The sequence below is a fragment of the Coloeus monedula genome, assembly GCF_965178545.1.
Source record: "Coloeus monedula genome assembly, chromosome: 1".
Taxonomy (NCBI): Eukaryota; Metazoa; Chordata; class Aves; order Passeriformes; family Corvidae; genus Coloeus; species Coloeus monedula.
The window spans coordinates 31,889,130-31,954,832 of NC_138781.1; the positions used below are offsets into that span (position 1 = coordinate 31,889,130).

General features: G+C 39.8%; 1 protein-coding gene across 1 annotated transcript; it reads left to right on the forward strand.

Moving 5' to 3' along the window:
- Window positions 1–8,534: 8,534 nt before the first annotated feature.
- SP4 (Sp4 transcription factor) lies at window positions 8,535–36,800 on the forward strand. The gene is made up of 6 exons (XM_082294096.1): window positions 8,535–8,711; window positions 9,386–9,486; window positions 9,980–11,528; window positions 31,465–31,693; window positions 31,925–32,124; window positions 33,189–36,800. The coding sequence occupies exons 1-6, from the start codon at window positions 8,705–8,707 to the stop codon at window positions 33,434–33,436; spliced, it is 2,334 nt and encodes a 777-aa protein (XP_082150222.1). The 5' UTR covers window positions 8,535–8,704; the 3' UTR covers window positions 33,437–36,800.
- The last annotated feature ends 28,903 nt before the right edge of the window (window positions 36,801–65,703 follow it).

Here is a 65,703-nt window from a genome sequence, read left to right on the forward strand (position 1 = left end):
AAGGGTCATTCTACAATAAATGCACTGAAACTTGGAGCTAGACTATGGCTCAGATTCTTGGTCCCCTCTCCTCAGAAATTTCATGAAAGTAAAACTATCATACTGAAGAGTCAAGATTAGAAAATCTATTTGAGACTATGGAATGTGCTTGTTTCATCAGTTTTCTTTTCTATTATAGTTCAAGGAGGAAAAAATCTACCTCCCATTCTCCCCTCCGTCTGCTGTACCTGTAGACTTGGATTTCCAGGTACACTCGATTTTCTCAAACAAGAACCAACACTGTAATTGACATGTCCTTCATGCAGATTTCTTCTACATTTATTAATACAAGACCTGTGCAGAACCGAGTCACTGGCACAATGTACAAAATTTGGATCACAAATTGCAACACAGAGCATAGGGTATCCTTTTTATGCCTATATGTATTACAGGCATGTTAACTAGTATCCTAGTTGAACTTCATCCCACTTAACCATCCTCTGGTACTTTGTAAACTGCAAGGAATAGGTGAGACAGATCATGAGTCCACAGGTTGGACTCGATGACCCTGATGGGTCCTTTCTAACTCAGCATATTCTACGATTCCGTCTTTGAACCCTTTAAGTTGAACAACTTCAAAAAAATCGTATAAAATGCCCTGGACCTATCACTACACCTCTCATCAGAGTGTCTCCATTTTTGCAAAATGAACTGAGCAAAAAGCATGTATGTGGGCAGGGCAGCAGTGCTTTCAGTAGCAGCACAGATGCAGACAGACTTCCTGAGCTAGAAGCGTTTCCTGCACACAATGGGCCACATAAAATGAGATTGCAAAGCTGGTTACATCAGACACGACTTTCTGTGTAGTCATATATTGTCAATGATGACAAAGACAGGATCCTTTTGAGCATCACGTCTGGCCCTGTGAGAAGAGTTCTGCAAATGCAGGTGGGGCAGTTCAGCAGCAAAAAGAGATTTCTAGAAAGGGAAGTAAAATATTAATGATAATAAGTTCAGCCCTTTTTTTGGTGAGAAGACTGGTGTGTAAGCATGTTGTTGAGTAGAGGAGAATAACTAGTCATGCAGAGACCGAAAGCATAATTCCCCTATCTCCGTGCCCTGGCAGCATGTTGAGACTGGAAAATCAACAGTAACCAAGATTATTTAGGAAATTAAAACAACAATTCCATTTTGATAGGAAGTGGTAGTAGACTTCGATACATCCTCAGCTGTATCAGGGTCACTGATGGGGAAAAAATTCTCTCCACTATCCTGGCTGCTGCTGAGATAGAGTTAATTTTTTTCCTAGTAGCTGGTACAGTACTGTGGGGTTTGAATTTAGTATGAGAATAATGTTGATAACACAGTGATGTTTTAGTTGCTGCTGAGAAAATACTTACTTTAAATCAAGGACTTTACAGTTTCCCAAGCTTTGCTAATGAAGAGATACACAAGAAGCCAGAAGGGAGCATAGCCAGGACAGCTGACCCAAAATAGCCAAAGGGATATTCCATATCACAGCATGTCATGCCCAGTACATAAACTGGGTGGAGTTGACAGGAGGGGACAATTGCTGCTCAGGGTTGAACTGAATGCTGCTCAACAGGTGTTGAATTTTATTGTGTATCATTTGTCTTTCCTGGATTTTATTTTTTTCTCTCTCTCTCTTTGTTGCCAACCTTTTCATCATCATCATTATTATTATTACTATTATTGTTATTATTATTATTACTATTATTATTTTATGTTTAGTGTTTCATGTTTTATTTTAATTATTAAACTGTTCTTATGTAAACCCACAAGTTTCTCCTCCCCATCTCACCGGGGCTGGGGGACAGTGAGTGTGTTACTTAGTTGCTGGCTGGGGTTAAGTCACTACATCCACAAATTCAGTTCTCCATGCTCTAGATCAAAAGCAAGGACTAATTTTGTTGCAAGATATTGTAACTAACCACAGAAGACTACACTAGTGTTAGGTGATACAGTGAGGCACATGATGTGTGGGTGTCCCACAGCTTTCTGACAGCCATGCTGACACAAGCAAACTACGACCCCTCAAGTTCCCAGCACAGTGAGATCAACATACTGACCCATCAAGAGCCACTGGGGACTGTGCCTGCACCCTGGCAGTCAAGCTCATGAGCTCATTAATTGGCAATCTCCACTAAGACCTTTTCAGTTACTGCTTTAAGTATTTTCAAGACGTGGCTAGATGTGTGTACTTGCCCACCTCAAAGAAAAATCCCTGATTTTCTGCCATACTTTATTCTACTCATAGCTTTCCTACGTTTTTTAAACATATTTAAGAGTATCTATCTCCTAATCATGAGGAACTGCATCTCAAAGGTTTTCCTTCCCTACTTAAACTAGCATTGATGATGGTAGGGTATGTCACATACTTAGCAACAGGGGATCTCTGGCTTGGGAGAAAGGAGAAGGCAAGATGTCTGCAGAGACTTACACCTGACAGAAGCTTGGGACAGGAGGAGAGAAGCCAAAAATACTTCATAACAATGACAAGTAGAATCTCAAGTAACTCCTTGAGTTCAAACATACTTCAGGCAAGACTTGATTTTAGTTTTCAAACTTGCAACAGATCAGGCATTGAAAAGTGTACAGAAGAGAACTTTCACTCCCTTAATGTATGCAGGTCACCTTTATGCTGGGTGACGTGATTCTGGGTGCTGGAAAAACACATTTTTGACCTAGCAGGGGAAGCTCATCAGTGAATGTCCTGAAGTCAATTTCCACACAGTGTCTTTGGATATGCTGAAGTCCTAGACTGTAGCTGTGACCTGTTACTATGACAAGGAATAAAGTCTGACATCTTGAGTAATGTCAGGTAGATGTCACTTTCCCTTTCTAAGCTGAAAGCTCACTTTTACAATGTCTGATACAATGTTGTTCAATAGTCAGGGTTGAGATGGTAATGGGGTCCAGAATGCATAGGCCCTGTCTAGAGTCACATAAATTCTGTTCAGAATAAGAGTTTGATACAGTGCCTGAGACATCCCTGCTTTCTCATGGTAACTACAACACAGTAATGACATGCGAAAATCCTAGAACATCAGGTGAATGAGAAGCAGGTGCAATGCATATAGATGCAGTACAAGGAAAGGGAGCTTTGTGTTTCAAGCCTGGAGAAGTTAGGGCCATGGCAATCAGAACTGAAGCATTCATTTTACCACTGATCTTCCTGAAGGCAGGATCCTTAATCCAGTGCTGTGCTGTCTGAGGTTCCCCAGGCTGATGCATTTGTAAAGAGAGGATACTACAGAAGAAATCATTGCTCAAGTTCCCATGGTGTTGTCAATAGATGTTTTCCACAGAACCCAAGTAGGTCAAATACCTCTTACTTGGTTCACTTAGGATCATGTGGAACAATGCCGAAAGGGCTTGCTTGCCAAGTACACGATTTCCACTGCGGCTCCGGTCCAGGCTCTGTCTGATCAGTAATGCTACGCCATCACCAAATTCTTCAAAGTTGCTGTTGATGGAGTTGAGACAGTTTACAACAAAACCACCAGAAGTATAAGAGTAAATATGCACCCAAACCTGCATCTATTTCTTGGGAAACATTTGAGTTCCATGGCAAAGTAGCACCAAGAGCACAAAGGGAGCATGAAAAAACTCGCAAATGAGCCTTTGGGCTGGCAAATAAGCTTCATTCAGAAATATGGTTATCTGATACTTAATTCTGACGGACAAAAATTACTCCTTCATATGTTTATATAAATATTCTCACCACCACTCCCAGCTTCAGTCAAACAGTGTGGTCTTATAGCTCAGCACCTTGTGTCTAAGGTCTGGAGCATTTTTGATCTAATACAAGCTACCCCACAACTGGACTCACCGTTTTGTGATGCCACCATGTCATTACTGTCTCTGCTGTTTGCAGCTGCTGGCCTCTCGTCTCTCTCTGTCCAAACGCAACCTATGTAAGTGCTGGCAGAGAGTAGAGAGAGGAACCAATGAAACTGGAGCACGCAGACAGCTGTCTTTCCCTCCCCCTTCACGCCCCCTCTTTTTTTTTCCCTTTGTAAAGATATTTGGATGTTGCTCTGTTCAGCATTGCAAGCCCCACTGTGCTCTAGAGAGTCATGCCTAAACAGGTCCAAAAATATCAGTCAGTGTGTTAGGTGAAAAATCAATGAACGCTAAGGACAGCTTACAGAGCAAGCCAGAAGTGATACAGAAGAAGATAGTTTTGGAGCTTGAAAAGGGGGAGAAAAAAGGAAAAAAAAAAGGAATTCAACATACAGGTGGGGATTTGGGGTAAAAGAATATTTTTGAGGGAAAGAAATGGGTGGCTATTAGAACAAGGAAAGAAAGTAGCAAAAAATAATGGGAAAAGCAAGACTCAGGGAATTAAATTCACACAGGAAAAAGCTGGAGAAAATAAAGAAAATTAAAAGATTAGGAAAACAGAAACAAAATGTAGAAGAACTGACAAACAAGAGAGAGAGAAAACTGCACATCTGGATAGAGAGAAAGGATAATTAAAATATCAAAAACAAGGAGCTAAGCTCTTTGTAGTTAAAAAATATACACACTGTGAGAGACACAAAGCAGTAGAGATTCAGCACTAAATGGATTTTCTTAGTTTGAGCTGTTGTGCAAATGAGCCACCCTCATGCGATACTATGCCTGAGCTACATATTGCCAGGAACCTCATATTTCAGTGGGTCTCTGCTCACCCACACATTTCCATGCTGTGCTCTTTTCCTGGGTGACAACACACTCCTAAAGTTCTGAGCCTGAAAAAAAGCAGTGACGAAAGCCTTTCGCTTAATTTTTTCTTATTTCTGATATTATTCTTTCATAGATCCCCATAGCATGCCAACAGACATACATCCTCAGACCTGATCTTTCTTTCATATAACTCAACAGGTGACTATTGCCGACTTCAAAGCCCACGGAGAACAACCAATGGCAGGGTGCAAAGGGAAGGTACTGGTCCATGAGGGAAGAATGTTGAAAGGGGCAGACTCAGAAAGCTTAAGCTGGCAGAAAGAATTTGAGCAAGAGTGACATTTGGAATTTGGGAAAGAGTAGGTGATATGGGAGTAACTATGGGCAACAAAAATAAAAATTAAAATCATGGTGCCTCTACTGAAACCACCTACAGAACCAGCATCTTTTATCTGTCACTTCAATCAGTTGCTGAGCTGAGACAAAGATTTTACTCTTTGCACCCTAGAGCAAATTTTTTAAAAGCACTGTATCTATAGCCCCAGATGGAAATCCAGTGAAAGTTTAAAAGCTTCCATAGGACTTAAAACCTCTGTCTCTCACTAAAAAAAAAAAGAGAGTGACCTTGATAGTACATTTGCCTGTTGTTCATACAACCCCTCCTTCAGGAGGTGCTCCATGCTCTGCTTGCCAGAGCTGAGCGCACGGGAAAGCTGTGATGCTCTGAACAGCCTTACCACAGACTCCCACACACTGTCCAATGACTGGAGCTCTCATGGACCTCAGCCCTGGCCCTGTGGTGGAGGTGGCCCAGTCTCCTGCTCATCTGATGGCCACTGGATCACCAGAAGGTCCTGTCACTACCTCAGACCTGCTTGGATGTGAGGGATGGTGCCCTGACCAGGAGGGCACTGCCCTGCCTTGGCAGTGTACTCTCTAAGGGGGTAGCCCTACTCTTGCTGTTCCCTGGCACTGGCTAGGACACACTGGGATTTGGCTGAGCTGTAAACTGTGAGTTACTACCACTTGCTTGTCTGAACACAAATAATTCAGCATTTGTAGGGTCATTATCCCTTCCCAACCATTGTTGCTGTGAAACAAAAAAAAATGCCATGTAAATAGAACAGGAATTCAAGCAGTCTTGAGGAATTTATAGATGAAAGAAGAAAACTTTAATTACATTTTGTAAAAGCACAAGAGTGGGATGTCCTTAGAATCCCAGTTAACAACAACTGGGATGGACAGTTTGGGGGAGAAGGAAGGGAAAATATGTTTACACTGTAGAAAACACAGAAGAAGCAATCTTAACTATGTTATGTGTGATACCTTTTCTATGTACTTTTCTTTGGTACGTTGCTAGGAAATGGGCCAATTTCAGGAACGTAGTTTTTAATTTTCACTACTACAGTGGGTAAACTGACAGCCTTTCAAAAGTAGGGAGCAAAGCTCTGGGGATAAAACCACACCACACTGACTGACACACACAAAAAATTGTCTCTTTAGAAAACGTAAACCTTTAGAACTGCAGAACTGTTATGGATTTCAGAAAATCACTCTGTCTAGCCCTGCACTGAGGTGGGATCAAATAGCCCCAGACCACTCTGGCACATGCACATCCTAACTTCTCAAAAACTTCCTGTGAAGGAAGTTCCTTTGGCCCAACAGTTGGTCTGTTCTGGTGTCTCACCATTACAATACAACATAGTAAAGCAGAGATTCAGAGCATGGCTGTGTTATGTTCATAGTAGGGACAAACATCATTCACTGCTCTGACAACGTAAGACTTGAGTTGGACTCGACAATCCTTGTGGGTCCCTCCAACCCAGACTATTCTGTACTGTGATTTTCTACTTATGACCTGTGTTTTTTGCCTGTACAATATCTGTAAACAGCCTGTCCCACGTTTATGTCTATCACTTTCTTACTCTACAATGATATTTCTACACTTCCTCTCTTCCAGAGGGTTTGTTGGAGCCCCGGGGTAGAGACTGAGGGGAGGGTGGCCTGATCCCTTTGAAGGACGAAACCGTTGAACAGCTGGCAACTGCTTTGGCACTTTCATCTTCGACTCATCACAGAATCACAGAACAGCCTATATAGGGAAGGAACTTAAAGATCATCTAGTTCCAACCCTTCTGCCAAATGAGGCTCATTCCACTAGACCAGGTTGCTCAGAACTCCATCTGGCCTGGCCTTCAACACTTCCAGGGATGGAGCATCCCACAACTCCTCTGGGCAACCTGTTCCAGTGCCTCACCCCCCTCACAGTAAAGATTTTTTTCCTAGTATTTAATCTAAACCTACTCTCAGACTGAACCTATTCCCCCATTGTCCTATCACTACAAATAGTTCTTGCAAATAGTCTCTCTCCATCTTTCTTGTAGGCTTCCTTCAGGTACTGGAAAGCTGCAAAAAAGTTAACCCTTAAGCCTTCTCTTTTCCAGGCTGAAAAACCCCAAATCTCTCAGCTTTCCCTTGTAGGAGAGGCGCTCCATGCCACTAATCATCAAGGAGGCTGGTGATTTTGCACTTGAAAAACAGCTTGGGCATGTAGGATAGAAAATTTAAACTGACGAGATTTGCAAACGTGGACCAATTTTTTTCCAAATCTGAGTAAGGTTAACAGGCTTTTCCATGGAGGTGCTTATTGCAGATCTACCATTTCTTGCACCGCACAGCTGCCACAACCAGCTCCAGCTTGCCCAGCCATCGCTCCAAAACAGGCTGAGCGGAGCCGCAGGGAACAGCGGCACAAGCATCGGGGAACAAACAACAGCACAAGCGTGATGCATCTGGTTTTAATCCAACGACGACCAGCCTAGACCAGCACAGCCCACCGGGGACTGACTCCCGCTTGGCGAACTTGCAGCGAGGCCGAGGACTGAGCTCCCAGGGCTGACCCGCCCCGAACCGCGCGGGAGGCACCTGCCGGGCATCCCCGCCGCGCATGCGCGGTTGCCGCCACCGCCGGCCCAGAACTACATATCCCGGCCTGCCCGCCGTGGCGACCGAGCCAATGGGGAGGCAGGAGGCAGCTCCCGCCTCCTCGCAGCAGGTGTGGAAGCAATCCCCGAGCCGCCCTTCCCCCGCCCGCAGGCAGAGGGCTGGCGCGGGAGTCTATTACAAAGGAGTAGAGCGGAGGGAGAGGGAATAGGCCCTGGCTTCCCTATGGAAGCCGTAGGGGTGTCTCCTCCCCGCTCCCGGGACAGCCGGGGAAGCGGGCGCGGGGGCCGCACCTCAAGGGAAGCGGCGGTTCGGGGGCTTCCCGCGCGCTGTCAGTTACGAGCGCGCGAGACGGGCGGGCACCATCGGGTTGGCCGGCGGCCGCGCGCGGCCCCGCCCGCCCCCTCGCCGGATTCGCTGGCGACCGGGGCGCGCGCGCCGTCAATCACCGGCCCGAGCCGCGGCGGGACCCGGGCTGAGGGCTCAGCCTGGCCCCGCCCCGCCGCGGCCGAGGCTCCGCCCGCCGCCCGCCCCTCGCTCGGCGCTGTCAAGCCAGCGGCGCGAGCGCGGAAGCCCGGGCCGCCCGCACGCCCCCGCCCCCGCGGAGCGCGCGCCTCTGCGGCCACGCCCTCTCCCGCGCGGCGCGGACGGGCAGAGGAGCGGGAGGAGGAGGCGGAGGAGGAGGCAGAGGGCCCTGGGCCGCGGCCCGCCCCCGGCCCGCCCCCTGTGCCTGCGGCGTGGGGAGCCGGGCTGAGGCGGAGCGGGGCGACCGAGGGGCCGGCGGCTGGGTTCGATTTCCTGCTCAGTGGGCGTCGTTTGGGGCCCCGGCGGGCCCCGCCCCCGCACCGCCCACCCCGGCCCCCGGCTGTCACTCAAGGCGGCGGGCTGAGGCCGGCGGCAGCGGCGGGCGGAGAGAAAGGCAGCTACGCCACAGCCCAGCGGCGGCCATTCGTGGAAAAATAGGCCGTCCCGCTCCTCCCAGCTCCGGCTGCGACCGGCCTTCTCCCCGCTACCCCCACCCCACCCTCCGCCTCCTCCTCCTCCTTCTCCTCCCCCCTAGAGCGGCGCCTCAGCGGGGCATTAATGCGGGATGAGCGGTATGTAACCCCCTCCCTCTCTCCCTCCTGTGCACACCCCTCCCTCCCTCCGCTCCTCCCTCCACCCTTCATCGCCCCTCTATCCCGCCCTCCCGGGTTCCCCCTTTTCTTCCCTCTGTTCTCCCCCTTCTTACCCCGCTCTTCTCTCGCTGCCCCTCCGCCCATCCGTGCTGCTTCCTCTTATGCCCCCTTTCTTCTCTTCCTCTCCTGCCTGCCCCTCCGGCTTGCCTCCTCCGTACCTCCCTCCTCCATTCCCCCTTTCTTCGCTAACCCTCCCTCCTGTGCACATCCCTCCCTCCTTCATTCCTCTTTTCCTCCCTCTTTCCCTCCCATGCACAACCCTCCTCCTGCCCCCTAAAGCATCGGCGGCCACTCAGTGGCCGTCGATGCTTTAGGGGGCAGGAGGAGGAGGAGGGTTGTGGGTGGTTTTTTCCTGCTGTCTCTGGGAGAGGAAACCAAACCTCCCCTTTCTGGGTGTTAACTCTCCAGCCCCCATGGGTTGGGTTTCAAACCACGTTTCTTAGGACTCGTTCTTTTGTAATAATGATTTGTACTGTTGTTTTTATGAGGAGGCAGAAGCAACAAGCTGGGAACCAAAAAGGATATGCTCGTAGATTTTGTTATTGTATAAATGAAGGTGAATAATTAACCTGTTACACTTGATATTTTTGCAGATCAAAAGAAGGAGGAAACTATGCCCACAGAGGGAGAGAAATCTCCCGAGGCAGAGAATAACAACAATAATAATAAAAAAGGGAAAACTGGAGGCTCACAGGTAAAGAACACACACCCGAATAGGGAAGTGCCCAAACTATTAGCATTTAAAATTAAATATTCAGCTAACAGCATTTCCTGCTCAGGGCATCTTTCTTTGGGTTGGATGAAACACAGTTGGTTGGGTGCAATGTTTTTACTGCCTGGACATGTTTGTTTGATTGGATTTTGCAGTGATCAGCTGCTTTCCATGTAATAGAAGCATTTAAAATTTTTTTTTCTTTATTTTAAGGGGGAAAAAAGGACTGAAATAAGGATGCAGTTGAGGTGTTGGCGGTCACATAATCACTGATAATTAGGGACTTTTAATGACATGTTTAAAGATTATTTACTGCAATTCATACTTCCTTATTCAGAGCTGTATCATACGCAGAAGCACCTTTTTTTTTTTTTTTTTTTTTTTGGCTTCCTGTGCAAACCTTAATGCTGACTTCTGATGGTTCATACTTGCACTCTTCTCCTGAATCCTGTCTGTTTTCTCTTTTTATGGATAGGATTCTCAGCCTTCACCTCTTGCTTTGCTAGCAGCTACTTGCAGCAAAATAGGAACTCCTGGTGAGAATCAAGGAACTGGACAGCAGCAGATTATTATAGACCCAAATCAAGGTTTGGTGCAGCTTCAGAATCAGCCACAGCAGTTGGAATTGGTAACAACTCAGCTTGCTGGAAATGCTTGGCAGCTCGTTGCCGCTGCTCCTTCTGCTTCAAAAGAAAATAATGTTGCTCAACAAGGATCTTCTGTTGCCTCAAGTGCAGCAAGTCCCTCCAGCAGTAACAATGGAAGTACATCTCCTTCAAAAACCAAATCGGGCAATTCTTCTACAACGACCCCGGGACAATTCCAAGTCATTCAAGTACAAAATCCAAGCGGTAGTGTCCAGTACCAAGTGATTCCACAGATTCAGACAACGGAAGGTCAAATCAATCCATCTAATGCTACTGGTCTACAAGACATACAGGGTCAGATTCAGCTTATTCCTGCAGGGAATAATCAAGCTATCCTCACAACTGCAAACAGGACAGCTTCGGGAAATGTTATTGCTCAAAACCTAGCAAATCAGACAGTTCCAGTCCAAATTCGGCCTGGTGTTTCCATACCGCTGCAGCTGCAAACTATTCCTGGTACTCAGGCGCAAGTTGTAACAACGCTACCTATAAACATTGGTGGGGTAACCCTGGCGTTGCCTGTGATTAACAACGTTGCCACTGGAGGAAGTTCAGGGCAAGTTGGCCAGTCTACTGAGAGTGGAGTTTCCAATGGAAATCAGCTGGCGTCTACACCTGTCACTTCCGCCTCTGGTAGTACCATGCCAGAGTCTCCTTCCTCATCTTCCACCGCTACAACCACTGCCTCAACATCTCTGACTAGCAGTGACACACTGGTAAGCTCTGCAGAAACAGGCCAATACACAAGCACAGCAGGCAGCAGTTCAGAGCAGGCTACTGAAGAACCTCAAACAACTGCTACGGACTCCGAAGCCCAGAGCTCCAGTCAGCTTCAGTCCAATGGACTACAGAATGTCCAGGATCAGTCAGGTTCCCTTCAGCAGGTCCAGATCGTAGGGCAGCCTATTCTGCAGCAGATACAGATCCAGCAGCCTCAACAGCAAATTATTCAGGCCATTCCTCCACAGTCATTTCAGCTCCAGTCAGGGCAGACTATACAGACCATCCAGCAGCAGCCTTTGCAGAATGTTCAGCTGCAGGCAGTGAGCCCAACTCAGGTGCTCATCAGGGCTCCAACTTTAACACCATCAGGACAGATCAGCTGGCAAACTGTGCAGGTTCAGAATCTGCAAAGCCTTTCAAATCTTCAAGTTCAAAATGCTGGGTTACCCCAACAACTAACCATTACCCCTGTGTCTTCAAGTGGTGGCACAACCATTGCCCAGATTGCTCCGGTGGCTGTTGCTGGTACCCCCATCACTCTGAATGCTGCCCAGCTTGCTTCAGTACCTAATCTTCAAACAGTAAGTGTTGCCAACCTGAGTGCTGCAGGTGTTCAAGTTCAAGGAGTTCCTGTTACCATTACCAGCGTTGCGGGTGAGTGGTCTGACATAGTTTTGGGTTTTTGCTTGTTTGTGGGCTTGTTTTGTTTTGTTTTGTTTGAGGTGGTTGGTTGTGGCTTTGGTTTGGGTTTCTTTTTATTATTACAAGAATACCAGATGGTTTTAGATGAATGCTTTTTTTTCAAAATTTTCTGTAATAAACATTAAGCCCTTAACTGTGAGGAAATATCTTACACTTCACTTACCAGTAAAATTCATATTTTAAAACAGCTGATATTTTTGCTAAACACTGAGTTAATATTACCAGTTGTGTTAATTGAAATGGAACTGTTTGTATTTGATAAACTATACTTAAATGATTCTGTCCTCCATCTTACTAAAGACCTGTAGGCTCCAGAAGTGAACATGAGACTTTACTGTTAGAGCTTTGATATGTTTGAAAAACAACATGAAAAAGCTTTTTCCAACCAGTCAGTATTGCTAATCTCTTTTTAAGGTATGTAGAATGAGAAGTGATAGTATGTAACCTGGGTTATCTTGGTTCCTGGCATGCATTCATATGGAACTACTCGTTGCATTCTGCACTAGTTCATAAAGTTTGAGTTCTGCAAAGAGATTGAGTGGAATAAGGTGTGCTTGCACATAGCATAGTTTCTGTGGCTTGCTTTAGAACAAATAATAAAACCAACTGGTGACTGTACTTCAGTACTTGCTGCTAAACTTTTGATATGGACCGTGAAATGCCTGTTTGATTATGCTGGTCTGTGCAAGGTCTCTGTAGTGTCTCACAAGGACAACTATGTAAAATTTGCCGACTTTTAATGTTTCAGATAAAACTTGATTTAGGTAGGAGTTCTTTTTGCCAGCTTGATAGCTACTTACCTAAGCTTGGGTTTATGTCATAGAAGTAAAAATCTTTTATTGTAGTAGTTACAATAAACTCTTCTTAACAACAGCCTGACTATCAGCACAGTTTTTTTGGTATAAAACTGTAAGAAAAAGCACACTGTGTTTAACTGCTGTCCAGTCTGCATAAGCAAACATTAGTATCATATTAACTCCTAAATGGTCTGGCTTTTTTATAATCATATACTAAGATGAGAAATGTTTCAGTGGGCAGAAGATTGTTCTCTTTAATTGAAATGTTTTTGAGGAGACTAAACAGTTCAGTAGAAAGAAATTTGCTGTTGGGAGAATTTAGTCTGCTGTGGTACTTAGTGGCACTGGATGGCATGTTGCTATACTAAGAGCTGAGTTAGATGCACTAAACCTGGCTTGTTTAAGGAGTGTCACTCAAACTTTAATCTGGGTAATCAGAAGTAAAATCTTGACCTTGTGTTTAGCTGTAATGGTTCAAAGAGAAGTTTTGGTTAGCTATAGCTGAGCACCTTGCTATTTACCTTGGAACACTTTTTTTTCTTGATGGGAAGGTGCTGGTTGACCATTTTCTTAGATAGAAGTCTGTACTTTGGTAGGGGGCTCTTCGCAGGAAGCCTGCTTTGGGAACAGCCTAGATTTGGGGCTGCAGGAAGAACCTTTCTGCGTTTAGGTTTTTTCTCTGCTTACTTATGGTGTACTACTGTTTAGTACACACTAGCAGGAATTAGAGCAAGAGATTCTGAATATATTCTTTGTTGGTTATATTGACCTTACCTGTGCTTGCATATGATGTCTTTTGGAAAATGAAGGGATTGAGATTGGTAACTTGAGGATGAAAGAAGGGGAATGAGTCACAAGAATGGTCCTGGACAAGCCAAGCCTTAGTCATACAGTGTTTGTATGTTAACTAGACTACATTTTGTGACCACTGAATTCCTCTTCACTGTGCCCACTCTCTCCCGCCCTGCTCCCAGGAGGCCTTTTGGCTGTTTCTATAATTTTTTGGCAGCAGTGAATCATAGAAACATAGAATAGTTTGAGTTGAAAGGGACCTTTAAAGGTCATCTAGTTCAACCCCTCTGCAGTGGTCAGCGACATCTTCAACCAGACCAGGTTGCTCAGAGCCCCATCCAACCTGGCTTTGAATGTTTCCAGGGACGGGGCATCCACCACCTCTATGGGCAATCTGTTCCAGTGTTTGCCTCTTTGTAAAAAACCCTCTTTCTTATGTCTAACCTACACCTACCCGCTTTCTTCTTAAGGCCATTCCCCATTGTCCCATCACTACGTGCTCTTGTAGAAAGTTCCCCTCCAAGTCTCTTGTAGCCCCTTTAGGTATTGGAGGGTGCTATAAGATCTCTCCAGAGTCTTCTTTTCTTTAGACTGAACAACCCCATATCTGTCAGCCTTTCCTCATAGGAGAGGTGCTCCACCCCTCTAAGTATTCTGACATTTTTTTCCTTTCCCTAGTCAATAAGGTATTATTTTTTCCCCAAGACTTGATGTTACAAAGAAGCAACAAGCCGTGTGAATGCAAGAGACTGGTAGTAATTTCCTTCTCTTACTTATCTCTGCTTCTGTCCTGTGAAACTTCCTGATGCTACACTCTGGGAATGGGAGATGTGGTAGAATGGAAAGTGAAGAACATGATGTGCAGTCCTTAATGCTGTATTAAGATTCCAAGGAAAGAATGGTTATGAAATAGAAAATTGCAAACATGCTAAGATATAAACTTTGCTTGCCACTTAAAAAGAATAAGCTGACTTGATCAGGGCTGTTAACTTCCTCAGGTTTGCTGGTTTTTATTTGAAATGTTTTTTGTTTGTTTTTTTTTTTGTTGTTGTTGTTGTTATTCCCAGGCATCATTGCAGGAAACCTTTTGAAAAAATAAACAGCTCAGCTACCTCAATATCTGCAGACTGGTATTTCTTTCCTGCAGTACCTGAGCTTGCCAGTGTGAAGTGTCTTGAAAATAAGCTGAACTCTCCACAAGTAGATCAATCACCACAAATGAGCAGTAGAAGTTAGGTGTTAGAAATGAGCTGTATGGAGGATGTCCAGAAAATATTAAGGAGAAGGCTGAGGGAGGAACTCATCCCATGCATTGATTCAGGTGCTCTAACTTTGTTAAGGAAAAGAAGTTACTTTGTCCTTCAATTAAACCCCTTCAATCAAGCCAGCTGAGTTTCTAGGAAAAAAACTTTTAAAATCACAATAAAAAATCACAATAAATAAATGTTTTTGTATTTGTGTCATATTTCCGTTCCATGAACAGTGGTTTTCCTAGTTATTTCCACAGGGAGATATTTAAACACTTCTTTTTTCTTTAGTTTTTCAGTAGTAAATGAACTAGTAAAGCAAAAAAATATTTAGCTTAAAATTATAATGGAATTGTTAATTTATAAAATTTTTGAGAAATGGGGGGAGTTGTGTTTTTTGTGTTTTGGGGGGGGTTTTGTTGTTACTGTTTTGTCAAATGGATTCTAAACTCCAAAAGAGGAAAATTTCACATTGAGAATAAAAACATTAAAATCTTCTGGTAAATACTATACTTTGGTTTACCTTTCATAACCTTTGTTACTGAAAGTCTACTGTAAACCTAGCAAGATGTATAAGTGTGTTTGTGGTTTTTTGTTGTGTTTTTCAGTTAAGAGTTCAAAAACTGATCCTGGTAAGTACCATACTTTGAGTTGTGTGTTGCGTGTGGCTAAAACAGAGGGCAAAGCAGAGAAGTTCTTGCATTGTTTCGCTTTCTGGCCTGAGGGAAAACTTCAGTGTCAATGATGAAAAGTATTATTTTACTCTGAGAGCGACTGAGTACTGACACAGGTTGCCCAGAGAAGTTGCAAATTCTCCATCTTTGGAGATATTCAGAAACTGTCTGGACATGGTCCTGGACAACTTTCTGTAGGTGGCCCTGCTTGAGTAGAGTGATGGGACCAGATGCCCTCCAGAGGTCTCTTAAAGTCTACACCAATCTGTGATTCTGTAAAATTTTATTGAGGTGTATAAAGTGTCAGTCAAAGGCATAATTAAATGTACAGAAGAAAGTTTTAATCTTCTCATCCAGTTAAGTTTCTGAGCATTAAAACTAGGTCTTTAAACAGTTGTTTAATTAAGAGGTAGTCAAACAACAGGCTGCATAAAAACCACTGTTTGCTCAAACATTCACAGGTCTACTAATACCTGCCTTGCTAAGGGATCAGGACCTGTCATAGCCTTTTACCAAGCTAGTTCTGTACAAAGTATTTCTTCTGTGCTCTGTCAGTTGTTCTGCACAAGGTTCCCCTTGGAAGGGGATAGCCTAGAATGTTACAGGTAGCAACTTCCTGAATTTAGCCCCTGTGGTCTTGGGGACAAGCAGATACTGCAGAGTACCCTTGCCTTTTTTCAAGGCTTCTGCTGTGAGAGTTGCAGATGCAAGTTCAAAGGATTCCTGTCCCCAGCCCCTTTTTAAAATAAGGTATCTTTTGCCTTTTCAAAGCTTATTTTCAGGCTCTTTGATTTGTCTAGATGTGTTAGTTGACAATATAAGGGACTATGTGAAAGGAACTGATTTTAGTACTAGTTGATTCTAAGAAAAATAAACAGTTAATAAAATTGTTTCCTTTTGATAGGCTAAGTTGTTTTGTCTGTTTGGTTTGTTTTGGTGTTTTTCTTTTTTTCTTTTTCTTTTTTTTGGCCTTTTTTTGTTTTTTCCCTCAGAATAATTCCCTCTTTTTTATGAGGAAAAAAGGAATAGATCAAACTCATATCTACCTTAATTATACATCTTAGAGTAATATTGTGACGTGATGATGGAGGTGTTTGCACCATACAAAAGTGAATGAGATGATTTTGTTTTAAAATAGTGAAAAATGTTATTTGTATTTTATGTATACTTGTTCCAAGCATTTTTTACTTGCTTTAAGCAAAAGTCATCAGATTCCATCACCTTGCAACACAAGTTCTGGGCATTTTCTTGAAGATGAGTGGTGACATGGCCTGAATTATGGGGAATATGGAATTCATCCACCCAAAATAACCTGGAGCAATGACTTCTGTTCAGTGGAACAGTCTGTTGTTTGGAAATAGTACAGCTGGAGAGTTTTAAGTCTTTTGTAGGGGTGTGCTGTGGGCTCCAAACTAGTTCTTAATGACAGTGAAATCCAGTGCCAAGTGTTCTTATTGGGGTACTTAAAAATATATAATGAGCCTTGCCCTTCTGTTTCATACTCTGTAATAATGTGAGCTACTAAAGCATTTCTCTCTTTGGCCAGATACTCTCATGTCACTGTGACTAGTAGTTATGTAATTTGTCAGTACCTTGAGGTCTCCTGATTTCTTGTGCATTTTCCCAGTTGTCTGCATCCAGCTTCAGCCTGTCTTCAAGGCTTTCTCTTCCCTTTCCCTCTTTATTAACTCTTCTTGTGTGACAGTCACTAGTTTTAGGACTTGCAGTTCAAAGACTCAATATATTGTTTAGACATGACTGTCATTCTGGGTCAAAGTTTGATGAGGACTTTGAAGCATTCCATCAAATTCTTTAAACAGGAAAAAAAAGGATTAGATTAACTGTATGTCCCTCAGGAACAGTGACTGGAAAAAGGGAAACATCACACCAATTTTAAAAAGGTAGTAAGTAGGCCCCTGAGAATTACCAACCAGTCAGCCTCATCTCTGTGTCTGGTACGATCATGAAAGACATGTGCAAGCTATGTCCAGGCACGTGGGTACAGAGGTGATTAGCCACAGCCAACATGCTGTCCCAAATGTACACCACACATGGCTTCACAAAGCACAGATCGTGCCTGAATAATCCAGTGGCCTTCTGTCACAGAGGGACTGTATCGGTAGGTAAAGGAAGAGCTGCTGACAATAATCTACTTCATCTGCCATGACTTATGTTAGGGTTTTTGGCATAGTCCCTCACAGTAGCCTTGGAGAGGTACAGATTTTTGTGGATGATAGGGAAGTAGCTGGATGGTCACATTCAGAGTTGCCCTCAATGATTCAATCTCCAAATGCAGATCAGTAATCAGTGATGTCCCTCAGGGGTCCATACTGGGACCAGTACTGTCAGTGTCTTTACTAATGGCGTTGTGTGTACCCTTGGCAAGTTTGCAGATAGCTCCAAAATGAGTGGTGCAGTTGATGTGCTTGAGGGAAAGGATGCCATCCAAAGGGATCTTGGCAGGCTTGGGAAGTGGGCCAATGTGAACTTCGTTGTACTTCAGCAAGGCTGAATGAAAGGTCCTGCTCCTGTGATGGGACAGTCCCTAATCTCAGTGTAGATTGCATGATGAAGTAATTGATTGAGAGCAGCTCTGTGGAGAAAGATTAGGGGATATTGGTAGATGAAGAATGGGATATGTGCTGGCAATGTACACTTGCAGCCCAGAAAGTCTATTGTATCCTGGGCTACATAAAAACAAACAAGGCCAGTAGTTCATGGGATGTGATTCTCTCCCTCTTTGCCACTGTTGTGAGACCCCATCCATAGTAGTGTGTCCAGTGCTGGAATCCCCATTAAAAGACAGACATGGATCTGTTAGGTCCAGAAGAGGGCCATGAAAATGATCAGAGAGCTGAAACACATCTTGTATGAAGATGGGCTGAGAGAGCTGGGGTTGTTCAAACTGGTGAAGAGAAGGCTCTGGGAGACCTTACTGCAGCCCTTCAATATACAACAGGATCTTGTCAAAAACACTTTTTACCATGACCTGCCCACAGTAACAGCACAAGGGGCAGCAGTTTTAAGATGAAAAATGGTAGGTTTAGATTGGACATAAGGAAGAAATTCTTTACTCTGAGGGTGGTGAGACACTGGAACAGGTTTTCCAGAGAGGTTGTAGATGCCCCACCCCTGGAAGTGTTCAAGGTGAGGTTGGGTAGGTCGTTGAACAACATGATCTAGATGAAGATGTCCCTGCCCATGGCAGGGGGACCAGAGCTGCATGATCTTTAAAGGTGCCTTGTGACCCAAACCACTGTATGATTCTATGAATATGAGAATCAAAAGTGTTTCTGACCCTGTCTCATGCTGACTGCAGGTGATGCATACAACAGTGCTCCGATTCTCTTCCCACCGTTCAGTCATCTGCATCTTCCTGAGCCAAATATATGGATTTTTTTTAACAAGTTTAATAATTCTTGATGGATTTATTTTTTCTGAATTTGTCCATTCTGAGTCTGCCTAATTTTTTTTATGCATTCAGTATTTGTCTGCAATATATTGTGTTTTAATTGTTGCATAAGACACATTTTTATTAATGTTCTTAAGCTTCTCTATTATGAAAACTTAAAATACCTGATTAATCTTCATACTACTCAGAGTCTTCTGTTATTCTCTATTACATATGGTGGATTTTGAGGGAGGGGAACGTGTTTAGTCTAAAGTCCTAGAATATTACATTTACGTTGTTGAATGAAAGAAAATGCCTTTTTGTGACAACATATATCCTGTGGGGCTCCTCTCGTGTTAATGTAATAGCGAGTGTGTCAAGAAACAGAACTCAGTAAGTGGTGTAGCTAAGCAAAGGGATGCCTGTAGGTGGTAAAAAGGTGAAAAGGGTTTAAAATAGCCACATTATATACAAGCAAACTGGCAAATATAAACACCAAAGGTCAAAGTCAAAGAAGCTGAAAGACAGGGGTTGCATGATTTTTTTATTTTTTTTTTTTTAAATAACATGCAGTGTTTTCCTGGATGTTCACCGACAAGCAAGATACAGCAAACATCTTGAAAGAAACAAGGTGCAAGCTGTGGAATCTGTAGTAAAAAGATAAGTACAGAGTACTGAGCTGTATTAAAAGAAAACCAAAACAACAAGCAAAAAAAGGAGTCTGTCTTAGATTTTTTTACTTCATTGTGTGTGTGACTTGGCATTCTGAGAGTGTAGATGGGAGGAGTATAGAAATGTAGCATACTTTTCCAAAATCATGAAAGGTCACAACTGTTCTCAGGTTGCCTTGAGCTGAGAATTGTTGCAGAACCACAGTGTTCTGAATATTATAGTGCTGGCATCCTTTTCAAATGTTTCAAAGTAATTACAGGAGAAGCATTTAGTCTTCTAATGACAAAATTGCTTTGGTTATGGGATTTTCTTAAACTGAAATTCAATACAGTGGCAGAAACAGTTTAACAACAAACTGTGCCGGTGAAAACAAACATTTGCCATGGTGATGGTAGCATAAAAATAAGTGTCAATATACTGTTCCTGAACTTGATGCCTAAGGGATCTACAGTCTACCTGTTCAGATAAATTGCCCATGGAGAATAACCTGGTAAGTATGCCGCAGTAAAACAAGTCTTTTCTGACTGACCTGTGAGTAGCAAGGTGTGACTTCATCATTACTTCTAAAATAAAGTGGTAAGGGGAACCATTTCATCAAGTACCAACTTTGCTCATAATTGTCAGGTAAAATAGGTTTATAATGAGCTATTTCTATGCTATAAACTTCAAGAAGAAAATGTAAGCTTTAAAGTCTTCAAAGAACAATGTTACCAAAGCTGTGTTTCCATATTGGATTATGTGTGTCATCAATACAGATGCACTCTCTTGAGAATATTGGGTTTTGCCATCCCCTCTCTCACTCCCTATTGTCAGAAACCGGAGTGTATAGAACAGAAAATGAATTGGTTAAGCTTTCTTGTTCATAAAATACCAAGTAAGTGAATTGAGAGATATGGCACATCTTCAACAGCTTCATAGTATTTTTTTCTTTTTTAAAGCATACTTAGATCTGCACTAAGCCAACCTCCTTGTTCTTTCACTACCACCTGTGAGGGAAAGACAGGAAGCATATTCAAAATTTCATTTCAACAGCTTCCTCACTGTAACTTAAATTTTGGAGTACTAAGCTTCATGTGATTTTGGAGCTAGTAGATGAAATAAATCAATTCTTAGTGGTTTTATATATTAAAAACCTTTTAATAGCAGTGATTTTTGAAAAAGCTAACTATATATGAAATGTGATGTTGTGTTCTAAGAGGAATCTTAATTTCAAGGGAAACAGTTATTATTGGGGGTTGCCCTGTGGAGAGCCAGGAGTTGGACTTGATGATGCTTGTGGGTCCCTTCCAATTCAGCATGTTCTATGATTATTGAAAAACAACTCTTTTTTTCAGTGGTCAATAATTTTTAATGGATAATTTAGTTAATAAAAGTTGCTTGATTTATATGCTATAGCATAGTAGCTTTGGAAGTAGTCAGGACTGCATAATAAAGTATAATTTTTATAATTAATATTTTGCTCTGGTTATGACCCTTTCACCAAAACAGTAGCTCTGGACATCTGTAGTCTCTTGAGAAATGTAGCATCAGAGCACATGCTTAGGTTAGTTTGGGGTATGGTTATACAGTTACATTGATTTCTGTATGCATCCTCTCCTAACAGTGGAGTTTCCACTGATGTTTAATGCTGCTGAGAGTTGATAGCAGTCATACACCTTGATCAGTTGGTCATCGGGAAAACTGTGTCACCCCAACAAGCATATTTAATCTTCATAGGTTGGCAGACTAGTATTGTTTTGTTGTAAAGAGAGAATTACCAGTTAAGAGCTTCCTGCCGAAAAACCCCTTGAGATATATGTTAAGTACAAGCCTGAGTTTCCTTAATTATAGTTTCAAGTGATGATGTGACCACTTTTCCCTTGAGAAAAATACTGAAGTTTTAGAAATATGGGCCTTGATTTTCTTGTTTCTTTGGTCATCAGGAAGTAACTGACAAAAGCATGAAGCTTTTCAGTTTGTTCTGATCCAAAAAAACAAGACTAGGTAAACAGTTTTACAGGGTTAACAGTGTTACGGAAAATGTGAGAACTTTTATTGGTTTGGATCTTACAGACTTATGTGGCCCTTCTTTTGTGATTCTATGATATGTAGTTTTGTTGGTCCTTGCCTGATGAAAGCTATAACAAAGTTTCCATTTTTACATCTTTAATAAAGAAATTTGTTTTAATATTGGTCAGCTTATTCACCCATAGGCTGTTAATAAGACCAAAACTTGTGGCTCACAGTAAGTTTAGTCTTACACAGTAAGATATTTAAAAATGGTTCATGAATCTTGGTTTTTTCCTGATAATATCCTTTAAATTCCTTTTAATCACCTTGCCTTTTTTTTTGCACATTTACTTTTATCTTGATCAACATATATTTCATATAGCCAAAATATTTACTTCAAGGACATTCATGAACCTTCTAGTCAAGTGTAAAATATGTAAGCTGGCTAAAGCATAGTCAAAATCCCATAACACCCAACCAGAAAAGCTCTCAGCCCTACTTCCCAAAATCCAAATAGCATACTGGAATCTTAGCTTATATTTTTTCATGTTAGTCTAATGCTGTCCTTTCAAATTCAGTTGTTACTACTTCATGGCAACACTCAGAAATTGAATGGGGATGCAAAAAATGACACTTGGAGTGTATGGGTTTTTTTCCATATGGCAGAAGTGTGTAAGATAGGTATTTGATTTTTGTTTTGTTTTGGGATTTTTGTTTTGTTTTGTTTCAGTGTAGCGGGTTGAGTTCGAAATCGGGCAGAAACACTAATTAAGTGTAGTGGTTTTGGTTCAAAATATTCATTACTTACTTATTTTCCTTCTGTGAGATAAGAATTAGGAGAAAAGCAAAGCAGGCACAAACCTTAAACAGTTGCAGTACAATGAAAGAGCTTTATTACTAATAGAATTAAAAGTAAAGAGAAAATAACAAAAAATTAAAGCAAATCCCCCCCCTCCCTTTCCAGCACTTCTCTCCTTTTACCCAGCTCACACAAAGGATAACAGAACATGGGATGTTAGTCAGTGTTGCAGTTCTTGAAAAGTCTCTCTCTTATGCTTAAGGAAAAAAAGGGTTTTCTTCAGTTGCACGTGGTTCCCAAACTGCCACCAACAGCAGACCCGCCCGGAAACAAACAATCTGCTGGATGTAGAACATCTCTCCCATGGAAAATCCCACAGTTCCTTCACACTACAAAACACGGGCCATCACATGGGGTTATTCATCTTTTTAAGGATAAGTTCTTTTGGCCTGCACACAAAGGCTTTTCTTCGCCACAAGTCTCTAAAAGCCTCTTACTACTTCTATATAGCCTGGCATAGGCACTCTTCATAATCTTCATAGGCCACACGAGGATTCTCCATCCCCCCATGTTCTTCAAATGGATTAAAGAGACAATCAGTTTGTGGTATTACAGTTTCTTACCACGGCATGCAAGAAGGTTTCTTTTAAGCTGCCCGCCAGAATCGCGGCACCGCCCTCTTTTCTCCCGTCGCCATTTCCAGCTCCGTCCCACGGGACTCACTTCTCTTTCTCTCTGACTCTGACGCCGCCATGCTGAAGAGTGTTCTTGTTCGGGCTTTACGGTGGGGAAAGCCTCGCTCCCTTTGTGCTGCTGGCTGCGTGGTGTCTTCTTCAGTTCAGCACGAAGTGTGCTGGCTGCAGACAGGAGGCTCTGCCGGCTCCCGTTGACTCCGCCGGCTCCGCAAGGAGAGGAGAGGGACCCGCCGGTCCCCAGAAGCCGCGCTGGATGGGTTTAGCTGTGAGCAGTCCATGGCTGGTTTGAGCTGTGAGCAGTCCATGGCTGGTTTGAGCTGTGTAGCAGCCCATGGCTGGTTTTAGCTGCCTGCGGCTCTGAGGCAGTCCCCCCCAGCCACCCAGGGTCCGTGCCGCAGCGTTGGGAAAGGGGCAGTGGCCCCGGCCGGGGCCGGGAGGCTCGGAACCCCCCCCCCAACTTCCCACAGGCGAGCTCGGACAAAAGGGGAAGTCCCGCCTTTCCGTACGGTTTAAATATGTAAATTGTGAGAAGCGTAATTGGTCTTAAAGACTGTCCATCAACTCAGGGTCAACCCAATACATTCAGTTTGTCAGGTGTTGAGCTCTGCTAGTCAGACTGTGGAGACTGACAGTCCACAGGTTTCTTTCTAGTCCTATCTCTGTTTAAAAGTTAGGGGGAAGAGTTAAAGGAAAGAACTGGGCCACATTCTGTTGTGGCTATAAGCTGTAGAATAATCTGAGAATTGTGCAGGGGGATGGGGGAGAGGGAGATGTTCCATAAAAGTAGATCTAAGAATCTCAATTTCTTACATCTGCTACGAGTTTCCATGTAATGTGTCTGATACTTTGCAGCACAGCTGTTGCTTGAGTTTTCAATTGTTGCTCTAAGTTTCAGTGTGCAGGAAACTACTGGTGTTCACCTGAAGAGAAGTGTTCTTGGACACTCACCCTAAATATGATTTTCTTTTTGACTATTTATTCAATGATGATGAAAATCAAGAGTTTTTTGGAAGGGTCTCTTTTCTTTAGTACAACAAGTTATTTTTCTGATTCCATCTCCTTCTTTAGAATACTTAATAAATTAAACATATTTTCTTTTCATTTGAAGTTACAGTATCCAAAACAACCAGAGACATTGCCATTTGGTTGTTCAAGACTAAATTTTGTGAAACTGTAGCTCTGTGTTTGATGTTTATGTTGGTTTTGTATGGGTCTTTCTGTGTTGTATTTGTGGTAGCTCCTTCCTATGTTTAGTAAAGTAATAAAAAATAAACTTTCTTTCAGTTTAATGAAAGGTGCTACCAGCCGGGAAAACTTATTTTCTGGCTCAAAGTACTGGAGTACCCTCAGGTTGTCCTAAAGCACTTGGGTAAAGCCTTCCATTTTTAAAATTAAAGTAACTTGGTGAAACTTCTGGGGCCCTGGTTTTGTTTTGTGTTACCAATATGATTCTTGCACTAAAGGAAACAGACTTCATTTTTTTTAAGATGCTTAAACCCCTTAAACTTTATTGCCTTAAATTTCACTCTTGAAGTGGTACTTTCAACAGAAGTTAAACTTAGTTATTATGCTGTTTGGTAATTTTTTAACGCACTGAGAGTTAGGAAGCTTTTGAAGAAGAGTATAACAAGTTCCTGCATATCCTGACAAAGTTAGCTGTGGACAAAAGATAGAAACTTGCTGCAGTGCCTCTGTAGGAGGTAGAAAAGACAGATGTCTATTTGATGCTGCAGTTTGCACTGGAAACTTTCTGCTTGTAGTAGCATCTGGACACAACGTTGTGATTTGTGATGACCCAAATTTCCTGTAGTAGTTGGGTCAGTCCAGTTCTCCTTATTCCAAAGGGATCTTCTCTACAGAATGTGTGGGTCCCTTGTATCAATGGTTGCTGTTTGTGTTCTGGGGAATTCTTCTTTTGTCACATATTGTTTCTTCATAAATCTTTATTAACCACTGCTTAGAAGAGAGAGCAGAATTGTCAGCATACTGCATCACCTTCTGTGTAAATATTTAAATTCAGTGTTGTCTTCGCATAGATGTAATTTTAAAATATGATTTGTGCTTCTTTCTTCGGCATGAAACCTCCTTTGTAGTAGATTTTTTTTTTAAAAAAAAAAAGAGGATCCCTAACTATATTGACACTGACTTTTAAAAAATGTTTAAATCTTGGCTATATCTTAGTCAAAGCATTATATTTTATTATATTATATAGACATGTTATTATAAGTATATTGTATTATAAATCAATATATAAAGTATATAGATATTATCTTATTATAAATTACTGTATGTCTTTGTGGAAAAAGAATATTAAAGGATGTTTTCAAGCTTACCGTACCTGATGTATGCAGGGCAAGGGAGGATGAGAAATTTCTTTTCCCCATTGCTTTGCATCAGTGAGTTGTCAATGGGTGAGTTGCTGCATCATCTCTGATGCCTGTAGAGCTTGGAACTCTGCAGGCTGTCTTGTAGTAATATGCATTGAATTATGGGTGCTAACTACAGCCTTCTCTTTGCTTTCTAGAATATGCAGTTGAACAAATTTTCTTTTTGGCAGCATTAGCCGCTGTGGCTCTAGGTACATTTTGCAAAGTGTTTCTCAGATTTTGCAGTAAGGTGCACCCTACTGAGATAACTCTCTCATTGATGCTCTCATCTTTTGGACTACTAAACATTGGTTGCACAACAGCAACCAGAAGTATATCAAATTTTTTGGAGGAACTATGTACCAGAACTTTGAAGTGTCCTTTTCTTAGTCTTAAATTTCTTTTCTTTCCAAGATCCAATTTTCTAATGCTTTACTCTCATGATTTGTGTAGATCATTAAAGTCATTTTCTTTCCCTTCTGCCCTATTTGCCTCAGAGAGTAGTCTTTCTTGCTTGCTACTTCAGATGAACAAGAATAGGAAAGCAGGTATAGTGTGTGGTAAAAGCAAATCGGTTTGACTTATAATGGATGGCCAAGCCTAATAACCAGTGGTCAGTCACTCTGTAGAAAAGTACTTTTTAGGTACCATGCATTAGCTCTCTTAGATAATTCAAATGCTGTTACAGTTTTGCAAATTAATTTTTAACCAAAAATGTGATTGATACATGTGTGTGTATTATTTGGCTTCATAGTAGTTACTTAAAGTTGTTGAATTTTCTTGCATGAATGTGTTACAAACTCGTGCAGGGGAAAATATATGTGAGTTTTAATTGCTAAGATGCAATTTTACTGCAAAATTGGAAAGCTGACCAAGTGATGCTGAAGAGTAAAGGATGTGCAATCATAATCCTGTATCTTGTGTTAATAAGTAATGCGTTTACTTAATGGCTTAAATGGGAAAGATTAGTGACTAAGATCATGCAGGTTCTTCTATTTGAGAAGCTTAAAAATTTTCTATTCTGTCATAATCATATTTGTAATATTGCAATAAGTGAGACTCCTATTGCACTTGATTTGTAAAGTAAGTACTATATCAGGTTTCCTTGCTGTTTGCATTTTGTCCTGTGGTCAAATAAATGGTTACTATCCCAAAGCAAGAGAGAACTTAGGCCTGAGAGGAAATTAAATGCAATTGAATATCAGTGTTATTTTGTATCAACATTATTTTGTAACATTCAGTTGTAACTTAACTTTATATTCTGACAGTATGTACAATAAAGCTCAGTCATACACAAGTTCAGTGATGATTTTGTTAATCAAGATATTTCACAATTTCAGAAATCATTATTAAAGAAATCATGGGAACTTGAGAAAACTTTTTCTCTTCCAAAAGCAGGTGTCAGTGTGCAGTGACTGCTTTCACGACTTGTACAGAATAGCATAGATGAACTGAAGTGTGACTTTGTTCCCTCACGTAGTGATTTGTTTAGACCTCTTTCTGAAACCTGTGCTGAAACATGAGAGCTCTTGTTACTGAAAGGTTTGATTATGAATGGCAAAGTGTAGTGATATCAGGTCTTGTGGTTTGGAGTATGTCAGGAAGAAGCAATGTCAAGTGATCTCATGATTGTAGCAGCATTTCTGGAAGGCTTTAAATAGCATTTAATGCCTCTAGTAAGACAATGAAAGGAATATTTTTAATAAGCCTTTTTTTCTCCATCTAGAAAGTGTCAAGAGATCATTCTGTTCCTGTATGGATAACATTATCTCAACCACCTCTTTTTAGAGCAAGCAGGTTTGTTTGTTGGGTTTGGGTTGTTTTTTTTTTTTCAAATAAGAAGCCAGTTTATACTAGATCCTCTCAACTGAAAAATCCTCACTATTTTAAGCTTCTAGAAGTTGCCCTCATTTAATTTAGTAGGCTGCTGACAAACTCATATCAACATTTAAGTTTTCTCAGTATCTTTCCTTTGGTAGATATGATGTAAGAAATAATTAAATTCTCTTATCTTCCCTTTATATTCCCTTTATTTTTCTTCCTCTTTAATACTTACTAAAGTGTTTCATGTGTAATACAAGTGATGTAAAAGTTAAAGCCCCTAGGGATCCATAGAATTCTAGTATATAGTTTAAAAAAATCCCATACAACTCAAGACTATAACAAAATCACTTTGAGATTTTGGGCATGTTCTGTCAGTTGTTTTGTGAAATTTTTTTTGATTTTTCTTCAGGAGAAAAGATATGTTAACTGGTCTAAAATACACTCCTATTATTCTCAAAGAACAAATACTTTTATGTTTAACAGCTTTAAAATGAGAATAGGTACATTTCTACCCTGTGTACTACTTGTGTGCTAGCTTGTTAGGATGCTCTCTCAGGAGTTCAAAAAAAAATTTAGTCCAGTAATTATGTTATTGAACTTCCCAGTGCTTTCTGATAGCTATGTAAATATCTGACAAAGAATATTTATCTTATATGTGTGCTTTCTTCAGTTATTCTTTTACCTCAAAAAATTAGATTTGCTTATTGAATGGTGTGGCCTGGTGCTTCAAATAAGGCAGTATTTATGATATTTTGAGAGCTTCAGAATCTTCTGTTCTGAATTTAGTAAGTGGAATTCAAGGGAAGGGAGTTTAAAATAGTGACTCTGTGAGACTAATTTAAGGAAGAGAAATCAACATTCATATTAGAAAATGTTACTACTAGTTAATGCTATCTAAAGAGCAGTCATCTAATTACTGTTTAACTGAAACCATGTGGGGAATGTAATTGTCTGCCTCAGCAACCTTATTTGGCATTGTCTCCTTTGTATTTTTATTGTCATTTTTACAATTATTATGAAGAATTTCTACTCAAATGTGTCACTGTATTATGTTTAATAAATAGGTTAGGGTTGTAGCTCGGTAGTGTGTATCCTGTATTCCAGGATATGCCCTGTCCTCACATGGGAGAAGGAGAGTTCAGAACAGGTGAAGTGTGTGTCAGCAGTGGTACTTGATATTCTGAAAAAGTATCAGAAGACCCTTGTGTGGTTGGTCATCTCATGATGACCAATCTCATGTCACTTGGACAAAGAAAGTTGGTTCATATTGAATCAGCAAAATAGATTGGATTTTTAGAAATGCTGAACAGGCTTCTCTATGAATGTGGATTGGGCATATCCTAGATCTATATCCTGGATACTGGCCAGTAGTCATGGGGTGAGAAAAGTAGTCATCCTCCTCAGGGTTCAGATGCCTCAACTCACATCTTACTTCAAAAGCCTTGGTTTGGCAGCCCAGGGAAAGGTTGCATTGAAACTTGAGTAACAATTCAACAAAATCAGAAAGAAAGAGATAACTATCCTCTTCAGCTGAGTTCTGACCACAGGCTGGTTAGGTCTCAGGACTTCTTTGCTCCAGCAGGACTTTTTGACATAGATGGAGTCATCCCTTCTAACAGACTGTAATAAAAAAGTATAATTCTTAATAATGTACTCAAAAATGTGACTGATAATGAAAATAGAATAGGAGGCTGCAGTAGGCCACAATATCTGTTTTATCTTTAACTTTTGTAGTGATAATTCACAGGCTCTGCATTTATGTTGCTGCTCTGTGAATTAGAGGAGTTTGCACCTTGGGTATGTTTAACAGATGGAGAGTGGATTGTGCTCTGCAGAAGACTATACATTGAGCAAGTTCTTCCTTTTCATTTACTTTTGACTCACCAGAAAGTGCAACTGGTTTTCAACACAACCAATCACATTATCATATTAATATTATCATATTAGGATAAGCATTAGATATAAAAAAAATTATTAGCCTTTTTTTGACTTTGGCTATTTATAGCACTTAGTCAGTGTTTCAACAGCTTAACAGCCTAACAAGGCGTTGCCCCATTACTAGCATTTTCTTTGGAAGCTCTAGTATCATCTTCAGCCATTGATAGACCAAAGTACTTGATCCTACTCTTTGCATTTTTATCATGATGTTCTTCTTACCCTGTCATATTCTCCCTCAAGGATTATCATGAGTGCTTTTCTTTCCCATTAAAGTATGGGAAATAAATATATTTCCAGTACATTGCTATTCTGAAAAGAAAGACTTGGTTCTCCCCTAAACATATGGGGACTGCAGTCAAGGTTAAGCCTGTAATTATTTTTCCTTTGCTGCAGATAGCAGAATTCTTTTAGAGTTTTTTTGTTTGTTTTACTATCTGTCCAACAGCAAGTGGGGTTCAAACACTATCTCTTATGGGCTTGTCCTTGCTCTTTTCAGAGAACTGAAAACTCTCAGCATCTGTCAGTATTTATGGCCTTCTTAAGAGGACAAGGAATTCATGTTTTTTCATATCTAGACATATCAGATGCAACTTCCAGTCATAAGCCGAGGGAGATAACTGGAAAGATTTGGTCAGTGCTTCAGATGAAAATAACCTGATAGTGACCTAGGCAGAAAACAGATTTATTCTATTTCATGTAGCCAGCAGTGGCCTTTAGGTGACAAGTCAAGTCACTTTGGGAGGTTCTCTGTATATTGTGTTCTTCAGTACTAACCTATCTGCCTGTGTGTGTTGGTGTTAGGTGGTGTGTATTAGGTTTCATCTCTGGCTGGTAGCATGGTGTTACACGAGATGGACTGTCCAAGCATCTATTGCCCCTCAGCAATCATGGGAACAAAGTAGTCATTGTCCCATGCTGGGTTGTGTGTCAGCTCACTCAGTAGCTGGGCAGTTTAGGCTTCAGAGAGAGCGTTCTTCCCAGTCATCCCCATTGGTGGTGTCTGTTATGGATGCTGCAGAAGTCACTAAAACACTTTAAAATCTCTCTGATTCATGTTATCCCCGAGGAATTTCTGTGTTTTAAATGAATGCTTCAATACTGAGGACTTCCAAGTCTTAAAAGATTGTGTTCTGCTCTAAAGAATTCTGGTTGCCTGTTACTATTTTCTTATTGAGAGAGTGTATTTCCTTTAGTTTCACAGTTGTATGAAGGCACTGAATTTTTTGAAAATAGCAGTATCTAATTATATTTTGTCCTGTTACTGGCAGGGCTGGCATTCAGTGTTGTCATATTGTGACTGGAAGTCATATCTCTGTGTCAGATTAGGTTTATTAGTGTATTTTCTAGGACTGTATAATACCAACTTTTAAAATAAACATAATATTACTCTGCTGTTCAAGAAATTTCTTACATATATTGGAATAGTTTCTTTTGCTTTAGTATCAAGACAGTAATCCAGATTTCCTTAGATCAAGAAAATCAATGAGATCAATGGACTTATGCAATGAAGCTGAATTCTTCATTCATCAAGTCAGTCTTAGATTTTCATTTGATCCCTTCCCTGGGGAGGCTGTTCCAGTGATCAGCTACCCTCTCAGTGAAGAGCCTTTTCTTACTGTCCAACCTGAACTTCCCCTGGTGCAGATTCATGCCATTCCCTCATGTCCTATCACTGGTCACCAGAAAGAGGAGAGAGGTGAGCAGCACCTCCCGCTCCACTGCCCCCCTTGAGGAAGGTGTAGACTGTGTGGAGGTCACTCCTCAGCCTTCTCCCAGCTGAACAAACCAAGTGACCTCAGCCACTCCTTGTAAGTCTTGCCCTCGAGCCTTTCATCATCTTGGTCCCCTCCTCAGGGCACACTCTGATAGTTTGATGTCCTTCCTACATTAAAGCACCCAAGCAGCACAGAGTGCTCGAGGTGGGGCTGCAGCGGTGCAGAGCAGGGCGGGACTGCCCTTGAGTCACTGCCCTCGCTTGGCTCACTGCACTGTGCTGGGTGCACCCCGGCACACAGCGGGCCCTTTCAGCTGCCAGGGCACACTACTGACTCAAGTACAGCTTGCCATCAACCCAAACACCACACCTCTTTCCCCAGGGCTGCTCTTGCTACTTGTCCCCCTGTTTGTACATCTAACCAGTATTACCTCATCCTGGGTAAAAATCCTGCAAAACACCAATCCCAAGAAAATTTTGGTATGTTATCTTGCTCAAGTCTAGTCCTAAGTTTCTTTTTCACTGCAAAAGTTCCTTTCTGGCTCAATGTTGATTCAAGGCAGATTGTAAGAGAAGTGACAATTCTCTAAGTGCCATAAAGCACCTTTTTAATTAGCTAATTGTAGTTTTCTGAATGCAGATACAGTTCAAAGGTTATTAGAGAGACATTAATTGGCAATTGACTGAACAATATTTCTGCGTAAAATTTTATCTATTTCAGCTTTTAAGAAAAAGAATACATTTGTTAAACTAGTTAATTTTTCTTAGTATCAGTCAGTAATTTGCAGTCTTGTGCTATTTTAATAACAAATTACATTAAACAGGGCTAGCAGGTAGGTAGTGCTTCAGGAAAAGGCTGGATTTAATATTTTGTTTGTGGCTTCCCTTAACATTAGGTGGATTTTTGTCTTATAAAATGTATCAAGTTTATTTGGGCATTTCACTTCTTGAAATGACTAATAAAAGGTACAAACAATTTTTATTTTACAGGTCAACAGCAAGGACAGGATGGAGTAAAAGTACAGCAAGCCACAATAGCTCCTGTAACCGTAGCAGTAGGTGGCATCGCTAATGCAGCAATTGGTGCTGTTAGTCCCGATCAGATAACACAAGTTCAGCTGCAACAAGCTCAACAAGCTTCTGACCAGGAAGTGCAGCCTGGCAAGAGACTGAGAAGAGTTGCCTGCTCATGTCCTAATTGCAGAGAGGGAGAAGGAAGGTAAATGTAACTTTTATCAGTATATATTTAAGCATCTTATCACAGCTTGCCTAATTTGGGAGTGAAATTGTCCTATATTGCCTTGGTTTTTAATGCTTTCTATTAGAAAGTACATTTGTGTGGACTTCTTTAGATGGGGATTAGAAAATCTATTAGCATGAAATGTTTCTCCTAATAGCTGGTAACGTTTTAGAATATATCTACTTAGCTGTTTAAATATGATATTTTTAGAGGCAGCAATGAGCCAGGAAAAAAGAAACAGCATATCTGCCATATTGAAGGATGTGGAAAAGTTTATGGCAAGACATCTCATCTTCGAGCACATCTGCGCTGGCATACCGGTGAAAGACCATTTGTATGCAACTGGATTTTTTGTGGCAAGCGATTCACAAGGAGTGATGAGTTACAAAGGCATAGAAGAACCCACACAGGTTGGTTATCCCTCTCTCTAGCCATAGTACAGCAAGTCTGAATCACAGTGGCCATAGTTAAACAATGGTATCAAGGTTCTCACTAAGTTACCTGACAATTACCTGTAAATGCAAATAAAGTAACTTTAAAACAAGGAAGTGGTAGATTGCAGTTTTCATTAATTTAAGCTGACTGTGAAATCATATAAATAAAAAGGGATCTGTTCCAACTGTTCTTTTGTATGTGGGCTAGAAAAAGATGACCATTTCATCACAGAGAGCTGGTGTACATTAGCTCGTGCTTGATCTAAATGTAACAGATTAGGTCAGGCATGTAGGATTGGCCATGGCCATGGACCACAGTTATTGTTTCCTCACTTGGATTAGCTCAGTCCTTAAGAAATTTACTAACCTAGTCCGTACATTAGATTTGGTCTTCCTGGGAAGTTTCCTGGAGTTTCAAGTGGGAACCGATAAAGCAAATTCTCTTAACAGTTCAGAATGGAAAAGTCAACCTTTCAAAAGCTGAAGATTTTATCAGCCTTCATTTTTTTAGCTCCTCCTCCCCCAGCTTATAGCACCTGGTGTCTAAGCACTAATTACATTTGAACAATAACAGGACCTTTTATGTATTGAATTTATCTCTCTTGCTGTAGATTTCATACATCTTCATGGAGCATTGGAATTCATGTTTTCAAATTCACTTCCCATCACTGTAATCTAAATAACAAAAGTATTCTTGAAAAATGCTACCAAGTTGTTCTGTGAGGGCTTTTGCCTCCCTCCCTCTGGTAGGTTTGTGGAAGTTTATGAAAATTCTCAGGTGTCCTGAAATTCCAACTTTTCACCAGATAATCACAGCATAGCAAATATTTGTTGAGAACATTTCAGTAGTGAAGAGTAGATTGCCAAAAGCCTGTGACCAAACAGAACGCACCTGGAAATGAGTCAGATAGAAAAGAAAACATTGTGTCCTTTTAAAGACACTTTGGATGTTGAACAGAATAGGGTGAGATTCAAGTAATCAAGCAGTGTTCAGTGCTCTCTTTCAGTAACATTTTGGTTTTGTTCTTATTTTTAAAAAGGTGAAAAGAGATTTGAGTGCCCAGAATGCTCTAAAAGGTTTATGCGAAGTGACCATCTCTCGAAACATGTCAAAACTCATCAGAACAAGAAGGGTGGTGGAACAGCCCTTGCTATTGTTACCTCAGGAGAACTGGACTCTTCAGTTACTGAGGTTCTTGGTTCTCCAAGAATTGTCACTGTTGCTGCCATTTCTCAAGATTCAAACCCAGCAACCCCTAACGTTTCAACAAACATGGAAGAATTCTGAAAGGATCATTTATATGGACACCTAGTGCTGCACTTAAGTTTACATACCTTTCAGGATATGGAAGTGGGCTGGTAAAGTGGATTACAGAGCAGGAAATCTTTTTTTCAGTCATGACTTCTGTAAGTGTTCCAGGTTGGAGGGTCAGCATGGGAAGTGTACACCGGTGCAACAAGACAAAAATTTCAAAAATACAAACAGCGCAAATTGATGACTGGATAAACAGATGGAGGAATAATATTTCCATACTGTACTTTTTTAGTTATATGTCTGTATATTCTGTAATGATTTTAAGTGAACTTTACCCCCCCCATTTTAGCACTGTATGTTAATGTGTTTATAAAATCAGATAGTATCAGTGTAAAACTGGGTGGACCTTGACTAGGATTAATACCGTTTGATGAAAGCACTTTGTTTTTAAGATAAATTTGTAATATTTTCATGAGAGCATCCTTTTCCCATAAGACACAGCAAAATGGAATACAGGATGAACAACAGTGGATATATTTTGGGTTTTTGCTCAGTCCATACAACACATCAGTTAATTTTGGCCATCTTTTCTCAAGTTTTGGAATTACTCCAATAGCAGCTGGGTGATGCATGCTGCAAAGTGGTTCTGAGGTGGGCCTCAGATTAATTCTGACTACTACATTATAGTAGTGTGTATAAACGACAATCAGTGAGTTCTAATTCCTCTCTTCGTGTGGAGAGCTAGGGTTACATAGAATTAGTGTAAACAGTAGGAAAGATAAAACCATAGAAAGATATTAACATAAGATTTACAAAAGTAATGGTATCTTTATGTAGAACGAAAAAAAATTGTGTCAATTTTTGGTAATTCATTTCATTTTGTATTTCCCTGCCCATGGCAAGGAGGTTGGAACTAGACGATCTTTAAGGTCCCTTCCAACCCAAACCATTCTGTGGTTCGATGATTCTGTATTTTAAAACATCGGTGGCCCATTTCTAACTCATAGATAACTTGAATCTTAAAAACTCGACCTTAGGTGTTTGAATGTTTTAATTTTGTTAGAATTCATGGAAATTAATCAGACAATTGAGTGTTGTAGCTCATTCTCCAGTATCTCCTCTCTGTAAATACTAGTTTATTATGTGGTGGTTAATGTGCTGAGTTCTTTGTGCTTTGACTTAATAGCCAAAGAAAAAAACTAATTTTTTAATAAAAAAAGAAGCAAGTAAACATTTTCTCTTTTCCCCTAAATATTACTGTCTCTTTTTTCTCTTCAAGGATAATATGAGGGCTGGTAATAAATATCTGTTACCTATCAAGTCTTATATTGAGCCTCCAACCATAAAACAAACTGGGAAAAGAGAAATATTGTTATCTTTTTGGGACATGACTTCTGGTTTCAAAGGTTTGGTTACATTTTCAGACGTGACAGTGAATACAGAGAAAATGTAAAAAAAAAAAAAAAGGAAGAAACAACAAAAATTGCATTTTCTATGTGAAAATTCCAGTAGGTACAAGGAGGAAAGATGGCCAAATATTTCATACTCAGGATTTTTAATTACTTCCCCTAGGCATAAATGTAACCTTTTACATCTACAGTCATTTGTTAATAAATTCTCATGACCAATTTTTAAGGAGATTTATACACCAAAATATTTTTAATGTAACTAAAGGAAGTACAGTGCAAGAAGAATAAGACATTTTTCTTTCCCCTGCAAATTATGAAAGGAAGAATCTGTGTGGTAGCTGTTGGTTTGCGAGACATAACAGGTACCCTGTGCATTCCCTAAAGAGCATATACTTCTCATCTGAACAATTTATCAATCTTGTGGTGTTTTCTGTATTTTTGAAGCAAAAGAAATACCATTGTTTACACTGTGTACACTTTAGGCCAGCCCTTTGTAGCAAAATACTAAGCTGAGGGTAGTTTATACTTTCAGTTTACATAAAAAGCTTTGAGATTAAAGAAAAACAATTTTACACTGTGGTTATAAATTTCAAGTTTCTTAAAGCTTTTTTAGACTTGTAACAGAGTCTTTAAATTTTAGTTGGGTTTTGTACATTATTTTGTATATTTTATTTAAAGTACTCTTAACTGATGTATCTGGATTTAAAACATCAGAATCAATTAGGTGTTACATTTAATACAGATGAACATTAGGTAGTATTAACTGTTAATTTTATTATATAGGAAATGAAACGTCAAATATATATTTTATCATTATGCTTCACAATCAGTGCTCTACATTACTTTATGCAAAGAAGAACTTTCCTAATGTTAATATCATATTTCCTAAAAGTTAACCGTTTTGTAAACTGAATTTACAAGCATTCTGCACAACCATTTCATATGTAATTTTTTCATGCATACTTATGTATGCAGATAGGAAACTGAAGTAATTTTTAATCTGCAATGAATCCCTACTATAGATGTATCCAAATCTAAATCTGGTTGGCTTCATAGCATCTCAAGTACATTAACTTGTGTTAGCAGGTGCACATTTTACCGCTGGAATTAGAAACATTCTGCCAGTCTGTTCTGCATCCCATTCGGAATCCACTTTTCTGTCTTAAAAGGATCGTAAATTTCAATGTCCTTTATTTGACTCAGTGGGATATAGCTGTTGTAAGTAATAGGGCACAGATGTGCAGTAGTATCTTGTTTAATGGCATTTCACTGTTCATTCCCTTTGCCACCATTAACAATTTTGCTTTATTGTAATTATCAGTGCAAAGTGTATTTACCATGGTAGAACTCCAGTGTTAGAATAGTTTTTTTCTTACAATATACTTTCTTTGATTAGGTTTGTGTATGTGTTGCCGATTACATTAGCAATTGGTGTTAAGTCATTATTTATCACATTCTTTCACGAGAGCAGTAATAAAAGTGTGTAATCTAGGAGAAAAAGTTAATTTGTCAAAGTTAAGTAAGCATGATGTTTAGGTCCTATTTTTCAATTTTATAACTGTTTTATTGCAACAATATTTGTATTTAAGTCTTCATTTTAATGCCTTGTGGTGTTTTTTTATGCATGTCACTGAATTGTCATCCCGCAAGAATTGATGTGCAGCATAGGGTATTAAATCTACATAATGATTTTGAAACAGAAAAATAGTTGATGGTAAAAATGTAAATGTTTTGCAAAAATTCCTTATAAAAAAAAGTTTTGTAGTAATATTTCACTTGTAAATTTTTCTAAAAAAAAATGGAAAAGGAAAAAAATGAGAGTAACGTTTCCCCACATCTAGAATTTAGAAATTAATTCTGCCAGCAAAGCCTGTAAGGCGTTAATCTGACACTTTTACAATGCTGATTTGTATAATTTTTTGGTGGGTTTGGAACTAAAATCATGTACAAGTTGTTGCCTGCAATAACATTTTGCAAGTAACCTATTAAAATTCCCTTGAGTTTAAAAGGTTTCTTCATTTAATTGCTTACAATATAAAGCAGCAATAAATTATGTTTGTGTGATAATCTGTTCATCAAGGAGAACACTAGAAAACAAATGCTTCTCAATGGGGAAAGGTTGGCAGCAGCTTCTGGATTTATGTAATTAAGACCTGTACTTGCTGGTCAGCGTTTCCCAACTGGCAGACTCCCAGCAGGGAATTAAACCAGCAGATTCTAGCTCAGCATGAATTCTGTGGGGTTTGTTCAGCTCTTGCGAATGGAAGCTACGATTATTCCTGAACACACCAAAGGAATAACCAAAGGGAAACATTTCCTAAGGTAAGGAATATGTCCATACACACACACACACACACACACACACAGATAAAATACAAATTTAGAAAACTGAAGATAATTCAGTTTGACAGAGATGAATAATAGAAGTGTCATTGTATTGTACATATGGAGTGAATATAACAAGAAATGGAAACCTGAAAGTACTGACTTCAGCTCATAGAAAATATATTGAGCTTTTCTTAGTGAAATGTCAACAGGCTCCTGCATCGTGTTATACTGAAATAACTTTCATGGTATGCGAAATTGCTAATAACAATGTTATACTAATTTTTTTTAAATATTTTTTTTTAAATGCTAAAAGGATTTTTAGGGTAGACTTTACCATACTTTTGCAGTGAATAAGTAATACTGTTTCACAAAGGATGAAATACATAGAGAATCACAGGATCATTTAGGTTGGAAAAGACCTTTAACATCATTGAACTCGACTGAAAAGCTAACACTGCAAATCCCGCCACTAAAACCCATCCCTAACCACTACATATACACATAAGAAGGCCACTTTCTTCCATTTTCCAAAAGATGAATTTAAAGTTTGGGACTTCTAACCTTGTACTGCAAAACAGAATCATCTTTCCTAAATGAGATATAAAATACATAATCTTTATTATATGTTTGATTAAATACCTGTTAAAGTCTCCTAAAGTAACCTCTGAATGTCAGACAAACTTACTAACTGAAGTCAATCTATGTCGTAATTCAAAGTAAATGCATCTGACCAACTAATATGTCTTTACTGGCCAAGTTTTTAGTATTGTGGCACTGGTGTGTTTTGAAGCAAATTCTACGTTACTGGTAAGAGACTAGTCCTCTGCTTATACCATTTCAAATATACAGTATCAGAAAATCTAACAAATCTTGACATAAGGAGAAATGTTCATGTTGCGTTTTACCCTTTTAGTCCTTCAAATGTGATCATTCTAGTCTAAGAAGCAAGAAGTGTGATACCAAATTGAGTATTTCTATCTGCAACTGTAGATTCACTACCTTTGCTAAAATTATCTAAAATTACATTTTATATTTATTCCATTAGTTTTGTTCTCTGTCTGTCTAGGTAGCAAATTTCAGGATGGGATTTTATCTATAAGCAATATTAACATTTAATTCATATTGAACTTCCTAATGCCTTCTATGCCCCTGCCTCCCATTCATTTTACTTTCCCCAAAGCTACTTGCATGATTTCCTGATACCCTGAGATTTGTCGATGAAAATGGAAGTGCTGTGGGGACCTAGAGCTGGCATGTGCTATCTTTGTTTGCTAGAATACCTTCCATAGAGAGAGGACAGCAAGATACATTTTCTAGAGCAGCCTCACTGAAAATGATTTGGAGGTTATCATGGGTGGGTGGATTGATGCTGTGCCCAACTGCTGTGGATGTCATGATGGGCACTTTTCTGTTTAGTTTATTATGGTTTGTTGGGTGGTTTTCGTAGCAAGTACCAAAAATTACGTACTTCTAAATTGCCAGGTCAAAGAACATAGGCATTTCTCTGACTTACATGAACAGCAGTGTGGAATGTAAGATTCATAATATACAAGTTCAAAGCTATAGCTATCATTTCTACTTCTGTGTATGGAAAATGCCTAGCCTTGAGCATTTAATAATTTCTTTACAATAATATTTTAGCACAACCTTTTAAAATAGAATGTTTCAACCTTTATAGTTTGTCCTAGGAAGGAGAAACTGTTCTTAACTGAAGTGTATTGGAGACCATAAATATTCAGAGATTTCTTTGCCAGATACACATTTGACAGCATTTCTGGAACTTTTCACTTTCTCTCTTGCCTCTGTCCCCTCTTGCATCTGTGCTGTATTCTAGCCTAGGTTGCCATTAAGACCTCTCTTACTGCACTTTCAAATGCTATAGCTTCTTATTTGAATAATCTCTTGCTTCTTGCTAAACACATTGCAGCATCACATAGACCAGACAAAAGAAGTACTCTCGCTTAAATATTTATACTGGAAAACTCCTTCGGGAAGTATTTCAGTTGAATGAGGTCTCTGTTGCATCCCCACATATTATGGAAGCTTAGTCCAAGCTAGAGTTTAAAATAAAAGTTTGCAGGGCAGAGAGTGTTTCTCAAAATATGTTTGTGCTGCTAGTCTACAATTCTGTTAAACATTAATTTTATGCTCTTTTAAGTTCAATGCATAGCTTTGTGTCACTTGTATGTGTTTTAAAGGAAAATCTTGGGCCAAATTCCAGGAAGAACCCAATCTCAAAGTTGGCTGACTTTTTGGTGTTGACACATTTGTCAAAGTTTTGAAAGATTTTTAAAACTACTGAAAGCAAGCAGTAAGAGAAGCAAACTCTGTATAGATGTACATATACTCTGTATAGGCACATTCAGATATTTTTTTTAAAAAGTAATTGAATTAATGAGGTATTGATTTACTTTCATAGCTCAACTTACTAACTTGAACTGATGCTGATAGGTAATATGTGTGTCTGCTAAGTGATGCATATACATCTTTCAGGACTTAAAGATTCTTGAGTTTGTACGTCAACAATTAAAACACGATCCTCTTGCTAGCTCCTTTTAGTCAGTTCTACTTCAGTCTTACAAATATAGATTCTCTGCTTACAGTTTTAAAAATCTAAGGGATTAAAATACAAAATTACACAACTGAGTGGAAAAAAGCCAAGAAAGTGAAAGTCAAACCAAGTGAAGTAATTTTTTCTAGTCACACATTTTACTTTTGTATTACCGTAATTTTTGCTTAGGCATGCCAGATTTTTCATCCTCTTATGTCGGTTCCTAACAGGAAACTTCCATAACTAGATGTGGAAGAAGTGTTTCTTTAGAGAAAGAAAGGTAGCTAGAGCATAAACAGTATTCTGGTTGGTGTACCTTTTCCCCCTAAAGTCTTCAGTTTCTGACAGCAGTCACTAAAGCCTACTGCTGTTCATAAAGAGAAAAGAAGTCAAGATAATTGAAGGAGTCAAGAATTACCTAAGAATGGGATGAGAGGGGTGATAAAATACTTAGTTAGCAAAAAAAAAAAAAAAGGAGAACATTAAAAAATACGAGACTGAAGAACTAAAAGAAACCTGAATGGAATCTAAAATGATACTGCAGGAGCACGAAAAGCAGTAGTTACCATGTTGAGCTAGAAGGAGGTGGAGAATAGGTAATAATTTTCCTTTGCAAATATACATTTTTTGTGCTTTTGACACAGCACTGGTCTTGCTTGTGGTGCTGGCAGCTTCTTTCTCTTTTGAACAGAAGTCACAGAGTACTCAGTATACTGATTCACTATTGAAAGGTCTTTGAAAGTGGAAATCCTTGCTAGTGTTTATTTTTCTAAACTGCTGGACTTGCAGACCGAGTAGAATATGGTTAGAGTCCCGTGGGAGCTGTGCATGGGCATAGTAAATGCCAATCATCCTGGATGTTACCATCTGTTTACATTAAGACAAGCAATCAATTTTTACAGATTGTCATAAACCAGAGAGAATTTTCTACTTACATAGAAAAAATTCAATTTCCCTCAGTTTTTTTCCTCTTCCTCTTTTATAGCAGCATGAAACTACACAAAAATAAAGTTGGTAGCCTTGATGGAATAAAAATACTCTGGTTTAAACAATAAGAGCTTAAGATATGAAATAGTCATACATTTAAACTCCTGCTCTTAAATATGAGCAGAACTGATTTCAGTGGCATCCAACATCAATTTACTGAAAACATTCAAATGGTGCAATTCAGATGTATTGTAGTCAATATGACTTTTGCATTAAAAACATCCCACACTTCTACACTGGCATCTGTAAGTCTCACTGTTGCTGAAATAAATGACTGAATCCTCTTCTGAATCTAAGATTGAAACTTTTGGGTAGCCTTCTGTTTTTACACTTGCAGCTTTCAAAAGTAGTTTGGCATTGAGGATCACCTAGAAGCTGCTATAATTGCTACTTATTATTGCTATTTAGCCAGTAATAATGAGTGATCACACTCTTGTTCTTCCTTTAGTTGTGACTGTTCAATAGCCTCTATCTTCTGCTTGTTTTAGCACAGTAGTCTGTTAGAATAACACTGTGTTAGAATAACATACTGTTAGAATAAAATTTCTCAGTCTTTTAAGAACTCTAGTCTGTATTAGATTGTTATCTAATTAATTGGTGGTAGCTGACTGATCACGTGGCAATATGCTTGTAAAGAGTAGAGAGCTAGAGAACAATGGAGTATATAAAGAGGCATTACCTGCAAAAATGCTAAATTTAATCCTGTCTCTATTTGATCTCTTCCATTCTTTCAAGTTCTGCTTGTGCCCTCCAGGAAAAAAAAAAAAAGAAATCATCATCTGTGGTCTTGGAGAGATGTCTAGCAAATTCACAGGTACACATGCAGTGAAAAGAAGTTGACTGAGACAAATATTTGTTGCAACAAACCCCTACCAGTTGGACAGCAGTGACACACAGAGGAAAATCAAAAGTGAAAGTTATTGTGGAAGGTGCTAACAGATTTCAAATGTGTCACAGGTTCAGAGAAAGAATTTGAGGATTACCTTTTTGTCATATTGAAGAAATAAAAATACATGTACCACAATAATCTGAATCCCTTCATTTGAATGACTTGACAGAATGTACCATGTGATCCCTCAGCTGAACTAATTAAACAAAGCTTTCCACAAAGATTCTACAAGCAGTTTTTAATAAGGATCAGAAAATTACTTGTTGAAGGTGCCAACGTTTTTCATTTCAGAGAACAAAAATTTCTATTATACTACTTTGCTGAGATCTTAGAGATCAGTATCTTTTTCTCACGTATCTAGTCAAAGGTCACCTTATATCCTTCAAAATTTATTATTATGATTTCAAATTACTGTTAAATATGTCTGTTAACCATCTGTTCATTGTCCTTCTGACTGGCCAACTAAGAGATTCAAATATCCACTCTATATATTGTGTTGAATGTGTCTATTCATTGTGCCACAGCTGCAGCAGCTAACTGCAAAAATACATTGAAGCTTTTACCCATACTCTTGCTGAAGTGCACTCCTAGAAGAACTTCTGCTGAATATTTGAGATAAGATTTAAAGAAACAAAAGGATTGTCAGAAAAGAATAAGCCAAATAAAGCTTGAGGATAAATTATATCAGTCACTGAGGTTACCGAAGTCAGAAGAGGCTTTGGGTCAACTTTTAGGATTTTTCATCCTCGTTTAATTATAGATCTTTCTGGTTTTCTTTAAAGCATGTTGTATTTTATTTCACCACAAAGAGATAGGGAAAATACTTGCCTTCAATAGACAAACAGATAGACGAAATTTTTTCATCAGTGCGTACTTAGCTTTGTGGACTCCTCTGGCAGTGACCCAAGAGGCAGGTTCATCTCTGGGGAAGCCTGGAAAACCCCCTGCAATTACACCAAGACAGGTGTTTTCTCTGCCACTCTGTGATTCCAGAAAAGAGGTGTAGTTCAAGCTTGGCAGTGAGGAGCTGTATTGCTCAGATCAATGTCTCCAAAGAGCAAGAGAAGTCAAAAAAAAAAAAAAAATTTCTCTTGCTGTTTCCTTGAGAAAGGTGGAAAGTGCTCTGAAAGTTGGTTACATGCTAAATGCTGACCAAGTGAAGTATGAAAAGCAGACGGGTGGCACTGGCAAGAGAGCTAAACTCCAAGCCCTAGCAACACTGCTGAATTCTGGCTGACCCCTGCAGATGGGAAAGTAATCGCCTTCTCTTAGAATATAAGAACAAAGGTGCTCTCAGAAAAGAAATCAGGGGAAGAAATGTAATGTTCCCTGTGCTGCAAAATAAGGAGAGTAAAATTCATCAAGGAGCACTACAGATTTTGCACAATGTAAGAGAGTAAGCCGGCTCCAAAGGTCTGTGAGGCAACAGCGTGGCACACAGTGGATTGCTGGGCATTGCCTCACTGTTTGTGCTCAGCTCCTGAGAGAGCTGTACATGCAGCAGAGGAGGGTTCTGTGCAGTCAGAGGTACTGGTTTATTAGGTACACTGGTAGTAGAACTCAACTCGTAGGTTTATCCTAGATGTTTTCTTGAAAACAACTCCAGACAGAAGTCTCCAGATGCCCATGCCAAGAGCAGACGCATATTTTATAGGGGTGTTTTTGCATTAGTCACATGGCAGAAATCAACTTTTCCTGGCTACCTACAGAGATGCTCTACAGTTTGGCAGACCACCTTGGGCTGGTACAGACATGAGCAGCCTTTAAGTGCCAAACTGAGGAAACCTCAGAGAGAAACCTGTCACACACCAAGTGAAGCTGGCTTTCCTTGGGTGTTTTTCTCAGACATTCACAGATATATTGTTTTCACTGGGTTGGAAACATATATTCTGAAAATATCTGTGTTTTCATTTGGGCTTAATCATATACAGCGGCTTTAGCAGCTGTAAAGTTGGGAAGGCGAACACTAGTTACTTGTTCTTTTTTTTTTTCTTCAAAAGGCAAGCCGAGGAGCAGTTTCAAACCCCGGTAGGAAGTGTTTGTGCACAGTTAGCGTAACTGCAGAAAGCAGCTGTCCTCCCACCGCCGTGGAAGAGGCGCTTGCTACTCTCTCATGGCCTGAAGTTTAACTAAGAGCTGCCCAAATGAAACCGCTGTCGGCGCATTACTTCCCCCTGAGCCCCTTGTCCTTGCGTGTCCCTGCAGCAGCGAGAGCGGGATCCGACGGGACCTGTCCCAGTGGTTGCTCTGGAGCCTCGAGTGGGAGCCAGAAATTTGTGGTCTGGTTTGTGTCTAACAACTCTCACCGGACGCACTGTCCTCGCATCCCCGGGGCACGCTGGGGAGCAGGTAGGGGCAGGCAACAAACAGTTAACTTACGGCACTTTTGTACACATTTGCGGAGGGAGATGCCGAGACAGGGATTAGTATTTCACACGTTCCCGGCAGCGCGAGGAAGGACGCACCGGTGTTACTCCGTAGGGACTCGACGCTGTAAGCGGTCACGAATTCCCTCAAATCCCGCCGCGCTGCAATGCCCTCCGCCCCCGGCCCCTCCCGCATGGGCTCCGCCGCCCGCCCCCGGGGCCGGCCGGGCGGAGGGACCGGGCGGAGGGACCGGGCGGAGGGACCGGGCCGCCTCCGCTCCTCCGGCGGAGGGAGCAGCGCCGTCTCCCCGGCTGCGGCAGCGGGAGGGGGCTGGGGACGGCCATCCCCAGGGAGACGGGACGCGGTGAGCGGGGGGACGGGACGGGGCGGCGAGGGGTGTGTGCGCGGGGGGAATAAATATCTGCGCCCGCGGTAGCGGGGCCGCGTCCCGTGCCCCCAGCGCGGCTCCCGAGGCGGCCCCGGCTGCGGCAGATGAGCGGGGCCGGCCCCGAACCCCCTGTGGCCGGCCCCGAGCCCCCGTCCCCGGCTGAACCCCCCGTCCCCGGCTGAACCCCCCGTCCCCGGCCGAACCCCCGTCCCCGGCCGAACCCCCGTCCCCGGCGCCGCGGTCCTGCGGGAGGCAGCGGCCGGGCAGCGGCGGCGGCCGCCGCGGGTGCCTCCTGCCGGCCCATGGGGAGCTTTTCGCAGGGAATTTCAGGGGGGGTTCTTAACTCCCTCTCCCGGGGTGGGCAGTGGGAAAATGCAGCGGGTTTGTGTTTCTTATTTTCAGTTCTTCGGGTTTGCTATTTTGAAAGCCTGAAGAGCTACCAGCAACCAAGTCAGTGAGAAAGTCGTCTCTCGATGAAATTTAGTGTCAGCCTGAAACAAAAAAGTTTTTTGGTTGTTTTTTTGAGGGAACAGAGGTTGGACAAAACCTCAGACTGATTCCACAGCCTTGATATGACCAGCAGAGCAGGCTCAAAAATTAACTGTTTGTGCACCTTTTCTTTGCATCACCGTGAGGCTCCACTTGTATATCTTACACCAGTTAGTTGGATGCATTTTAAGAATATTTTAATTCTAATAGAAACCAAGAGGTAGAAGTACTGATGCTTTACAGTGTCAGTCTTCTTCCTAACTTCTCCTCTCTTGACTGTGTATGGTTTTGAAGATCTTCTGTGCCATTTACTTTGACAAATGTCATTGATTTCTCTGCTGTACTGGCTCTCTGACATCTGTATTGAGAACTAGAAACACAAGAACTGTGTAAAACCTGGTCCTGATTAAAATCTTTGTAGCAAAGGAGTTGTTTTCACGGCTGTGGTGACCAACAGGAAAACCTGTCAAAACTTTAGTTGTGCAAAGCACAGTTCTCCTTCTCCCTCCCGTCCTTCTACCAATGGAGTCATGCTGTGGCCAGGATTCCTGCTATTTCTTACCTCCAGTTGCTGACCTATACCACGAATATGCCAACCTTCTCAGAGGGGATTATTCCTCTGCTGGGGAGCTTTCTCTGTCCCTCTTAGCCCTCTGCCTTATACCATTCAGTGGGCTGCAATCTCATTTTAGGAGTCACTTAATGCTGCATATGCTTGTTGGTGTGACAGAGCGAACCAATCCCTTGTTGGTATGGTCCCAGACTGTACCCGGTTTAGCCTGTGCTCAGTAATGGCTGTTAACTTTTCCAGGTAGGCTAAAAGCATTTTGCTTCAATGAAAATTCCAGTTCTGTATTTCTGAGCAAGCAGAGAAATCCACAGTAACTTGCAGAGCTGCCAAGTCATGAAATACAGAGCCCTGGCAAAGGAGTTAGGACTGTGAGAGTCTTATCTCCTAAAGGCAACTTGCTGGTATCTGGAAGGCAGACCCTGATTCTATATCTGTTAGCTACCAATCAGAATCTCTGCAAGACAAGACTGTATGGATTTTTGGCAGAGCAGAGACAACTAAATGCAATTATATATATTAAAATATGGCACTGATGAAAGGTGGTATGGCATATCCAGGGATGGTTTTCAAAAGATGATGTGTATGATCATATTTCCAAGCCCAGAGGCTTGAAAAAGGTCAGTGAATATCTATAGGGAAGCTGGAAAAGCAAGTTTAGGAGGAAGAACAAGGAATACAGGTTTTTTTGTGTAGTATAGGTGTTCTGGAAAACGTTCTTTGGATTTGCAACTTGCCTTTTTACATATCGTGTTTTCTCCACTCTGTCCAAACAAAACATGCTGAGGTTCTGACTTCTATTATGCATCAGTTGTTGGAGAGCTCTGATGGGCAGCTGAGGCTCTCCTCATCTTTAGTCTGTCCAAAGAGAAATGCAACAATGGTACTGTCAAACCAATAAACTGCATCCCTCTTGAGTCAGGTGTCACATGAGGTGGTGCAGAAAGCTGTCTGCTATGAGGAACACCACAGAATGCCTTGGAAGGGAGAACAACAGAAAGGACCTTCTGTTTGGGGAGCTGGCTCAAGCACTGCTCCAGAGCACAGTGGCCTTCATAGGAGAGGTTTTTATATCTAAATGCTTGTAATAAAGCAGGAAAAAAAGAAGAAAATAAAAAGAGAATGATATTTTAACTGGCACCAGAGACAACTGATGCAAAATAACTCTTATGAAAGTTCCTCTTTTAAAAGAGTAGCTATCCCACTTCTAATATAATCATCAGAAATGACTTGTTGCTGGAGGCTTAGTTCTGTGTAGCATGTCACTCTTCCTTTCTTTTTGTTGCCTTTTGTATAATGGATGTGACTGCTGTCATCTGAATTGTTTACTGCATGAAAGATAATTCTTCCCTGTGCTCAAGTCTCCAGAGCCATCCTCAGTACAGTGCAAGGTGATGTACTTCTTGTCCAGCACATGTCATTGTGAAAGATGAGGGATGAGTCACTTCCCTCGTGGGCAGTGATGACTAACTGCCTCTCCTTTGGGAGCAACAGTGTGGAGCTGCCACACCAGCAGCTGGGCACACAAGGAATCACCACCTCAAATCTCTGATGACTGTACAATGTAAAAGAAGTTTATTAAGTTGTGTTATTAAAGACTTTTACAGCTCATAAAGGAGGAAAGCTCATAAGAAGGTAATAAGAGAGGGAATATTTAATTTTGCACCAGTCTTCCCAAAATTGTGCTGCTTCTGAAATGTAAATCATAAGAGATTTGTATGCAAGTTTTCAAAATATGTCATGTAAGAATTATTACTGAACTATAAAAACAATTACTTGCATGAGATTTTCTTAAAGAAAATAAACTTCTTTTAGTGTACATGTCATAAAGCTCTTTAGAAACCTCTTGTTTTATTAACAATATGTACTAGACAGTTAGAACTAGGGATAGGTACAAAATGTTCAGGGTACTTTTTTGTGTTGTAAATGTTCTGGGACTGACATGAAGTATTTAATTTTTAACTTTTCAACTGAGTCTATATGGACACCTCAAAGAAAAAGGCAAGAGAGACATTGCAATCCAGACCAGACTCCTACCTTTCCAATAATATTTCCCTTAAAATTACTTTGAAAATTTTGCCCTATAGCAACAGTGGATTTACACTTGGTACAAAAAAGCGACATCATGGATTAAAGGTTTTGTCCTGTTCTTTCCAGGTCCTGAGTCGTGCCTGTGATCCCGATCTTGTCTGTTTGGGTCTCTTTTCCAAAATTCTGAGAAACTTTGGCTCATCAAAATAGCATGGTTTTAAATGTAAATACTCTAGTTCTGTGGAAGTTTTTCTGAGGTACAGATGCAGGTCCAAATTTTGGTAGGAGGAAGAAGAATTTAGTGGTTCATGTCCATATCTCAGACTTGGAGAACCCCAAATTTAAGACTAGGAAAGCCAAACAGGTTTCACAGAACAGTTTTTAGTTATTACTCCTGCATTTTTATGGAAAAAAAATATGTTTCAAGGAGGGAATAAATGTGTGCCATTTATGAGGCAGTATTACAGATACTGTGTATAAATACCAATGACAATGACAGGAAGATGAAAAGTATTCTTTTTGTCTTCTAGTACTTTGTTAGCAGCATTCAGATTTCAGGCTGGTCATTATCTTTTTGGTTTGAACTTGAGAGGCAGCAGTTATGAATAGGGGCAGGGATAGAACCATATCTTCCCCCCTGCTGAGGCAGAAATCTCTTCCTGATTGAAGCCCGTGACAAAACTCCCATCAACATCAAAGCAGAAAGATTTCAAGAACAAGAACCTGAATGCATCTGAAATCCACTGTTGGGCAGCTTGGAAAGGTCAAGGGTTTTTCAAAGATTAGTAAGGAAAAGAAAAAGACTGAGAGCAAATCATGACTAGCATAAAGAGAAGAGGAAGTTGACAACTAAGTTCACAGTTCATTGCTAAATCTGTGTTTATGAGGGCAGCTAATTTTGGTGAAAACTGATACAGGCATTCAGCTGGCTTAGGTGTTTCTGCTTCAGATGAAAATGGTATTATTTTTTCCTTGGTTTGATGTTAAGGAAACATATATTTAAGAGTTGATTGTCACAAGTGGTATCTGTAGCACTGTTGTGGCTGTTTACTTAACTAGCATATTCTGCAAAGAGAAGACAGAATCTCACAGAAGTAACACCTGCTAAAGTTTGTATTTTATGTATCTCATAACTTTCAATTTCCATGTGTTTGTGCTATTAAAAAAAAAAAAACAAAACAAAGCAACAAAATATTTTTCTTCACAAAGTGTTTGAAATTTTATTTTAAAATATTTAAAAACCTTTTGCAAAGGAAGTACTGAAAGAGGAAGAAAAGGTTTTGACATGAATTTGCTGCTTGCTCTGTATATACAGAAGGAGTTTCATTTATAACTTTGATATTTAAATCTAGTCTCTAAATTCCAGTGATATCTCATAACATGGCTTTAGTATTCAAAACCAGAAAAATAACCACCACAATGACATTTTTGCCTCTTTTTTTCCATACTGGAGCAAATCCAAACCCTATCAGATTTACGAAGTGAGTTTATTCTCACTTTAATGAGGTTTAAGGAGTTTATTGTGTTAAGGGAGCATAAATTACTTCATAAAGCCACAAATGAACTCATTAAATTAATGTCTGCCTTAGGAGCCTCTAGGGAGCACACAAGCAGTGTAAGGCATGCCCTCCTCGTGGATGAGATGGGAACTGACCAGCGTGGCAGGTCCCAGGAGGCTTTTAGGAAGGGAGGATGGGCTGATGGGGAAGCAGAGTTCTGCTGCCCTGGAGCAGCTGGTGATGCTCAGGGGCAGGCTAGGATGGAGCCTGAGCTTCAAGGTGCTGGAGAAGCTGTTTGTCACTCTATCAGGCCCTAATAAATTAGATTTTGGGAGACGGATGATGATTAAAACAGATAAACAGAAGTGCTGTGGTTTTCATCCTAGCTTCTCCAGCTGTTTTTGCCCACTTGCTTACCTGTTGCTTTGCAATTTTAACTCACTTATGTGTATGCTGAAGTTGCTCTTGTGCTGTTCATGTCTTCGCTGTCAAAACAAGCTAAACTGCACCATGAGTTTGTAACTCCTTGTGCAAAAGCAGACTTGGATCCCTATTTTCCTTATTGCTTCCTGTTGTGTTATTTTTCAGTTTCTTGTTTGTAAGTCGCTGGCACAGAAAGGAATTAGTAGGACACATTGTGGATGTAGCAGCACATCTTTAGCTGCACAGGACCCTAAAACTAAGTTCATAGCAAGGTTTCATCTCCCTGAATTCTGTAACTCAAAGGTTACTTGTCAATTTTGATGTCTGACACTGAAAGATGTTTTAAAGTATTTTTGGTACAATTAGTGTATTTTAAACTGTAATTGTTTTGTCATACTGAAACATGAATTTTCAGGAATTTATATTTTGGGTTTACTAATTTCAAAGGTAAGACTTAAGCTGTCTGTAGAGCCATCAGAATTTGGAATCAGTTGAAGCTATGCTTCCAGGGTACAAAATAGGGTTATTCTGTTGTATTTCTTTTTAAATCTCTTTTCAGTAGATTGCACTTCTCTGTTGCTTAAGGGTTTAATGTCAACTAAATTCATATCATTAAAGGCATCTTATGGTTTTTGATGAGACTAACACTACTATCAAAGGATGGCATCAAAAGGGAGTGTCACTAATCAGTCAGGTGTGCATCTCTCACCTGTAGAGGCAGCAATAATATGAGCTGTGTTCCAGAGAGCTCACAGCTTAAGCAAACCTAAGCCTTGATTTCAGTTTGTGACTGACTGTGTACAGAGATGATTGATAATCAGTTGTTGGATAAATGAAGATTTATAGTCCTGAAGGCTCTGGCCAGGGTCAGCTCCTTGCTCTGTGTCATGGTAGTGAAGCATGTGTGCCAGGCAGAATAGTGTAAATACTAAAAACTCAGCTAAAGCTGAGGCAGAGCTTATGGATTGGCTTAAGTGAAAGGAAAAAAAATAGTGTGTGGAACAGAATGTAAGCTTTAATGCTCCATTAATATTTTATTTAAATGCTTTGCTGTGTATCATTATTTTCTCTTTTTGTAAACACTGGCAAAGTGTAATAAAATATATTAAGTAAGATCTATTTAATATTTTATGTTTATGTTAAGTCTCATGTTTATTCAAAAAAACAAATTACCATGTAACATTAGGAAATTAAACATTAAAATGCAGATTTTTCACTTCTGGAATAACTGCAAGGAACCATTCAAAAGATCTGCAGCCAATAATTTTTGAGAGGATGTTTGGGCATGGTGTTGATTAGTAAATACATCTGAAATGTAATCTGTGTCTTTATAAACAGTCTTTTTAGCTCTGTCTTCAGGATTTTTTCTTTATTTTATTCTAGTCAGAACTAAATTCCAAATTTCAGTGTTGTTCATCCTTAAAGTGCAAATAAGAAGGGGGGGTGAAGAGCTCTGTGCTATCAGAAGGCAGTATTTACTTTGAAATTCGGGGGCTGTTTTCGTATTTTGCAGACAAGATCCTAATTCCAGGACATTGCTACATGCAGTTGAATCAATGGTGGTCACACCAGGTTCATGACACTCTGAGTAGGGATTCTGCTGATCCTCTTCTGCATGGTCTTCATCTGGGCCTCCAAACTGAGCTGAACTTCTGGAAAGCAAGAAAAGATAATCTTTTATTTAAAAATAAGCACGTGAGAGATCTCAGGTATTATTGCAAACATCCAGGAGAACTTTCTTTCGGATTGCCTTTCTCTATGCACTTCAAAAGCACCATTATGTTGTTTTGCTTTTGTAAATATTTTATAGTGGTTTCCCAAAGTAATCAGAATTTGCATAAATTACTAAAGAAAAACTGAGTTAAATATTAGAGGAAGTTAATGTCAGGGGGTTAAATAGCTGTAAGGGATTCTGTTGTACTTGTCTGTCTCTTCTAAATTTCTTTCCATGACATTTCTCACACTCTGGAGAAAATGAGTTTGAGAATGAAGTTTATATTTAGGAAATTATTGCCAAATTTGGCCATGAATCAGACACTGTTGATTAATGATAACAATCATAGCTTGTTACAAGCCAAATAGCTCTTTTTAATTTAAAAATACAGGCAAGGTTACTTACTTTCCAAAGGCAAAATATTGTTGGGAGCTGTGTTTAAGCCTCTCCTTGTTCCGTTGCTTGTTATTCAGAGTGTTTTGATGCCATGATGCCAGGTGAGTGAGAATTGTGAAGAATCCAGTTCCTTCCCCACTTTTTGGCCATTCCAAGGATTTCAGCCAGCATGTATCAGTCTTTATTTTCTAGTAGGCTTGGGACATATTTATTCCTTAATTCTATGAATGTACTTTAAGATCTATTTTTTGGACAGGCAACCATGATCTTCAACTATTTTGTTTCTCGTTTGTAAAATTATATCTTCAGTGTTGTCTGGATCAAAATAAAAAATTTAAGATCTTAAAAGCCAAAAAAAGCAGATATTATCCTGCTTTTCAGGACATTTTCAAGGAAGCAGAAGATGGTAAATGTAGAGTGAGTGAGATGGATAGTTTGTGTTTGTGTGTTTTTGTAACAAAGTAATCCGTAATTTGCCTTAACACGAGAGTGTAAGTCATGGTGCTAAGTTACGTAAGAGCTGCAGGAGCTTTTTGTGTGCTGAGATGGCTCATTATTTGTTTGCTTGTTTGTTTGTTTTAAACTTTATCTGGATACTTTTCTTGCCATAAAAATAGGTGAGAGAGATAGAAGTAGCAAAATCGATTCGTATGTGCACTTTTTTCAGCTTTGTTTTTGATACTTTAGATGCAGTAAATCTGTAGATAGATAAATTCTACTACAAAAAAAAAAAAAAAAGGCAGTTAGCAATAAAGAAATAATTAGCTAATATAATACCTTGCATGTAAAATTAAATTTTAATGAAATGTAATAAAATACCAGCTCTTTCTATAATGCTATTCAGTTTAGGAGACACTAGTTCTGCAAAAAGCTTACACTTTGAAATATTTTTGTACCTATTTTACTCCTGGTTAAAGATCACTGATAAAGGTTTTTAATAAAACCTGAAATAGTCCCATGCTTACAAATTTATTTCTTTTTTTTAATCCCTGTGTTAAAATTTTGGTTTGTTGATGGAGGTCATAATTTTGTATTAGTGAATTGAAATATAGTGAAACAGTTTTTGTGTAGACATAGGACTAGAAGTAAGGATTGAAGCTTCAATATTTCATCAGGTGTCTTTAATTAGCAATTAGTCTACAGTGACAGAGTGCAAAAATTTCAGGTCCCTTCTAAAATTTTTGAGGCCAGATTTGTGTGGAACACCTTCCAGGTGATGGAAAGAAAGCATTATTCACCAGGACCTTGCCACAGGCTGGCATTGCTCTACATCTCTCATTTTAATGAATTTTTGAGCAGGAAAAGAACAGGCCTATGTTGAACAGAGACCAAAACAAGCTGCTTGTGTGAGTCTGAATTTTTCTTGTGTCATCCTTTGCCAGCAGGAGCCCAGAGCAGGTGTGTCATGCCTTCTGCTGAAGGGCAAAACAGCAGAAACTTCTACAAATGGTGAGAATAAGTTGTCAGTGTTTGTTAAACTTCCAGCTTGAGGAAAGCATGGAGTCCTTCTTCCCTTTGATGAAAAAGGCCAAGCCATTGAACATAACACCAGAGGTTGGAACACAGCTCTTTTTCAGAATGTCAGGATGTACTTGGTGCCAGATTGGACAGGAGTATTATCTGATATGGTTATTAGACCTTTTGTGACCAGACCTGGCCTGTCCAACATACACCCTGTTTAAAATGGTTGCAGACTTCTGACTTATTTTCCTTTTATTCAAGGTAGAAATTTCACATTTCCATGACCTAGGCATCTGCAGTGATTCCTGCTTCTCCTTGGTCTTGTTGGCATCATTGAGAGGAACTGCAGACATTCTAGAAAGGTGTTAAGCATCCATGGCTACCAGCAGTGGAATGGAAACCATCATAGCTACTTGATGAACCTTTGTGCAGCTTCATGAGCAGTCTTTCATTGTAACATGCCACTAAAGCCTACATATCTTTCTATTTTAAATAAATAATAACTTACATTCCTCATTGAGTCTTGGTTAGCTTGGAAACCATCGTCTCTTAAGCCATAGTGTTTTTCCCTTTTATATTTTTACAGCACTTTTAAAAGCCCAAGATACTGATCTTTAGCTGAGACCACTGGAAAAATACATTCAGCTCTTTTGGAAGATGAAATTCCCAAAGATCCGTAATTTAATCCCATCTTTATTTCACACCATCTGCCTGATATGGAGCTACTCTGAGTTCTGTAGCATGCCTGTGTGAGTCATAGTTGCATCAGGTAGCTTCAAGTAAGGACTGTAAACCACCTAAGTACCTAATAAATAAATGTTAGCTGATACACAGGACACCATGGAAAAAGGCATGGATTTAATCTGTCTTTTAGCTGCCTAATAAACACTAAAATTACATTACAGATACTTTCAAGCAGTATTAGATTATTATATTTGAAGCTGAAATGAATAAGTAGTCATCAGATAGTCATCAGCCATACCACTCAGGTACTGTGTATTTAAGAATGAAATACGCTTCTTGTCTACTGAAAAAAAATTCTCCAGAAGCCATATAACTTTTTCAGGTTGGGTTGCTGTTCCTTACCCCCCTTTGTTGGCATAAGTTTGCTGCCTCTTTTCTTACCGCATTTCTTGGTAGTTATTTCCTTACATGAATTTCAAAATGCTGGTAGGAGCTGCACAAGCCAAGAAAATATGGACTTTGCAAACAAATTGTGAATGACCTGCCTTGAGCCATTTTCTGTCACCAATAAGCTTTCCCCATGCTTCCACTGAAACCATGTGTACTGCTGGGAGCACTTTTAAATGTTGGCAAGAAAAGACATTCTGTAGGGTTCACTGTTCTGGAGCATTTTTGTTGGTCAGGAAATAGGAAAATTATACATTACATATGCTTGTGTGATTCTAGGGTTGGGGAAGCCCTCTTCTGCTAATTTGCTAAGTGATAAAAGCTAGGAGGACTCATGCTGCCATTTCTGTGTTTGTTGGCACAATATATTCTATAGGAGAATTAGTACCCAAGGGCTATGGTGGTGTTATGTCAAACTTTTACTGAAAGGCAAAAACTCCCTTTACTGTTACTTTCTGAATGTTCACTGTACAGAAGATGATACATAAGAGCCAGTCTAGCTGGACATGTTGAGCATATTTGGGGAGCACCTCAAAAGTGAGCATTGCATTATGAAATAATAAAACTAGAATAGTTAGAGGTAACAATTTTAAAATACAGTACATGTTGGGGTTTGTGTTTATATATAAATTGAAAAGTAACTTTGTGACTGATGTCACGACTACATTTTGAAATGTAATTTTTCAAAAAAAATTTTTCTGCAGCCCATTTATTTACATTTTAGTCTAGATTGTATCTTTCACCAAAAAAATCTTTTCAAAGAAGAAACTGAAGAAGCATTGGAGCATGTGAAAACAGCTAAAACTACCTTAAAAATTTTAAGGATTTATTCTTTAATCACAGAAACATGTTGGAGAGTTACTTCACCTGTGCCAAGGAATTTAAACCATGGGATTTCACATCTGAGATGTTGTTTTCCAGATCTGTTATGTTCCCTAAAAGCTCACTGAAGATTGAGGTGTTACTTATTACCTGTGCTGCTGAATAAATACAGTATCTGAGAAATATGGGCTATTTTCAGTCATGCAGACAGCAAGACTCAGGTTTCTGATATCCAGAACACAAAATCACAGTGCAAAGAGGAGAGTTCAGAGTGTTGAACAGGATGAGAATGTCACATGCTGTGCAAGGAGGAGAGTAGTAATAGCATTATGAGAAATTGCAAAGGTGTTTCCTAAATCCAACCCTTCTTAGGGTTTTGAAAGTTGCTTTAGTAAAGTGCTAGTCTCCACATGCAGCCCATGGCTAGAACTTTCTCCTGAGCATGGCACCTGCCTCTAAGAACTAAGAACTCATCTATTTATAGCTAGAAAAAATGTAGTGTTTTAGGCTAGTCCTTGGATGAGACACAATACCCTTCATCTCCCTTTGTAAATCTGTGCCAATAAGCAAGGGAAAGTGGAAAATCTGAGGTCAGGAAAGAAGTGCAGAATGTTTTTCTAATATTGTGGTTAGTTAGCTGTGTAGGATGGGAGTAGCCATAGCTTTTGGTTCCTGCTCCTGGGGCCTTTTTTATTATTCTTTGCTGAAACGGGAAGCAGTTGTAGTAGGAGTAAAGACTGGCTGCTTATTGGAGTTACAGAATCATAGAGTAGTTTGAGTTTGAAGGGAACCTTGAAGGTCACCTCGCTCAATTCTTCTGCAATAAGCTGGAAAATCTTCAAATAGATCGGGTTGTTCAGAGCCCCATCCAACCTGGCCTTAAATGTTTCCAGGGATGGGGCATCCCAAACTTCTTTGGGCAACCTGTTTCTGTATCTCATCACCCTCATTCTAAAAAAACCTTCCTCCTAATATTCAGTCTAAACCTACCCTTTTTCAGTTTAAAACTATTATCCCTTGTCCTATAGTAACAAGCCCTGCTAAGAAGTTTGTACCCATCTTTCTTATATGCCCCCATTAAGTACTGAAAGGCTGCAGTAACATGTCCTCAGAGCCTTCTCTTCTGCAGCCTGGACAATCCCAACTCTCACAGCCTTTCCTCCAAGGAGAGGTGCTCCATCCCTCTGATGATCTGTGTGGCCCTCCTCTGGACCCATGTCCTTCTGGGAACTGTGAGGCTCACTTTTGGGATCCGAGCTGGAAAATTATGTACTTTAGTTCTGCAGTTATTCAGACAGTGTGCCGCTCCACCCCTTCCCTATAAAATACTATCCAAGAGTAAGAAATCCAGTCTTACTGATTCTGACAGTGCCCGCCACAGCGATCTGTGAAAGAGGTTTGGGGTGAATGTGTTGGCTCTTGGCTGTCTGTCATCAGAAAGAGAGGTTGAGGTGCTTTTTGTGCAGGTTAGCTGTAGCTGCTTGGGAAGAGCATCCTGTGCCAGCAGTTTTACAGAAGTGGCAGCCATCGTGCTGAGAGACATCGTGCACAGCCATTGCACATGAAGTAGCTCTTGCTGGAATTCTTTGTTCTTCATCATCAAGTGGGCCCACGGAGAGCCCTGCCCTGTGCCAGGGGGTGAGGGGACAGCTGAGGGAAGCTGAGGAGTCTGCAGTGATTGGGGGTCTGCTTGGGGAACTCACGACTGGTTTGCTCCTAGGGAGAATAGCTGTTGCTCATTTCTAAACATACAAGGAAACTGTTATTTTTATCCCTTTGGGGCATAAAACAATTACTTCATTCGAGTGAAGTCAGAGACCATAGAAATTAATTTGGCACACATTACAAAAGAGGTTAAAGTGTGTTCAATTTTATTCCTCTGGGAAAGATTTAAGTTTAATTTTCATAGCAACATTTTCTGTTATTATAATAAATCATGTGTTTATACATGAAAGTATGTGTTTTGGAGTGCTTGCCCTTTCTCGTCTAGGTCTTTTTTAACATAATCTGCTGAAATTGGAGCGGAGTTAAATGTGTATGCTCTATGGGACAATTCATTTCCACTTGTGTTTTAATCCTGTAAGGGACTCAACCAGGATAAAGCCTTGCTGGAAATACCTTTTGCTCCTTCACTTTTCTTTCATAGCTCATTCTGCCAAACCAGAAGGGAAAAGGTCAAATGGCAAAAACCATCTCAAACATAGGTTTGTTACTGACTTTTTTGTAGAGGTTAATTAATTTTTATTAATTTGATCATGGAAAATTTCATTATTATGTTGGAATTTCAAAAGCTGAAAAAGCTAGATTTTGATGGACTCAAGGGGGATATTTAAAGTGGGCAGGTCTGCAGAATGACTGAGCTGTTTCTGGAAAGCTCTTCAGAAGGAGAACATGATCCTTCAGACTACAGACATAGTAATATTGCACCCTGTACACAGGCATTTGTACTGCTTCTTCCTTGGTTATTCCAAAGTATCTGTAAACTTGGAGGTTGTGACACTGAGAATTTTATAGCTTTGAATGGGACTAGGCATGAGATAGACACTGGGTACAGTGTCTACCATTTCTTCTTTAAAACAGAAATTAATTTTCTTAAGGAAAGATTTCTGGATGCTTTTTCCTGATCAGGTGATTTATTTAGAAGTATCACATGTAGAGAAACATTCAGATGGCTCTCGCCAAAGATTTTGAGTGAATAAGCTAAACTTAATTGAATAAAATAAATTTGGATAAAGTGAAACAAAATACACCACCAAAATTGCACAAAATGAAAAAAAAAAAGTTATTTTTTCACGTATAATATACAGAACTTTCAGTTCTGTGTGGTTTTTTTTCTGAGTGTTAGGATGTAATTTACATGCAGTTCTGGTGTAGATACAAAATCAGTTGATTCTACTCAAAAGATGGAGAAGGTTTTTCTCTAAAATTCTCTAAAATGTTGGTTTATAGAAGTGTCTTGCAATAAAAGATAACTCCTAACACTCTGCTCATTTGCAGTCATGGTATGTCTTTGTGGTAAAACAGAATATTTATTACTGTGCTTTTTAGACACTTTTTTTTGTAATTTTCAAAATTTTGATGTTAATTTGTGGCTATTAATATCTTTGAAGTTGGAAAATTAGAGTTTTAGAAGGATTTAATCCCCTTCTAACATAAATTCAAATAAAGAAGCACTCCGTCATATTATGTAGTTGGCTTTGCTGCCTGCTGGCCAGAGCACTTAGCTGGCAGGAAGGCAGCCAAATTCTGTCTCCTGTCCTTCATTTTTACCCTGAAGCTTTGTGGAGCAGGGAAATATTGATTAAATTCCACTTGAAGTGAGGGGGCTGGTGAGGCCAGGTCTGCCCCTCACAGGTGTGTGCCCAGCTCCAGGTGCAGATGTAATGGGTGCCCTGGGATAACTCCCTTCTTCACTATCCTGATCCAGAAAGGGATTCTCCTAGCTGTGTCCCTGCCATTTCCCTGTGCTCCTGGCACCTGAGTTCCCACAAGCTTGCTGGGTTTGCCCAGATGCACACCATTAGAAGGTGGGCTCAGCCTCCCCAGGGGTATAATCTTTGCTGGCCACTGAGAGCTTGGATCTTCTGTATGGCAATTTTGGCAGTGTGTTAAGGAGAGAGATTGCTGTATGTGTGAGAAATGGTTTTTTTGGATAAGGTATTATTTAAACAGGCAAATTTTTGGAAACAGACCCAAATATTAAAGTTGTTAAAATAATAAATAACAAAAATAATATAATAAAGTATATATTAATGATACTTATAAGCAAATGATTAGCAGAATATAGAGTTTTACCGCTCCATTAGATGGAGTAGGAAGTATATTCTCTGTGTACACACACTGATTTTTCTTGCCAGTATATATCTTAATCTAGGTAATTAAAAACCCAGAGGAATGATCATAAACCAGATCTGAACTAAATTAATGGCACATGCTTAGTTCATGCAGAAGCCTTGTAAAGTTGTTAATGCCTTTGGACTAAAATCCTGGTACTGCTTTCAAATCCATAGCAAAGCTTTCCATATCTCAGGGCCAGGACTTACTCCTGTACTTCTGAATTTCATTGCTCCTGATAAAATTCCTGACAATTCACAGTAAATTCTTGCCGATTCCTGCACAAAGCTGCTTCAGAAAGGAGATGTGAATGGCAGCAGTGACCTACTGCTGCCTTTTTTCTCCCTTCTGAAACACTGGGAAGCTCTGAAGCATCCTTGTCTGTGGGAGATGTGGATTCAAGACACCCCTTCTGAGGTATGTGTGTAGTTTACCTGGTCTTGCCTTTACCTCTGGAGGATTCCCTGCATACTGAGTATATAAACATAAATGTTGGTGAGATGCTTGAATAACAGTTTTAAACTGTAATTGTGTACAGTAATTATCATATTTGTTCAGATGTAGACTGAAGGAGTGTTTGAGCTGATCCATTTTTGAGGTGATGAGTGCTTCCTTAGTGACTTGACTGACTTAGGACAAAAGCAGCCTTTCTAGCACAGTCCTGAATGAGCATTCTGCATTGTAAATTTGCTGACTTTCCGGCTTATTGCCAGGTAAAGCACAGTCAATGAGTATTAGTTTTCAAGTCTGAGCCATTCTTCCTCATGCATGCAGTCTTAGTGTTGACAGCAGAAGCACAGTTGAAATACCAAGCACCAATTACAGACTGGTTTTACTGTCACCACTAAAATATTTATTTCCTAGGTTCTTCAGAAACTATTTGCCTTTGGGTTTTACCATCCTAATCAGGAGCTTTATCAAACATTAGCTGTCATCTTACAGCTAATTTATTTGTCAGAAACTTCAAGGCTCATGCTGTTAAGTGCATGATATATGAATAGTGTCCACATATTTCCAGGAACAAGCCTTACGTGCTTCTGGATAGGCAGGTATCTGGTTTAAATGTGAATGGAATTGGCTGAAAACCAGAACAAAGCAATGATCTGGTTTGTGGTGTGACTGGGGGGTGTCTGATCCCAAAGAGTATCAAAGGGTGCTTAGCTTTCAGGGCACAAATATGGGCTTCTCAGACTTGGATTCTTGATGAGTAAATATGTATATTCTTAAAAGTTAATATATTCCAATTTAGCCACAGAATTATATCTAAATTCCTTTATTTGCCTTGGGGAAGTGCAGTAATTCATCCTGTCATGGGTTTTGTATATGTACGAAATATACAAGCCCATATGAGTGGGCTTGTACTGTGTATTCAAAAAAACCTCAAACAAACAAAATCCATGTTAGTTGAGGGATGGAGGGAGTTAGAAAGGAAGAAGATTCGTAAATAAACAAGTTAATTTGATATGCCCATTCAAAGGTGCTGGATTTTATTTAAATGTCCACTTAGGGTACTGATACTTCTATTTCTTTATTTACTTATTTTTCAAGTGGCTTGCAGCAGGAAAGAGGTGCAGAGAAGCTGCAAAGAAAAAATTTCTCAGTGATGATTAAAGTTTAACGTATTTAGCAAAGTAACAAGTGTAGCTTTACATGTACATGTTGCATGTTGCCCTTTGTGTTGCTAACAGAACAAAGCAGAAGGTGCTGGAGCTCTCCCTTTAGAGCCAGCATTAATATGCACCTCTATTTTCTGCTCTGTTATTATTTTTCCAAAAGTCTGCATCTGTGAACATGGTTAATTACCTTGAGTATTAATAGAGTACATCTGTGCTATAGAAAACTACTATTGTTCTATAGCCTGGTACATGTGGTAGCCATGGATTAAGATAACCTAATTAAATGTAACAATGACTCAGTCAAAAGACACTGTTTACGTAGGGAGTTGACTTCGTGTTTGAGTAGCTGAAGTCTGATGCGCATAACAACCTTCTTAATGATAATACATAGACATAATTGTCCTTGTAAAAACTTGTTGAGAAGATCTTTATTTAACAGGAGGGTTAACAGGATGAAACAGCATAAAAAAGCAAGGGCAATATAGATGGCTATCCCTCTTACTATTCTTCTTAAACAAAGGAGTCACTAGTACACACATGTATTGATTTTGCTGCAGTACACTTGCATTGTATCTTAAACTGTTATTTAAAATCAATCTGTATTTCTAAGCAAATCCTTCAGTTGCTAACTCAGTTTCTGTTAAAAAAACCCAAAACAATTCTCCCCGTTAATGGTATCGACCGTTGCTCGTTGGTTAAAGCAGTGCTGAAAAATCTCAGAAGTGTGTTCAGTGACAGAGGTGAGATATGTGTTTAGCATTACCATATGCCATCCATCAGATTTTTCTTCCATTGGAAAAAACATGCATTTTATACTTTTTTCTTTCTTTTTTTTTTTTTTTTAACATTATAGGAGTTTGAAGATGATTATACTGATTTTAAAGCCAAAATCCTGGATCTTGGCAGATGTGTTGCCTCAGTTCTTTGTGTAGAATTTCATGACTGTTCTAGTTTAGAATCTGTGCTCAAAGTCAGTACCCATATATATGAAACTGTTTCTTCATCATTAGTTTTGGGCATTAAATTACAGCTTTAGTTAAGCTATTTGTGAATTGAATGCCTTGAAATACTGACGTATGTATTGCAGCTGGGAATCAAACTGTGTTCTATGATTCTATTCTTGCTTTGGTGATGTTCTAACTACAGGTTCCTTCCAGAAGTTAACCCATAGCTAAAGCCAGATCTAAAATGTAATTCGAAGAAACAGGGAGATTCTCAGCTCACTAACACTCTGCATTTTGCATTTGTCTGCACGAAGCTTGGAGAATCCATGGATGGCAGGTGTGTCCAGGCTCTCCACCCAGTGTAGTGTATAGTTAACCTGGATAGTTGGAGCATGTTTCTGCTGTAGCATGTGTTATTCTTATATGGGAATAATGAAAATGTAAGATAGGAAATAACTGATTAGGAACACTTCTTCAAAATATGAATTAGGAGTTGTCATATGTTGAACATGAGTAAGTGAAGTCACGTTATTAAGAAAGAGGTAAGTAAGTAAATGTTCAGATGAGTGGTTGTCCTGAAAGGCACAAGGATGTGAAATCTCACATGTCTATCAGCCTTGATGAAGCCTCTAGTGGAGTATTGTGCTCAGGCATTACATTTTGGGAAAAAGGATCTGTTGATAGTCATTGAGGCTGAAGAAGAGGAGAGAGAACAGGTATGAATCTTCAAATACATTAAAGATTTCTGCACACAGGAAGGAAATACTCTATTTTCTACACTCTGAACGTACTGAACTTAATTTAAAGTGTGTAAGGTTCAAACGTGATGGCTGGGAAAACCACTTCATGCCAAGAATAATGAATTGCTAGAACAGATTGCTAGGGTAGGTGACAGGCTCTTCATTACTGAAAAATCTTTCAGAGAGAGCTAGAAAAAAACCTCTTTTGCAAATTGCATAGGTGTAGCAAATATCTTCTTGGGGCAAGAACGTAGACTAATTACTCTTGAAGTCCATTTTAGACATACATTCTATGACGTTGTATTGCTCTCAAACTGTGGTACAGTATTGCAAATTAGTTGGGCTAAGTATAAGGCAGTAATAATGAATAGCTAACTGCTAATTTTGAATAAATGAATTTTCCTGAGGTTGACACTTTTGGCATTGTTAGCAATTAAATGAGTGTCTTGCATTTAATGTTTACCCTGTTTCTTTCCAAACTTGTTATCTCACTGATTTCAGATAATACATACACTATTACATCTACTCTTTCTAAAGGCAGATAACTTGTCCTAAGATACAGATATCAATGAGAATGGAAGGCAACTTGGAAAAATTACTTCTGCTTGCCACTTGTTTGGTAAGCTTTTACAGGATTAGGTGCTTTTTTTCCTCTAGAAAACATTAACTTAGAAGTAAGAGTTGGAATTTTTGTGAGACTCAGGAGGAAGAGCCTAGTGACTTATGAGAGGATATATCTGAGGAAAAAAAAGGGGAGAAAACAAACAAGTTAGAAAGTGCAGGGTAGGATTTTGCTGAAGAGGTGGACTTGATGATCCTTGTGGGTCCTTTCCATCTCAGAATATTCTGTGATTTAGAAAGTATCAAGAGTGTGGGGTATATGTCTGGATCTGGAAAGTCAAATTCCATACTTTCTAGGATCTGAGCTAATCTGTCATTCTTTAGCATTCTAGAATTCATCTGCTGGGGATAATTTAAGAGCACATTTAGAAACATGTGGTTTGTTGGTAAGCACATGACGCATACCAACAGTATAGCTTGGTACAGTGCCAATCTCTGAACCTCAGAAACATTTTTGTTGAGATTTCATGTTAGGAGTACTACAGAAAGAACTCTAGTGCTTACTTTGCTGTTCGGGCTTTTTCTCTCTTTATTTTCTTTTCAAACTTTTAACCATCTTGTAAGCTTTCTAAAAAAGAAACTTGTCTGTGGAGATAATTTGCCCAAATTGCAGTATTTCATTGTAAATATTTGGTGAAGAACTGGATAACTGCAAATGAACATGATGAACACATTAAAAAGGTTTGAACAATGCAAAAATAAAAGAGCATTTTCCTGCTGGTTCATAATACCTTAATTTATATTCTAATAGGTGGGGGGATGAGGAGGAGGTTATAATTAAATCATTAAGAAAAATATGCTGGTTACTTTGGGAAAGCCTAAATGGTCTGAAGAACCGAAGGAATGAATACAGACCTTTTGGTCCTACATTTCATAGGAGTCCATAAAGGGTTTTATTGTTCTATGGAGGCAAAACTTTTGAAGATACTTATGGGGGACCTGGACATCCAAGTTATTTGAAAATTGTGCCCTGTCCCTTCCTCTTGTCCTGATCCTAAGCAAACATGCTTTCAGGTGGGAGTAGAGGGGATGGAAGCTCCTGTGAGAGCTTTAGGCACACATGAATTAAATTGTTGAGTAATAACAAGTCCAGTGTTGAAAACTGACATAGCTAATAGCACGCAAGGAGGGGACAACTAAAGCTTTCCACCAGAATTTGTTCATGAAGTGCTAATGGTAAAAGAAAAAAAAAAAATTACTGGGTGTGGGTTTCCTCTTTGCAAATTCTTAGAAAGTCCAGAAAATACCTTAATTTCTCAAAGACGTGGAGAAGTTAAAATCTCTTGACCAATATAAAAATCAGACCTACAGTAAATGGAAAATTCAGGTGGATTAAATTTGTCCGTTTAATTTAAACCAAGCTAATTAAGCGTAATCCTCAAAACAGACTCCTGATGGACCCTAAGGTGTGTACTTAGAACTGTAATTAAATATGTCACTGATGTTTGTCTTTGACTTCACAGTCAAAAATGACAGTAATCTTCTGAGGTATGAAAGAATCTTAAAATCTTAAGCCTTATATATTTTTATAGAAGCATGCAATCATTCAGGTTGGAAAAGACCTCCAACATCATCAAGTACAACCTCAAACCCAGCACTTCCAATTCACCACTAAACCACATCCCTAAGTGCCACATCTACGTGCCTTGTAAGTATTTCCAGGGATGGTGACTCCACCACTTCCCTGGACAGCCTGTTACAATGCTTGGCAACACTTTCAGCGAAGAATTTTTTTCCTAATGCCCAATCTAAACCTTCCCTAGCACAACCTGAGGCCATTTTCTCTTGTCCTGTCACTTGTCACCAGGAGGAAAAGACTGACCTCCACCTGCTACACCCTCCTTTCAGGGAGGTGTAGAGAGTGATAAGGCCTGTCCCAAACCTCCTTTTCTCCAGGCTAAACAACCCCAGCTCCCTCAACTGCTCCTCATCAGGCTCGTTGTCTTTGTTTTCCAGGCAGGAAATCTAGTTGCCCTACACCTGCTCGGGGAAGAGTTCTTACTTTAAACAGTAAAGGAGGTCATTACTGTAGTAAATGGTTTCCCCAGAGACACATGCAGGAATGTGATAATAACAGCTAGCTCTTACCCTGTAAAATGCAGTGGTTCTTTTAATTTTTCAAACTTCAAAAAGCCCTTAAATCCCGACTCCTAAATTGCTGAATACTAATTAAATGGTGTCTCCTGTATACTTTCTCATACTCCAGTCATTAAAATGGTATTTTAATGCCTGTGTATCTGAGGTTAAATGCAAAGTAAACAAAAAGTCATTGTGTTGGAGCTTCTGAAAGGATAAATGTAAGATGAACTGTTTCTTCCTTCCTTCCTTCCCTTTAGATAGAGGTTTTATTGAGAGAGGTGAAGTACTTCTCGGTGTTGAACCAACCCAATATTCCAGATTCTTCTTTAGCTATGTTAGAAAAGGAACAATTTTACATAACTTCCTGATTGTATAAAGTGTATGTATCTTTTCTTTTGTTCTTTAAATACTTGTTTTATGTGAATGATGGAAAATCAGTTCAAAAAGAGATGTTGTCTTTTGCTCCAATAGGGCCCATAGTTACTTTTTGCTAATTTTTTTTCTTAATAATGACCAAATCATATTCACATTCATAAGCCTCCTCCCAGACCCATACAGAAACTCCAGTGAGTGTCTGTGTTACTTTCCCTTCCATGTCACAGTTAGCAGTAGTTTGGGACTGTTCAAATATTGACTCAAAAGGTAGAATTTGATGGCTGTCAGGTGGTGCTGTCTTACAGACATCCTCAGCCACCTTTTTCTCTATATATTCTGCCCCACACTCATCCCAGTTATAATTTTTTTGAGTGAAATTTTGGAGAATTACCTGAATTAAGCAAAATTTGGTGGCAAGAATAGGTGGGAAAGCACAACAGCTGTAGTGTTTGCTACTGACACTAAAAGAAGAACTTACTAAGCTGTCGTTTTAAGAGCAGCATGTGCATATGAGAGACCTTTATTTGGTCTGTTTTGGGATATGCACTGTACTGTAAATTCTGATAAATATAGTTGGGTGAAAGTTAAATTGATGTTTTTCATCAAATAATTATAACTTCTCTCCAGTATCAGTAAAT

Coding starts and splice junctions, on each gene's coding strand:
- SP4 (XM_082294096.1), top strand. Junction 9,487..9,979: donor GGAAAACTGGAGGCTCACAG/GTAAAGAACACA, acceptor TTTTATGGATAG/GATTCTCAGCCTTCACCTCT. Junction 11,529..31,464: donor TACCATTACCAGCGTTGCGG/GTGAGTGGTCTG, acceptor TTTATTTTACAG/GTCAACAGCAAGGACAGGAT.